This window comes from Primulina huaijiensis, chromosome 9, assembly GCF_012295235.1.
Source record: "Primulina huaijiensis isolate GDHJ02 chromosome 9, ASM1229523v2, whole genome shotgun sequence".
NCBI classification, from domain to species: domain Eukaryota; kingdom Viridiplantae; phylum Streptophyta; class Magnoliopsida; order Lamiales; family Gesneriaceae; genus Primulina; species Primulina huaijiensis.
Window position 1 is genome coordinate 6,479,516 of NC_133314.1, and position 72,089 is coordinate 6,551,604.

The 72,089-nt window shown below is 36.3% G+C and overlaps 4 protein-coding genes and 1 pseudogene across 5 annotated transcripts; 3 read left to right on the plus strand and 2 right to left on the minus strand.

Moving 5' to 3' along the window:
* Nucleotides 1-3,058: 3,058 nt before the first annotated feature.
* On the plus strand, nt 3,059-7,155 carry LOC140985213 (lipoamide acyltransferase component of branched-chain alpha-keto acid dehydrogenase complex, mitochondrial). Its single transcript, XM_073452992.1, has 8 exons — nt 3,059-3,456; nt 3,940-4,086; nt 4,733-4,858; nt 5,190-5,593; nt 5,736-5,983; nt 6,096-6,184; nt 6,488-6,715; nt 6,794-7,155. Exons 1-8 carry the CDS (start codon nt 3,253-3,255, stop codon nt 6,905-6,907), a joined length of 1,560 nt encoding a protein of 519 aa, XP_073309093.1. The 5' UTR covers nt 3,059-3,252; the 3' UTR covers nt 6,908-7,155.
* An 8,597-nt stretch (nt 7,156-15,752) lies between these two features.
* LOC140985275 (uncharacterized) lies at nt 15,753-18,824 on the plus strand. 2 transcript variants are annotated; one of them, XM_073453072.1, is made up of 4 exons: nt 15,753-16,567; nt 16,655-16,785; nt 16,865-16,940; nt 17,007-18,824. In XM_073453072.1, the coding sequence occupies exons 1-4, from the start codon at nt 15,757-15,759 to the stop codon at nt 18,260-18,262; spliced, it is 2,274 nt and encodes a 757-aa protein (XP_073309173.1). In that variant the 5' UTR covers nt 15,753-15,756; the 3' UTR covers nt 18,263-18,824. The 2 variants fall into 2 exon arrangements, with proteins under 2 accessions (XP_073309173.1, XP_073309172.1); XM_073453071.1 differs by having other exon boundaries at nt 16,865-18,824.
* A 4,611-nt stretch (nt 18,825-23,435) lies between these two features.
* Nucleotides 23,436-25,744, plus strand: LOC140983837 (uncharacterized). Its single transcript, XM_073450994.1, has 4 exons — nt 23,436-23,525; nt 24,988-25,009; nt 25,095-25,294; nt 25,442-25,744. Exons 1-4 carry the CDS (start codon nt 23,436-23,438, stop codon nt 25,742-25,744), a joined length of 615 nt encoding a protein of 204 aa, XP_073307095.1.
* A 5,644-nt stretch (nt 25,745-31,388) lies between these two features.
* On the minus strand, nt 31,389-32,663 carry LOC140984816 (heavy metal-associated isoprenylated plant protein 35-like). The gene is made up of 2 exons (XM_073452455.1): nt 32,481-32,663; nt 31,389-32,397 (listed from the first exon to the last, which is right to left on the minus strand). Exons 1-2 carry the CDS (start codon nt 32,529-32,531, stop codon nt 31,489-31,491), a joined length of 960 nt encoding a protein of 319 aa, XP_073308556.1. The 5' UTR covers nt 32,532-32,663; the 3' UTR covers nt 31,389-31,488.
* A 2,876-nt stretch (nt 32,664-35,539) lies between these two features.
* LOC140984720 (mannan endo-1,4-beta-mannosidase 2-like) lies at nt 35,540-39,978 on the minus strand (annotated as a pseudogene).
* Between the last annotated feature and the right edge of the window lie 32,111 nt (nt 39,979-72,089).

The window sequence follows — 72,089 nt, forward strand, 5'->3', positions numbered from 1 at the left end:
ATGGTTAAGAGACGCCGGGTCCTCCTCAGTATGCAGAGAAGTAGCCTCCTCCCGGGTGAGGACCGTCTCTTCCCGGGCTTTCGCCTCAGCTTTTACCCGAGCCCGGCGTTCTTCCTGTTCTTGGCCTTCCCGAGCTCTTTTCTCCGCCCGGGCCTGCTTTTGCTCGGCCTTCTTCTTAGCAGTCGCTTCGAGTAGGCTTGCCTTGATCATTTCTTCCTCAGCTGCGTAAAAAAAATAAAAGTTAGAAATAAAACAAAAGGGGAAAAAATTCTAAAGCTAGAAGGGGAATAATTTACCGGCTTGTGACCCAGCTGGGCTAAATTCATCTATCAGCTGATCCATGGGGTCTTCAGGCCAGGTTCCGACCCCATATTATACCAAATTATCCCCCCCCCCCCAATCAACACTGAGGACAGGAAGGATTGGCCCTCTATAGCATCCCAAGCTTGGGTGAAATGGGGAAGGAATTTGTAGTCTCGGGGGAGCTCAGGTTGCTCGGGAAGGGATGATAAAAAACCCAGATCGCAGGCTGGAGGGGTCGGGAGTTGCAGGAAGAAAAATTTGTTTTTCCACCCCTTCAAAGACGAAGGGATGTCTGTTAAGAATCGGTATTTCATGCGAGCCATAAAAGAAAAAACCCGTCGTTAAAACGTCAAGAGTATAAAAAATGGAAGATTGGAGAATTAATTAATAAGTTTTTCATACGGAATAAAATGAAGGTGGCTGCCATAATTCGGAAGGCATTAGGGTGAAGGTGATTGATCGGGAACCCAAAGAACCGGGCAATTCCCTCGAAAAAGTGATGAATTGGGAAACGAAGCCCACTCTTGAGCTGTTCTATGAAGAAAGTTTGGAAGCCTAGAGGGGGTGTGTCCGGGTGGTCGTTAGGCTTGGGAATCAATATTTTGTAAGTGGAAGGGATTGCTCCCATGGACCTAATTTCATCAGAAGCCCCAGGGCGAAGGTTGGAAGTCACAGTGGAAAACCATAAAGGCCCTGTAACCTTTTCTTTCCCTCTGCCCTGGGTAGTAGTAGGTCGGGAGGGAGAGATTTTGGGTGGTTGTTGGAAAGCAAGTCGGGAAGAAGGGATAGAGATAGCTATGGGGATCTGAACGGAGGTTTCAGAAGGGGTCGGGGAATTATTTTCCGACTGACCCCTAACGTTTTTACCAGCAGTGGAAGATGTAGAGTCGGACATGATGAGGGGGATAAAAAAGAATGAAGAAATAATTACGAAGTAGAGACGGTGGTGAATGGTTGCTAATAGAGATCGCCGGAATTGGGATTTGCACGTCAGAAAGCTTGAGAGAGAAATTTGGCAGGGCTTCGCCGACAGTTTGAATTCGCAAGTGATTTTCAGAAAACCAGTGATCTACTATATATAGGGGAGGGATTTAATCTGCGCCGTTGATCTAGAATGAATCGGACGGATAAGATTGGCATGGGAAATTGCGCAGGAAACTTGAAAAGACATGCACGGCATTCGAGGCGTCGCAATGATTTCCTTCGGAAATCGAAGAGTTTTTCTGACAAGATATAAATCCTAGAGCTCATGTCAGCCCTAATAATGTGACATCATCCTTATCACCTCGGGAAGACAAAACGACACGGTATTTTCCTGACCAGACACACAAGATTAATCAGGACATCGAGTATGACTCTAGCCCGACTATTTAAGGAGGGAGTGATGATACCCTGGAACGTCTCGGGCCATGGAGCCGGGACATGTAGCCGGGTCATGAATAGTGCACGGATCAGGGAGGGTGATTGTTCATGAGATAGTAAAGCTGGTATATTGGAATAAGTCGGAAAGGAAGCCCGGTCCCTGGAGGGCTCGGGACGATGCAGGGACACTCCAACGAATTCAGAAAGGTGCCAGGCCATTTAGAGCAACCGGGACATAACCTCCCCCGGACATTATATGCCCGGGCTCTCATGTAGCTTCCGGGATACTTTCTACTCGGACCACTTCGATATAAATGCTGCATTCAATGGCACCGACAACGTAGGGTGTGCGCAGCCGACCTATCTCTGACAAGTAACATAAGTAGTTGATAAAATCAGGTGGGCTGGATGTGACTAGTATGAGATTTGACGTGTCAGAACAATAGGGTATAATCAGCCGCCCCACTATAATTAATAGTCAGCACAAGGAACGAGGTCATCATTGCATCCTCTACTATAAATACCAGGTTTTATTTTTACATTTATGATCTATTTTGACACATTAAATACCCTCATTTATTGTTCATTTACTCTCCACTCCCTACACCAATTACACAGTCATCACTTGGTTACATTAGTTTTCTTGCTTGAGTTCTCTAATGACTTAAGCATCGGAGTGGTCACGCCGGACACCCCTCCGGCGCCCATTCACGTGGTTACCTTCTTGTTCGCAGATCCCTCAAGCCAATCAAGGGAGGAGAGAAGTTTTTAGTCCGGACGTCCAACTCATATTTCCCTCGATATATTGATAGCAAACCCGGTAGAGTACCCGACCCAACTCACCCCTTTCACCCGGGTTACATCATCTGGTTTGCTAATTGACGTTCTTATATAAAATAATATCAAGTATAACACAACCCAATTAGCATAGACTTCTCTCTTAAAAACACATTTTTACGTACTAGGAAATGGGGTAATTCTAAGAGAGATTAGGCTATTGTAGTTTTAGCTGAAAATAGTTATTAAAATATTGAAATAAAATTAGGCTTCGAATTGATATATAATATTATTTTAAAAACTTTAAGAAGTAATATAATATCAATAAATAATATAAAAAAGTTGAGAAAAATCATTTCTAATACTAATAATAATAATAAATCAAACCATCGTGGGATTTTAAGATACATTATCCATTTGTGTTCCTAAAAGGTTGAGTTATCCATAAGTTAAAAGGAACAGATGGGAATTATGTGTTTATATAAAACATTATCTATTTAAATATTTTTGTTATCAACTTCAAATCCAACTCTTCATCTTATCTTACAGATAATATTATTTAAAATTTGTACTCTAAATCTCTTTTAACCAAATATTCTACCAAATTCTGATAATATAAAACTGGGATTTTAGCAAATAATAATGTCATAAATATAGTTGGCTGCCTCATTGATTTAAGGCCAAACCGTCCTCCTACGCCTACCTCAACCGATTATTCAATAGGATACGGGAGCTCAATTTAGTTCCCAAGATTTTCGAGAAACTCTATAGACACTCGCTTGTTTTCCATTCTTGAAGCCTCATTATACAATGATTTGCCGGGAAATTTACCAGAAAAATCCGTGGAGATGTGATCAGTGGTGGAGGTGGATTTCCTCTGTTGCGGCTCCGCCGCTGAGGGTCACCGCCGTTGAGAGAGAAAAATTTTTGAATTCGGTATCTCGGGTTCAAGATCCCGTTTTTGCTAATCCCAAAACAAAGCATCGCGCAAAGAATCATGATAAAGGAGTATTTGTAAGTTTCGGTGTTTCCAACTTTCAGTACATTGCTGCTGGGCCTTTTCTGTTCTTGGAAATTGCTGGTTTTTCTGTATGTGGGCTTTGCGTTTGCAGTAGAAAAAATTAAAAGTACATTTGGGATGAAACATATTTTCCTTTAATTTGTGTATGGAGATCAAGCTCGCATTTTTAACCCATCCTTGTATGCAACCTGTTTTGCTTGAAATGGGTTGATCTTGTGGATGTGGGTTGCACGTCCTGTTTGTATGAAGTAGAGAGATTAAAATAATTGGCATGTTAGACTGCCAGAACATTCCAAAATTAAGACTTGCCAAGTTATATTTTTCCCTTTACATACATATGATATGATTAATTTCGATGCGTGTGTTTTATTTGTAGGTGCAGATGTCATTAAAAAATTTTATGAGGCTGATAAAATACTGATGTCATTCAATTTTTATGCTATTGCTTTATATGTTTTTTTGTCTACTGTTTTCAGCTCAGTATTCCATTTGGGATCAGATGGTGTTCCTTAACAACTCAAACGATGGCTGATTTTCCAGTTGGTGGGGTGGTTGATGTTCCTTTGGCACAGACAGGTGAAGGTATAGCAGAATGCGAACTTCTAAAATGGTTTGTGCAGGAGGTGAGTTTGTGATGACGTGTAGTATATCTTCTAGAGAATGAAGCTGTTTTGTGTTCCATAGATAGATTAATACTTCCTTTAGTTCTCTTGTTAGTACAAATTGTGCATTTTTTTTTCTTTTTCCTGACTTTTTGTCGTCCTAATCCAATCAATTCATGTACGTGTTTCTTTATTATTCAAATCATCTGAGAATAACTTGTTAAATTTTGTATTAGCTTGTTAACTATTTCACTATAGTAATGTTCCATCCATGTAAGAAAATTTTCAGTAGCATTAAACATTTGAGTTGTCAATAATCGGTCAAAGTTCACCATACTATGTTTCGCTATCAGTCTTGAGCATAGCTCGTGTGAACTATATGGGTACTTTCTGATCAGATTTATATGAACTGTTTAAGATCACAACAATTTGGAGTGGATTAAAAAATTTAAAATTTTTCTTGTAATTTTCTAAAAATTCAAGTTCCCCCTCCACCAAATCCTACGAGTCTCCCCCCTACATCTTCCTAGATCTGCATCTGACGGTGGCTGTAACGCTTTGTATTTGTCATTGCTTTTACCATTATTGATCATCAACGTAATGTTATATTTTATGCTTGTTCTAAACTTGGTGCAAATATATCAGATATTCATGATATGTTATGCAGGGGGAAGAAGTTGAAGAATTCCAACCTCTTTGTGAGGTTCAAAGCGATAAAGCAACCATAGAGATAACCAGTCGCTACAAAGGCAAAGTTTCCAAGGTTCTCCATGTTCCTGGGAACATTGTAAAGGTAGCATCAACCATTTACATAATGCAATTTTTTTTGGGTAAATTGTACATTTGTATGTTTCTTGTCTGGGTTTGCAGTTATTCCGTCATGACCTTATTGTTGTATGGATATTGAATTCTAAAAGTTGATGGCATGATCATTACAATATGTCCACCATTCTCTGAGAAAAATATATGCATTTGATTGACAATATTTTACCCTGCATATTAACTTTCCCTATACATAAGATCCCGGGTCCCCCTAGTAATGATGGTCTCATTTTTGTAGCACAACGTTCGCCCTTTTTAGCTCTGTAATTTGCAATGGCTTGAGATTTTGTGTCATCTCATAGGTTGGAGAAACTCTTTTGAAGATGGTTACTGATGAAAATGTTTCTGTCTTTCCAAGCAATGAGGCTGCACAGAATATTGTTCCGCAGGATTGCAAAATCAATGAGTTAGATGATGATTCTTTGCTGAAAAAGGAAAAGATTTACGGAGTGTTATCCACACCTGCTGTTCGTAGTTTTGCGAAACAATTAGGTTTAACCATTGAAGATATTCTTGGAACTGGCCATGACGGAAGAATCCTTAAAGAAGATATCTTGAATTATGCTGCAAGAAAAGGCATTCTCAAGGAAAGCTCTGAAATCCTCAATGAGGATTCCTCTGCCGAACAATATCTAGGAGATAAAAAATCCCCGGACATTTCATCTGCATATGGATGGGAGTATGAAGATAGATCCCTCCCCCTAAGGTATATTTTACTTTGTTTGAAAGAGATCTGAATTAATTAATAAAATCTCCTCTGCTAAACTCGTGACATTAGTCAAATAAGCCTTATACGAGCCTTTCTTCTCGGGCCTGCTCTGTAACCACTCTGTGCTTTGCATCTGCAGGGGTTTCCATCGTGCTATGGCTAAATCCATGACCTTAGCTGCGAAAATTCCACATTTTCAATATGTTGAAGAGGTAAATTGCGACGCCCTTCTTGATCTCCGAGAATCATTCAAAAATGAGACTTCCGATCTGGGTATCAAGTTTACTTTCCTTCCGTTGTTGGTAAAGTCACTTTCGATGGCATTGAGTCGATATCCTTTGCTGAATAGTTGCTTCAATGAAGAATCACAAGAAGTGACGCTCAAAGGTGTCTCCTGTAGTTTGATTTGCTCCGTTAAATATTTTTGACAGATTCTTCACTATTGGTTTGTGAAACGATACATGATTATCCAAGCTCATTTTTTTCTCCTGAATGACAGGATCTCACAATATTGGAATTGCAATGGCGACTTCACATGGTTTGGTTGTACCCAACATAAAGAAGGTTCAATCTCTCTCCATCGTTGAGGTCAGTTTTACCTGTGCAATATCAAAGCATTGCTTTCCTTCTTATGTTTTAGTATCCAATTGTCTCGTCCTAGTTATTTGTATTCTGATATTCGCCAGCCAATTAATTCAATTTCTGATCATTCGTTTTGTGTTGTAAAAGTTGGTTCTTTCCATTCAATTACAGATCTACCCCTCCCAAGTATCCTATCTCCCAGTAACTGTTAACAAACTTATAGGACAAATCTTCCAATATCACCATTTCTTATTGACGGTTTTTTTCCATTCAAACAGTTTTTTTTGACTCGCTTTCTTTGGTTATCAGATAACAAAAGAACTTTCACGACTGCAAGAACTTGCTCTATCCAACAAGCTTAGTTCCAATGATGTTTCTGGTGGGACTATTACTATAAGCAACATCGGCGCCATCGGAGGGAAGTTCGGTTCCCCTCTGGTCAATGTGCCTGAAGTGTCAATCATTGCCTTGGGACGAATACAAAAAATACCTCACTTCGATAAAGATGGAAATTTGTATCCCGTTTCGATAATGATGGTAAGTAAGTGTTCTTTATTTTTCCTTTAACATAGGAAATACTTTCTGCCTGGCTAAATCGGACCCTATCTTTCTCAGATTAACATAAGTTCTGATCATAGAGTTTTGGATGGCGCAACTGTTGCGAGGTTCTGCAACGAGTGGAAGCGCTTCGTCGAGAAACCTGAGCTCTTAATGCTGCATATGAGATGACTATCAGGTGTTCATTCTTTATCCAAGAACTAAACCTGATAAAGTAACTCTAGTAGGAACGTTGATCCTCCGAGACTTCCCTTCAGTTTTAGAAACACATCTTCGGAATCCATATAGATCATAAACCCATACGTCGTTATTTAATATGAAAATATATTTTGTTGTATTCAGTCTTACTCATAAAGAAATCTTTGGGGTAAACTGTGATGGGATGCTTCGTAATTTAAGATGAAAAAAGGTACAAATAACTTAGCGTTAAGGTAAAAGAAGTATAATATATATTGTTTCTCACGAAAATTGTGGGGCGTGTCAGGCACGTGATCGTGCCAAATTGAAATGATTCGACTCCTTTAACCAAACGTTGTAGGTCTCTATTCGGTCGTAAGTTCTAACTCTTTCGAAAATGACTCAAAAACGCAAACAGAAAATGAGGAATATGACAAAATTATAGGAGGGATCCATTAACATCAAAGATAATTATGTTGCTATGAACTTGATCAATATTTTTACAAGAAAGTTGAAGAAATAGGTAAAAAATTCAAATACTTGACTGCTATAAATTGAAATAAACAGACATAGAATTGAGAGAATTTTGCAGAGCTTTACTGTAGACTTTGTTGGATGTGTTTGTCGTAATCCTTCTTTCTGATTACTCATTCTGCTTTTGTCGCACTCTACGGGAAAGTTTCAACCACATTCCACGATCACTCACGTAGGGTCATGGTTCAACTCCTCGTATCGTGCTTTTTTTGGACCAACTGCCTGCAACTTTGTGGGCTTGACATCTTTTGGGCTGTGCCTTGGAATTCCATGGGCTTTAGTAACTCTTACCGATTGGTTGAGTATATTAAATAAGGATAGATTAATAGTCAAATATTTATCGTTAAAATTTTAAGATGATTTAATAATCATTTTGACCCGGTTTAAGATCCAATTTTATGGATAACTATTTGATCAATAGTATTGGATCTTAAACCGGGTCAAAATGATTATTAAAACATCTTAAAATTTTAACGACAAATATTTGACTATTAATCTATCCTTATTTAATCCACTCAACCAAACACACTCTAAGACTTAGCTTATTTCAGGTATAACATATATATAAAAAAAAGGTTTACCCATCGTGGACACTAAGTCTGGGAGTGTGCTATATATATATATATATATATATATATATGGCTGCTTTAAAATTGCAAAGCCAACCTTAATTTTATTTAATTTACTAATTATTTTTTGATAATTTATCCATCAAAAATTTTAAAAAATATGCTTAAATAAAGGGAATTAAACTTTTCTTGTTCAAAATTTTGATTTCGTTTCACTAAATTTTCAAAATTTTGTTTTGATATATTAAATTTTCATTTTCGACTATTTTGATCTAATTGATGGTGTTGCACCGAAAATGTTCATGTGGCGTCATAAATTAATGAAGCACGACATATAAAATTGTTGACTATCCATATATTATGTTAACAGTTAGATCAGAATAGCTGAAAATTAAAAATTAATGTAACATAACCAAACATATAACTCAATGGATTAAAACGTCTGAACAATGTTAGTTGGATATCTAGGGAAACAAAATAAAATAATAACGAGACAAACAATTTGAGAATTTGCAATATTATAATTATATTAAGCAATCAATCGTCTATTTATATAAGATAACAAAGATGAAACCCTAATCAAACTAAAATTATAGAAAAAGTCTGCTACTATACCAACTACAATCCTAAATAATAATGTTAAAAGGTACAAACAATTATCGTTACAGTTATATTTACAATCATTATATCGCGAGATTTTATTTTTATATTGCGAGATTTTGTATTCAATATATACTGAGATTTTGAAATTTTGAATTTTTATATTGAGTTTTTTGTGTTGTACAAATTGATGTACAAATATCGATGTACATGTAGCATTACTCAATCCTAAAAGATATAATAAAGATATTATTATAATATTAAAATAATAATGGATTATCTTAAATCACCTTCTTGAGTTTTTTTTTAAAAAATTTGTACTTCATGACTTATTATCCTATTAATCATGATATCGACTTTTAATTTCATAAAAAAATAAATAAATCAACATTCCTCTTTGGCTCCGAAGCTGCGTGCATGGTATATTGATGATGTGAGGAGGTTTGTTGTGGTTAGCCACTTATAAATTTATGTCTTTAGGAATTCTTTTTTCTCCTTGAAGATGAATTTCACACTTTGCCCTTCCATAATCAGGGCGTAGCTTCATTAAAGGCCAACCTAGTCTCGAGATTAATGTTTATATATAGTTATGTATTTTAAAAATTTTAGTCACTGAGCAAAATTTTTATACATAGATTTGTATGAGTTTTAAATAATATAGCATTTGATGTTATTCTATATCTATGTGGTTATCTTAATTTATATATTTACTCATTCTAATTCTACACTTTATATATATATTTGTGTTGTTCTGATTATAAATATGTATTTACATAAATATATTGAATAAACTAAAAATATATAAATACTAAATAATAATCAAATTAAGTGATAATTATTAGAGTACAAAATTGTATAACTAAATATTTTGCCAAACACTTTCTATGCAAGTTGAATATATGAAAACAAGTATTTTGCCAAACACTTTCTATGCAACATTTTTCGTATTTTATAGAACACACAAATTTTTTCAACAATGTCTATCAATAAATAAATAAATAGGATAAAGTAAATTTACACAAATTTGTTTATGGAAAGTCGAAAGTAAAATCCTTATACGTCTTACATTCTTCCGTTTTCGGAGGAATTTCACTAAAAAACTTCGACTTTAGGAAACATCCACTTCAATAGAACTTACCAAATGCTTAGTTGGGTGCCACAACTTTGATTGTTGCACTTCCAAAAACAGGTTGTCCACAAGTAGTATAATTCAATGAGTCCAAATGTCATATCGGAAGCTAAAGTAATTACAAGTCCACTATAATGTATTTTTGTTTTTGTTTTTTTAAATTATTTTATACTTAGATGATGATTTTTATATATTTAAATTAAATAGTCGAGATGAAAGGATTCACTCTTGGTATTTAAATATAGTTGAAGTATATGAATATAATTAGAATCCACATAATAAAATGGTTTCAATATATAAAATAATCATTATTTATATTATTGTTATATATTATTCTCTTATTCATATATTATATACACCAAAACTTATAAATATTGTCAAGTATTTATTGAACTATATATTTGTAAATATCAAATCAAGATAGATACTTTATATGGTTGGTAATATCAAACTAATATTTAAATAGTACCAAGAATTTAATATTATGATAATATTATACATAATAAATCAAAGTAGCCACTTTAAATTGTTGGTAAAACCAAACTAATATTTAAGTGGTACCAAGAATTTAGTGTAACATTTAACATCAATAAATCAAAAACTCTTACTTATAAGTAGGGTATAAATAAATAAACTAAATATAACATAAATAATAAATAATGATTAAATAATTAAAGATTATTACTTTATTATCATACCAAGAGTGTTATTTTTTCATATCGACTTTGGAAGATCAGCTACTCATGATAGAAATGAATAACTTGGAATAAATACTTAACATGATAATTTTATTAAAGTTAATAAATAAAGAGAGAAAAATTATGAACTTATAGGCCAATTTGGGGAGACAAAAAGAAAATAAAATATTAATTTTTCATATAATTGGTGCACTTTTTTCTTCATGAATGACCCAAGTCTTTATTGCATCTTGCACTCTATCTTTGACAATCTTGACAATAGATTTGATTATTCCACATAAAACAAATATTTTTCATAATTGAGTTTTCAGAATTGTGGTAAAAATATATATTTTTTTACCAGGTATTTTGACAGATACGGTCAAAATACTCAAGCTTGGTAAACTGTAATTCCATTGGTATCACTTTCACTTGTTGATCAATTTGACTTCAATTGTGAGAAGAATTTCATCCCAACGTTATCATCAATATTGTGGACATTGAAATCAACTTTATACAGGTTTAAGTATCATCTCATTCTCATCTTGCAATCCAAAGTTGTGCTTGTTTTTCCAAACCTGTAAAAATAACAAAAATAATACAATTATACAACATATATATTTTTTATACAATTTATTATAAAAATTTTAAAAACTTAAATATTTAATACATTTTAAACTATAAAATACTATACAAAACATTTAATAAATATATATTTTTATATTAATCATTGGGACAACACGTCTCACAACCAAATATACATTCTTTAATATTTTTGTGCAAAGACTTCCACTCAACTATTCTATGAAACACATCTTTCTTGTGTGAATGAGCTCTCTTCAAATGATATATTTTTTACTTGAATATGGAAGAGTATTTTACAAAATTTCTTGAATGTGGAGGATTTAAATTTGAAAGTACATCTCTCATTTTATTTCTCACATTCTACACTTGATGTTTGCTCTCATTTCAATTAATTTTCTTCAATTAAGCTTCCCATATTTTGAATCCCAGTCAAAAGATCTTGTATTATCTTCAAAGTGTAATATTTTTGTCATCAAATATTGATACGAACGTAAGATAGAAAAATATGATCGTTTTAAAAAGTTCTGTAAGGTTTCTGACATTAAAACGGTCATATTCGTGTTACTGACCACTTTTTTCGATATCTGCTGATTTTGGCTTCTGTTGGATTCATCTTGCTGATTTATGGTTCGTTGATTAGGGTATGTTGAATTCAGCTTTGGTTATTTGGGTCTGCTGAATTTAGTTTTGTTGATTTCAGCTTTCTTGATTATATATCTTGATTCAATGATTTATGGACGAAGTGATGAAGATGAAAGTTGTAGCGCTTCTCTTAGCTTTCCATATAATCAAGAATCACTCGATTTCTTGTTCATAAAAGATAGATATGCTCGAATATACAAGACTGTATACAAGCTGGAACTTTTTCTTTGTACTGTGCAGAACCGGCAACTTCATCTTGGTTTTCCACCATCTTAAGATCCAGTCTGGGCGTCGACTATGAAGATGATTTGTAAATCATCGTCTTAGCTTTTAATGCATACTAAATCGTTCTATATCAATTATCGAGTTAAGAGAAACCTTAAATATACCAGAAATGTTCATACCAAGATGGTTGTTTCACTTTCGTCCAGTTGGACCTTGCGAGCTGATAAGGGTCGTTTTTTCATATTTTATTATGTTAATTTTAATCCATTATCGCATAAGTTTAGGGTATCGAGTCTGAATTTTTATCTGTTTTAGTCATAATTTATGCATATTGTTTATCCCTCACATGTTTTGGTTGATTTGTATGTGAACTTGCTAAAAAAAAATAATTATTGACAAAAGTACAAACATGGCGAGCTAGAGCGGGTTTTTTTTACCCACCCCAGCACGCAAGAGAGAGATCGATCTGCGAGGACCTAGCGCTAGGGCGATTGGTTTTAGCCGCCCCAACGCGCCTCGCTCATGCTAGGGCGGGTTATTTCGCCCGCCCCAGCACGACGCAATATATAAACAATAGTTGAACGATTTATTTCCTTCTGTGATGGATTTTTGGACCCAAAAGAAAATGATAGCATCCCTAATACACTTTTTGAGAGGGTTCATTTTGATTATTCAAAAAGAAGCGCACAATAAAGGGGTCGGAAGAAGGAAAAGGAGGAAAACAAGAGAACCCAATCGAAAAACAATAACTTAATAAGAGTTTTTCTTCTTTCTCTTTTTTTTTTTGCTGAGATTAAGGGAATCCTATCCCTAAACATTTGTGTTAGGAAATTTTTTTTAAGATTGAATTTGGATCAAGTATATTTGATTATGTTATTGATTTTTCTCGCAACTTTAGAATATGATCAACTTAGAAGGTATTTTACGTGTTATAATTGAAACTGATAGGAGATTTTATAACATGATATGATAACATAATTGTAACGTCTGAAATATCAGTCCACGTAAACCGCATGCATGCAAAATTATTTTAATTGCTTAATTATTTTATTTAATTGATTTTAAATGCTAGCTTGATATTTATTATATGATTAAATGTATGATTGCATGATTAAATGATTATATGACATGATTACATGAAATTAAGGATTTTACCCGAATATTCGATAACAGGCAGGGAAAAAGAGACCGGGGACGACCAAGACAAGAATATGTATTTTTCTTTAAATAATGGCAAGGCTTTCTAATATGATTAAAAATGATTTAATATTCTTAAAAATATTGGAGTTCGAATTATTTTACGAGTCGAGCTCGATTTTTCCCGAGAAGCCGGTTTTGGACAAATAAGGAGTTTTAAAATATCAAAAATATTATTTTATGAAAACTTATATTATTTAATTAAATAAGTGTTATTGGGCCTAATTTAATTAATTTAAGTAGGCCCAATTACCCTTAAACTTGCAAGCCCAAAATCAAAGCCCATTAACATGTTAATTATTTATAAATAAGTGACCAAGGACTTTTAAACACCAAAAATCATACCCTAGCAGCCGTGAATCACCTTGCACACACCTTCAATAATTTCGAAAATATTGGGGAAGAAGAAGGCTTGTGTTCTTCGTCGTTCGATCGTCCAACGTCACACCCTCGCCGAAGATTGTATATTCGAGTGTTATAAACACAAAGGCAAGTTCCTAAACTCTTTTAAACATCATACAATCATATTATGCATGATTTAATTGTTTATGCATGAAAAATATAGGTGTTTGATATCTTTTACGATAAAACGTTTATTTTCAAAAAATACGATGATTTCACGCTTGTTTTAAAAACGTTTTTGAATCCAACGAATGCGTTGTCAATACATGATAAAATAGGAATGATTATTGGTTAAAACGTGATAAAATTTAATAGAAAATAGGCTGGAACCGTGGGACAAGAAGCAAGGTAGGGCCGAAGGTTTTTTTTTGTTGGTTGTTGTGATGCATGGGATTCGATAGTTTGCATGGAGTCATGGGGCTCAACCAGGTCTAGGGATTGGGTCCTAAGGGACGTGGGTCAGGGTCAAGAAGGGTCCTAGCATGGCTAGGGCTCCTTGGTTGCAGCTTTGGAGGAGTCCCGTGGAGCAAGGACTCCTCACGTGAGTTGGTAGGGAATCGCAGTAGCAAGAGGGGTTGCGGCTGGCCTGGGCACGAGCCAGGCTGGTTCATCAAGGTCCTAGGGTGATGGGCAGGGGTCAGGCCAAGGGCTGGAGCGGCTGCGTGCGCTCTGGCTCGAGCCAAACGAGAGAAACGCGAGGGAAGCCCCTTGGTGCGCATGTTGCTGTCCTTGTTTCAGGTGGCTCGTGTGAGGGTTCCAAGGCTTGGGCTGGTCTGGGCTGGGTCTAAGCATGGTCCAGGGTTGGTTAGGGTCAGGTGGGCTTGGTGGTTGCTCGGCTGAAAGAGCCCTTGTGTCCATGGTTCACCGGAGCGGTCGGGTCAAAGCCGGAACGGCCGTTCTGGAACGGGAACGGCCCCTAGCGCGTCAAAGTTCCAGTACAAAACGTTGAGTGTAGTGTCACGCCGTTTTGTGTCGTGAAATCGGCGATATCTCGGCCGGAACGGAATGGCTGGTGCGAATGGAACGGTTCGGCTGTTCAAAATGAATTTGGATGAGCTTATGGATGAAGAAGACTTGGACGCACAGAAGAAATTTGAAAACTAATGAGTTGGCTTGTGGGGACAAGACTAGTAAAAGTTAAAACAATNAAAAAAAAAAAGAAATTTTGTTAATTAATGTATTGTGGCCTTGTCGTATACTTAGTTAATTATGTATAATTCACTTAGTTAATCATTAGTTTTATTAAAAAGTATTTAAATTTACGTTGATAAATTATCTGTAAAATTATAGAATAAATATTTTTGGTTGATATTGTCAATTTAGAGAGTGAAAAAATGAAGTGGGTTGTGAATTTGTAAATTTAAGTATTTTGTAGAATGGCTCCAAAACCCGATATTGGTTGGGAGTTCGGTGATATGGTAGGTGATAATCGAAAGACAGTAAAATGCAAATTTTGTGAAAAAGTTGTAACCGGAGGAGTTACGAGATTAAAAGAGCATATTGCACACGTTACTGGAAATGTCGAAACATGTTATAAAGCTCCCAAGGAAATATCTTTGATGTTACGAAAACATCTCCAAGATTCGAAGGCAAAACGAAATTTATTGAAAAAGAAAAAAGAAAAAGTATTAGAATCAATACAACAAAGTATACATGGATTGGAAAGTGATAGTAGCAGTGAAGATGCTTCAGAAGATATTGAAACTCGAGAATTGCGAAAAGTCATGAAGGAAAGCCGTAAAACAAGCGTTTTTGAGGAGGAAATGCGTAACCAACACGGTCTAGGTAAACAATATATAAACAATATTATTAATTCGTGTGTACATACATTATTAATTTATTTCGCATGTCTAATCTTAAATTTTATAATTGTAGGATTTCCTGGTGCTAGTTCATCTTTTGGCCTAAATCCTGGTTTAAAAATGAGATATGCCTCGCAGCTTTAGTGTAAAAGATGGATCTCAATTACCATCAAAAGGGATTGACTCATTTATGTTTCCCTCAAAACGTAAGAGTATAAAAAATTGGTTTGCTGTTGAAAAAGTCAAAGAAGTGGGGAAAGCTGTTTCAAAATGGTTTATATACAATGCTATTCCATTCAATGCAGCAGATAGTGGACCATATTATCAATCCATGATTAATACCATTGCAGAGGCCGGAACTGGAATAAAAGGTCTCTCAAGACGCCAAATTGGTGGGGTTTATTTACAAGATGAGGTGGATGAGATAAATAATTATCTGAATACATTAAAATCTAAATGGCCCAAGTATGGGTGTACAGTTATGTGTGATGGTTGGAGCACGCGCAACAAGCATCCGATCATCAATTTTATGATTTATTGTGATCGTAATATGGTATTTCATAGTTCAGTTGATTGCTCCAACAAAACAAAGACAGCTGATTTCATTTTATCTCTATTGAATAAAGTGATTGACGAGATTGGAGAAGAAAATGTTGTGCAAGTTGTTACTGATAGTGAAGGTGCAAATAAGGCTGCAGGTGCAAAATTGATGATGGAAAGACCACATTTGTTTTGGTCTCCTTGTGCAGCACATTGTCTTGACCTCATTTTGGAAGATGTTGGTAAGATGGAAAAGGTAAAAAAGTGTATTGAAAAAGCCAAACAAATCACAAGTTTCATATACAACAGTGATAAACTTGTGAATTTGATGAAAACATTTACCAATGATCGTGAATTGTTAAGACCAGGAATAACCCGCTTTGCTACAGAATTTATTTCTATTGAAAGTCTTGTTCGGCATACTTCAGATTTGAAGAGATTGTGCACTTCTGCGGAGTGGGAAGAAATCAATAATACCAGCAGAAGAAGAAAAATAGCCGAAAAAACTGTTAATATTATCATGGATGCAAGATTTTGGAAGAGAGCTCGTGATGTTTGTGCTGCAATGGAACCACTTGTAAAAGTTTTGAAACTTGTTGATCAAGACAAAAAGCCAACAATGTCAATTATCTATGAAGCAATGGATCGGGCAAAATTGGCAATAAAAGAAAATACTAAAGATTGGCAATCATATTGGGATGTCATCGATAATCGTTGGTACAATCAATTACACCAACATTTGCATGCTGCAGGTAACAATATAACTTATTTAAAGCATATAATCAAAGTCATTTATATATTTGTCATTCTAATTTGTGATTATGTAAATGTTATTTCAGCATATTTTCTAAATCCATTACTTCAGTATTCTGGAACTTGTGTTTATACTGATGAGGTCAAACGAGGATTAAAGGTTGTAATAAAGAGACTTGAACCAGACTTAAGTGCGCAAGCTTCGGCGATGAGTGAGGTAGAATTTTTTTTCTTATTTTTCCTACTATATATTTGAAATATAAACCATAATGATTTTTTCTTATTCTTTCTTGTAGATTAAATTATTCACTGATCAGACAGGTGAATTTGGATCACCACTCGCAAAAATGGCTGTGAAAAAATCTCTCCCAGGTTTAGTATTTTTCAAAAGAATTTATAATTTACAAAATGTATATAAAATTATTTTTTTTGTATCAGCTGAATGGTGGAATGACTATGGTGACGATGCTCCACACCTTAGAAAAATTGCAATCAAAATTCTAAGCCAAACATGCTCATCTTCGGGATGCGAGAGAAATTGGAGTACATGGTCTCTTGTACACACAAAGCTTCGTAATCGTTTGGCTGTAGAGAAGCTGCACAAATTAGTTTATGTTCATTACAACATGCGGCTCAGGGTACGAAATTTGACATGTAGAAAAGAAGAAGATGACTATTACAGTCCGATAGACCTCAATCACATTTTTCATGATGATGATATCTTAAGCGAGTGGATAAGGGATAATGAACCGCCGGTGTTACAAGATGACGATTTGGCATGGCTAGATGAAGGAATTCAAGAATTACATTCCGATGAACACAACACAACTACTAACGGTCAGAGTCGTGCAAAAAAGAATAAAAATGTTCAGAAGTCAACAAAATCAAAAGAAATAAGAATTCTATCTAGAGATGATGGAGAAGATAGTGATGATTCAGATGATGGAAATGATCAACAAGGACTTGGAAAGCATCATAGATCACAAGATACAACGCATGATCAAAGTCGTCACGATGACCATCATATCCAAGGTATGACATGGGCAGAAGGTGATGAAAATTATTATGCAACACAAGATACTGATCATGGTTATCGCCCTGGGATTGAGGAACAACGTCGCTTCTTGGCAAGTTTGTCAGAATTCTCTAGTGCTAGTGATAAAGAACATTCAGCTGGATCTTCTCGACCATATATGGGTGTCGAAGAACATATAAGATGCCTCGGATTGGGGGGAAACCGGAAAATTCAAATGAGAGATAATTATGGATCGATGAGTTATAATTTGGACTCTCAACATGTTGGGTATGATCCGATTGGAAATCAATCATCTGGATATGGATATTATGGTAATTATAGTGCTAGACATGATTCTTTTGATACATCAACATCCGATACAAGTGGAATTAGACATCGTGGATTTGATTATGGATCGTCTCATTATATCGGTGATAGATACAATGAATCTGAGAGTTATTTTGATGGTGCTCGCAATAGATTTCCTAATCATTCATCATCTATAAGGAGCGGTTTTGGATGTCGTGGTCCTGAGTATGGATCTTCGAGTACGGCTGCTAGTTCTAGTGGATATCGTGGATTCGGGTATTACAGTCGACGTGACGAAACACTTTTACAGAGTCATTCATCTCATTCCAATGACCACTCATCCACCCAGTCAAATCAATATCCCTATTGACAACTTGGTGATAATTTATATCGATATCCACATGTTAGAAATCAATTTGATCAACTGGATACTCAGGGAGAAAATATTGATGATTTAGCTCCTCCCCGTCACTCCTCATGGTATTAGCTCTGGTAAGGTGTAATTTTTACGATATATTTTTTAATGTGCTAGTATTGTAAAATAATTTGTATTGAATTATTAATTTTTAATGATTTTATATATTTTAATATAATGTAATTTATATATTTCTACAAAATTGATATAGGTCGTTTTTACGTGTTTTATTGCATTAGTTTAGTGTATGTTTTCATCATTATTGTGTGTGTTTTATCCATATTATGTCATTTTAGTATTAGCATTTGCATTTGATCATAGCTCACTTCAATTCTAAAATTTGCAGGTAAAATACGCAACAAGCCTTAATTGACTATATTATTTTAGTTGAACTTTTTTGTGAAAGTTTGCTCGATCACAAATTTTACTAACATTTTGAATTATTTTTTTTGTAAGTCCGCGCCGCGACCGTTCCGTGACGAAATATTGGAACTGGAACGGTGGTAGCCGCGACGAGTCCCGCGACAGTTCCGACGAACCATGCTTGTGTCACTAGGAGTCTTTGAGCGGGAGTTTGTAGCAGCATGGGTCTTGGTTGCGTGCAGGGAGAGTTGCGAGGGTTAGGGGTTGGTCTGAGGGCTTGGGCTGGTTTGGGACGAGGCTGGGCGTGGTCCAAGGTCAGTAAGGGTCCGAGCTGGTCGCTGGTTAAGTGGCTGGAAGAGTCCTAGTGTCTCTAGGATTCTTGGGCGTGAGATGCAACCAGCGTGCAGGTTTGTGCTTATATCCAGGTGAGTTTGAACGAGCTAGGTCTTGTTCTAGGGGCTGGGCTTGGTCAGTAGGGTGCCTAGGTGGGTTGGCTAGGGTTTGGCTTGAGGTGGCTCGAGTAAATTGGAAGATGGCTCGGTGTGTTCGAGTGAGGGTCATTATTTCCTGGGTATAATAAATAATAATAATGTTATGTTTAAAATTTGGGATCAAAATAATGAGTTTTGGATTTATTCGGTATTTAATCGCCTCACGAAACGCTAATTAAAGAATTAATTGGAAAGCCTAGTTTTAACTTTATAAAATTATGAAAAATTATATTTAAGCTTTAATAATTATTTAAGGTAAGCCAATGTCATTAAAAGTGAGAAAAAGATAAATTCAAGAATTTTTACGTTCAGAGGCAAAACAATAATTTTACACTTAGGAAAATAGGTAAACGCTTGGCAGCGTCCCAAAAGATCATAACGCATGTTAAATGATATTTTATGATTTAAAATGATGATTTTGATGATAATATGTTATTTTACGATTTATGGTAAAGTTGTGTAATTTATACTGTTTAAAATTACTATTTTTAGAAAGTTATGTTATTTTATGATTTTTAAAGAAAAAGAAAAATATTTTGAGGGATGTGAATTGACTGTGACATATGATATATGCTTTGTGGGGAGTCTGTTTATGTGAGGACGGTGAACTTACAATTTTGTGGGGATGACGTGCAGGCCAAAGCCCCAGAGGTAACCCATATTCAGGTCAAGACCCCAAAGGGACCCCGTTTACGGGCCAAGGCCCCAGAGGGATCCCGTCTATGGGAAAAGGTCTCAGAGGGATCCCGAAGATCGTATTTCCTCGGTGGATCCTAGTGCACACCCCCATGGGCCATGTGGAGCCGAAAACTGATCAGTCGATCAAAGGATAAATGCTAGTCACTTTCTATGATCAAACTTCACCCAAAATGATACATGATTGAAAGATTTACGATTTTAAGCTTAAAGCTTATTTTAAATGATTTATTTATTGTTAAAGTTATTTTAAAATGATTTTACGATTTATGATTTAATTATGTTAAAATGATTTTAAATTGTTTATTTATGTTCGAAAGTTTTTTTAAATAAAAATATGATTTTAATGCATGTGATTGTATAAATATTATTTGCTATACATGTTTAGAACGTGCTGAGTCTTTAGAATCACTAAGTTTGTATGATGCAGGATTTGATGATTTATGAGAGGTGCTGACGATTGAGTGGATCGAGTGCAGCAGTACACACCCGAGGGCCTTTAAGTTTCCGCACTAGCTAAATAGATTTATGATTTAAGGATTTATGTTAAGGATTTTTATTAGATATATTTTTATGCTTTATTTTTATTGTTAGTTGATCTTTGTGAAGGTTAATTTAGGAAGTTTTGCTTAGTTGATGATTTAGGACTTCATGTTATGCACTTGAGATTTCATATGCTAAATTATTATGATTGTTGATTATGTTAAGTTATTTTATTTAGTTAGTATTTTCGAGTTTATGATTTATGATTAATAAAAAAAATCGAGGTCGTTTCAATAATTCATGGATCAACACATTGCATAGACATATGAGGTTGAATACATGTTGATAGTCATAGTACATTAGGTCGACAACTAGAGGATTCCACAATTCATTAATGCGATTGCAATTGTTAAATAACACAATGACACTTGGGTATTGTATTTTATTAATTAGATTAATATAGCTCGACATAGTATATTGATAGACTAGAAAATTCCGTCAGAAGCCTAACTTAATAATTTAAATTCAATCATTAGAAAAGATTCAAGATAGGTGAACCAAGATCCTAAGAATTGTTTGTTTATTCATTTTATTTAGTTAATTATTTTATTTGACCTTCAATTTAATTTATTAATTAATCCAATTTTCGGTTTATTTAACTAAAGAATTTTGTTTAAGTTAAATTTGTCTAGTCAATCTTTATGGGAACGATACTCGTACTTCGTAGACTATATTATAACTTGACTTGTGCATTTGAGATTCATTTGAGCATAAAAATTTTTTTATTTTTATTTGGAATTTACTTCGCAAAAAAGCTCGATCAAGTTTTTGGAGGAAGAGAGGAAGAGAACTTAACTGAAGAATAATAACTTAATAAGCATTTTTCTTCTTTACTCTTTTCTTTAGTTGGGATTAAGGTGATCCTATCCCCAAACATTTATGTTGTGAATATTTTTTGAGATTGAATTTGGTTTAATTGATTGTTTTGCAACTTGGGAGTATGATGATCTTTGAATGGATTTTATGTGTTATAATTGAAATCGATAGGATATTTATAACATGATATGATAAATTAATTCATGGATCTAAAACTTGTATAGACATATGAGCTGACACATGTTGATAACCATAGTTTAATAGGTCGAAAACTATAGGATTCAACAGTTCGTTAATGCGATTGAAATTGTCAAATAACATAAAGACACTTGGTTATTACATTTTCTTAATTAGATTAATATAGCTCGAAAAAGTATATTAATATACTAGGGAATTGCTTCAATATGTTGTCGTTTGTTTTTCATGGTCGAAGAATAGCATCAAACCGCCTCATATCCCTCATCAGGATCCTCTAACGCAGGCATCTCATCATCATCAACCTCGTCATCACCCTCAGTTTGAGACTCATACTCACCATAACCATTCAAAGTTATTACCCTTTTATTTGGACATTGGCTAGCAATATGACCAATCCCTTGACACCTAAAACATTCAATATCCATGGAACGATTAAGTGGAGCTTCAGATTTACCTTGTACTCCCTGTTTAGGCGTCTCTTGCTTGGTCTCAGTCTTGGATTTGTTCATCACCTTACTCTCTTCACGTCTCACCACATTTGGTCGCCAAGAAGATGATGAACTCCCAGTTTGATTGGTGCGGCCAACCCCTCGTCTCTTGAGTTGTTGTTCTACCTTTATGGCCATTTGCATCATCTCGTCTAGATCCAAATAGTGCCTAAGCTCCACTTGGTTTTGAATCTCCCAGTTCAAACCACAAAGAAAACGGGCCATCGTCTCCTCACTGTCGTCCTCTATATTTGCCCTAATCATGACTACTTCCAACTCTTTATAATAGTCCTCGACACTCTTTACTCCTTGTCTCAAAGTTTATAGCCTCTTAAAGATCTCTCTATAATAATGACTGGGCACAAACCTCTTCCTCATGACCCTCTTCATCTCATCCAAAGTTTCAATAGGTCTCTTATTATATCTCCTCCTAGTGGTCACTAGTTGATCCCACCAAATGAGAGCGTAGTCTAGAAATTCAACCACCGCCAACCTAACCTTTTTTGTTCGGAGTACGGTGACATTCAAACACAAACTCTACCCTCTTTTCCCACTCTAAATATCCCTCAGGGTCGAATTTCCCATGAAACGATGGAATCTTCATCTTAATACTACCCATGTTACCATCTTCCCTATTCTCATCATCGTATCTACCCCGTACAACTTCTCTTCTTCCTCTAAAAAAACCCTCTACCTTGTCCGTTTCTACCCCAATTCTCGTTTTGGCTCTCCTTGTCTTCTCCCAAATCATATTCCTCCTCGTCTTCTCCTCTAGCCAAATCTTTAGGCTTGTACTTACTCCCACTAGCACTAACTTCAAGCTTGTCCAACCGCTCATGTAATGGTTTGACCCGGTTTGATGTGTTTTCTGACACCACCGACCCGTTTGTTGCTGAGGGTTGGATCAGGTCCCTCGAGCTACACTTTTGATATCTGAACATGGCGGACACTGACAGGGTCCAATGTGCCACCTATATGTTGCGAGACGATGTGGCTCTATGGTGGGAAGAAGCAGAGCATGGGGTTAATCTAGCTACCCTCACTTGGAAGCAGTTCAAGGACATGTTCTATGGCAAGTATTTCACTGCAGACATCAAGGGACATCTGACTAGGGAGTTTATGAGTCTTCGACAGGGAGACACGTCTGTTGCTGAGTTCATCAGAAGTTTGATAGGGGTTGCCACTTCGTGCCCCTCATTGCAAGAGATGCCGCTGAGAAACTCAGACCCACTATTCGCAGGGACGTGATGTTGATAAGGCCGGAGATTATGAAGATGATACTGCTTGTGCCTACCAAGCTGAGCAATCTTTGAGGGATATCGACTTTGAGTTGCAGCGCAAGAGACAGCAGACTTAGCAGAGTTCTCAGCCCAATAAGAAGCACTTTTCAAAACCTCCTAGAGCTCTGGGGCAGCAGAGGCCCCAAGGTCAATTCAAGAAGCCGAGGTAGCAGAAGCCACCGCAGAATTCAGGTGCCTCAAAACCTGAGGAGAGGCAACCATGCAAGCAATGCAACTGTCTCCACTACGGCAAATGCATGTGGGGGAACGTTCAAGTGCTTCATCTGCAAGGAAGAGAGCCATAAAGCTGAAGATTGCTCGAGGAATAAAGGACCTAGTACAGGTAGAGCATATGTGATGCACGCTGACGAGGCTGAGACGGAGCCATACACGATGTTGGAAACTGAATTTCGGTGGTTTGAAAAATTGAGCTTAAACTATTGAATAACTGATCAAGATAACTGATTTAAAAATACACAAACTATTGGTTGCCAAACTGAAGATTATTGCGCAGAAAATCAACGACAACTGAACTAAGCGAACTGAAGAGTGTAGGCAACTGATTGATCAGTTAGACTACAATCAGTTGAGAGCAATCAGTTTATCCAATAAGATTTTTCACAACTGATAAAACAGCTGAACACGTCATCAGTTAAGGATGTAACTATCAACCGACAGATTGTACAAAAGCAAGACTGCAACTTTTAGTGGGAACGCCGCATTTCAGCAATGCAAAAGTGTACTACTATCAGAAGAATGTTGACATGAAAATCAACGGATATAAAATTTCAAATCGTATTCATTGTTACCGTTGGAAGCAAAGACTATAAATAGTCGAGGAGTTCAGCTGAGAAAAGAACTTTTGCGCATATTCATTCTGAGTTAATTTTGAATTCAAACTTTCAAAGATCAGTTACAAAAAGCTCACACTTATCTGTAATATTCATAACTTTCAGGCTATCTTTCGAGCATAAGTATTAGCACACCTATTTGTTGTATTTGATCTTTTGAGATAAGTTGTGCTAAGAAAGGAATATCAGTTTTTTACTGATAAATTTGTAAAGATACTAAAAGTTTCAGTTTGACATTGTTAAGTCCAAAACTGAAGTAGGTCTGTACAATTGTTTGTATTTGATCAAAGTATTTTAGTGAATATCATATCTTTTGGATATAAGGGGTGGCGTAGGAGTGATTGAAATCTCCGAACATCCATAAATATTGTGTATCTTTATTTCAGTTATATTCTATCTGTCATTCAGTTTATTTCCGCACTTTCACCAGTTAAGTGATTGACATTGACAAACAAGATTCTCGATATCAGTTTATCACTAAACTGACTCATCAATAGAAAAGGAGTAAAATTGTCTAGTGTTTATTCAATCCCCTTTCTAAACACTACATCACCTCCCAAGCGATCCTATCACACGACCTTGATTACTGATAACCTTTTTACTTAACATTTTTATATTGCTTGACTGCATGAAATGTTAACTTGGTTAGTAGAGCTACTTTGGGGATAAAGAACTTAGAAGAAACTAGGTTGTCTGATCTAATTAGATGAATGTAAAGGACTCCATTGTACTTTGAAAATATTTGGGCACGGAATGTAAACTTTAAAATGTATAGGATTGAATGGGATCAACATAAATTTATGAAATGGCTATTGCACCAAAAACTGAAAATATTATAGACCTATTTGCTAATTAGCGAAACTTTGAGGGCCAAATGATAAATTCGAGAAAAAGCAAGGACTGAATTGTGATTTTTAAAAAAAAATTCATGGTGGGAAAATTGGGTAATTTCAGGACTATTCAAGGATCATTCGAGGTAATTTTTGAGAATTATGGGTTATTAATGATAGAATTTCATGAATTTGTTAGGCTTGAATGGTTTGATGGTGTATTTGTCGCAGAACGGATATTTATCTCAGGTGTAGCTACCTATACACTGCTAGATTCAAGAGCTACAAACTCATTCATATCCGAGACATTTGTCAAGCGGCTAAAAATTATACATGAGGACTTGGATTTGGGCTTTAGAGTTTCTAGCCCTTCTGGTATGGTTACTACGAAAATAGTGAAGAATCTGGAGCTTCATTTACAGAAAAATGCGGTACAAGCAGATCTGATCGTAATCCCGATGCCTGAGTTTGACATAATTCTTGGCATGGACTGACTATGCTCGAATGGTGCTTCGATAGATTTCTGGCAGAGGTCAGTGTCTGTTTGATCACCCAGCAGGAAATCGTTTGTTTTTTAGGCAGCAAGGAACAAGAAGATTCCGCACATTATTTCATGTATCTGTGCAAGAAAACTTATGAAGAGAGGCTGGCAAGCTTTTCTAGTGAGCCTTATGTCAGTATCTGAGCTAGTCAATCAGAGGCTAGATGATTTCGAGGTTGTCAGAGACTTTCCTGGCCTTTTTCCTGAGGAAGTTTTTAGCATCCCAACCGATCGAGAGGTGGAGTTTTCCATCGATTCGATGTCGGGGACAGGGCCAATTTCCAAGGCACCCTATCATCTAGCACCTACGGAGATGAATGAACTTAAGGAACAGATTTAGGAGTTGTTGTACAAGGGTTTTATTAGCCCTAGTTTTTCCCCATGAGGCGCACCGGCCTTATTTTTAAAGAAGAAGGATGGTAGTATGCAACTTTGCATTGACTACAGGGAGCTAAATAGGGTCACCATCAAGAATAAGTACCCCTTGCCTAGAATCGAAGACTTGTTTGATCAGTTGCAGGGAGATTCGGTTTTCTCGAAGATAGATCTTCGTTCGGGATAACATCAATTGAAGGTGAGAGAGTCAGATGTTCACAATACGGCTTTTAGGACTTGGTACGGGCACTATGAGTTTATGGTGATACCATTCGGGTTGACTAATGCACCGACGACCTTCATGCATCTCATGATTCGTGTATTTCAGTCGTATTTGGATCAGTTCGTCATCGTCTTCATAGATGATATTTTGATCTATTCTAAGAGCAGGGAGGAGCACAATTAGAACTTAAGGAAGACTTTGCAGATATTGAAAGACATAAAACTTTTTGCCAAACTCAGCAAGTGCGAATTCTGGCTCGAGAGAGTGGCGTTTTTAGGCTACATTATTTCTAGAAACGGGGTTGAGGTAAACAACAAAGTCGAGGCAATTATAAAATGGCCAGTGCCTAAGAGTGTGACAGAGATCTACAGTTTCTTAGGTCTAGCGGTCTACTACAGAAAGTTTATTCAAGGAAAAGGTCAAGTTTATATGTGTGTGTGTGCATGAAATATGACCGAACTACTGATATATGCATGTATTGATTGATTTTTTATGGCAAACATCTCATTTTTCTTCTATGAATCTCACGTTTTTGGCATGTGATGAAGGGGCTGCAAGGACTCTATGGTTAGGTGATTTTACAGCAGGTTTGAAGGCGTTTAAGTGCTGGTATCGAAGCTGGTGCAAGCCACATAGAGAGCCGATTGGATCGTATGGTTTTTGCATGTGTTTGGGCTTGATCGGCTGAGGGAGTGGGACGACCATGTATGGGTCGAACCATGCCACGGTGCAGACCCTGGTGGGTCTGAGTCGTAATCCAAGACGGCTCAAGCACAACTGATCGAAGTCCAAGGGCAGTTCGTGAGGCTAAGATTGATGGGGTGCTCGGTTTTTGCACTCTTGGGTGAACCTTGCAAGTCCACATGCATGGGGCTATAGCTGAGGGCTAGGTTGGTCCACGAGGGTTCAGTCAAGTCCTAGGAGGGCTTGGTTTGGGTCTGGTCTCAGTGGTTCTTGGACTACAGTCGAAATTTGAGGCTTGTGCAATGCTAGGGTTTTCGGTGCATGAGTGCAAAATTTTCCAGCGAAGTTTAAGAGGTTTTTGAGGGTCTCAAGTGGCCTTGTTTAAGTTGTTTAAGGTTTGGTTAAATACTATTAAGCAACGGTTAAAGTTTGGGAAATTTTGGTTGATTTTAGGGTGGATTTGGGTTAAAACCGGGATCCCGGTTCGAGTTTTAAAATGAATTAGGAAACTTAGCTAATGGGCTTGGGTTTATGTCTAAGAAATGAATTAAATTGTGTTTTAAGGTGTTTCGGTAATTTTGGATGGATTCGGGTCGAAGTTCTAAGGTCGAGGGGTAAAATGGTCAAGTTAAGGTTTCAGGGGCAAAATGGTCACTTCGCACCTGAATTAGGTTATCGGTCCTAGTTGTGTCCTGATAACTGATAATATACGTTTAAAAATGTTTATTATGAATTAATATGGAATTTTATCTAAAATGTTAAAGAATACATTGCATGTGTAATGCCCGAAATTAAAAAAACAAATTGAAAAAAAAAGTTACTGTTCATGAGGTTACTGTTCAAGCGATGCAGCGCTAGAATAGTAGCGCCTAGGCGCTTGAGCTGCGAATTTTTGGCTCTGACGCGCTGTAAAGTGGCGATGATGCTCTACAGACGCGAAAAATCAATATGAATGAAACACCCCATATTCGACGACTGTCCCTACTGTACCAAGACGGGTCTTTCCGGCATGCTTATGTCTTCACTTACACGCACCCTAGGAAACTTCCCAAAGGGTCACCAATCTCAGAATTTCCCCAAGTCAAGTACGCTTAATTTTGGAGTTCTTATGTGATGAGCTACCGAAAAGAAGATGCACCTTCTTGATATGAGTAGTACATATCAAATATTTTAAGCCCTTCTCAACTGTACAGTCTCGTACCTGAACAGTTTCAGAACCCTTCTCCTTCCGGTGTAAGATCGGTTCATTCATGTTTCGTCTACCTAGAAGCCTGCCAGGGGCCGTTCATTGTTCGTTCAACTTCATGGCACCGGCGATCACCCCCATCCTCTTCAGCCCCGGGCCTCACATGCCCACTAGCTTCTGTTTGTTTCGTCACCGAACTACACTGTACTAGGAGAAGTTGGCTCTGATACCAACTGAAACGCCCCAGATTCGACGACTGTCACCACTGTATCAAGACGGGTCTTTCCAGCGTGCTTATATCTTCACTCACACGCACCCTAGGAAACTTTCCAGGAGGTCACCCATCCCAAAATTGCCCCAAGTCAAGCATGCTCAACTTTGGAGTTCTTATGTGATGAGCTACCGAAAAGAAGATGTACCTTCTTGATATGAGTATTACATATCAAATCTTTTAAGCCCTCCTCAACTGCAAAGTCCCATACCTAAACAGTTTTGGAATCGCTCTCTTTCCGGTGTAAGATCGGTTCATTCATGTTCCCTCCACCTAGAAGCCTGTCAGGAGCCGCTCATTGTCCGTACAACCTCATGGCACCGACGATCACTCCCCTCCCTCTTCGGCCCCGGGCCTCACAATGTAAGCCCACCTTCACATCCACCAATCATTCTCCTCCTCATTCATGCAAACCTTCATAGATCTTCTCTACATTTTCGAACTCCTTCCTCATTTTATGGGTGATTCACTCAAGAAAAATATGAAATGAATGTAGATTTGTGATCCTCTCATCACGAGTTTCAAGATGATGTAAGTATTTTCAATTTTTATTCAAATTAGGAAATGGGTTGAAATTTAGAATTTATACTTGGGTTGATATTTGAGATATTAAGATGTTGAAAATGTTGTATTTGAGTTGGTTTCAATTTAAATGGGATATGAAAATGGTTTCTTGTTTATGTGCAAAGAACAGTTTTTACACTTTCTGTATTTCGTGTATATGGGACAATTGTGTTTGGATTTTGGAGTTATGGTCTTCATCAAACTTGTAGATCATTGAGTTAGCTTCGATTTGGTTCTTGAATCACTCAATTCAAGGAAGAAATGAAAGCGATATGTGATTTTTACTAAACTTGGTCTGGAACTCTGAGTTAGTGCAGATTTATGTACATGCCTTGTGTTTATTCAAATTTTGGGATTTATTGGTCGGGATTCTGGATTTGATTCCCAATGAAAATTATAGAACATTGTCATTTCTTTGAAATGATACCAAATTGGCTTGATTACATTGGATATTGAGGAAGTTATGCTCAAAATACTAAAATGTGCCAGAATGTATTAACGCAGAATTCTTGAGAATTATGTTGTATGCTTCATATTATGAAAGACTGGGTAAATGACTTTATTTGACAAAACTCTGTGAAAAATAATTGTTGGGCTTCGAGTTTTCTTGCATATATATCCAATTTGCAAGTCTTGATTCGAAGAAATATTGATTTAATTATGAATTTTGTACAGAAACTGCTCTATTTTGATAAATTATCCGAGTTCTTGACTTATATTAGACTTCAAAGGTTCAAGACTTCTCAGTTATACATTTCGATATCTTTTTGGTAATATTTGAAAGGCATGTTACGATCGGTAATATATGAGGTAAAAGTATCATTTTTATTTTAAATTGAAAATTCTATGGCTCGATGAATTACTTGTGATTTGATGATGATTGTTTTCTTGAAATGAGTTTATTATGATATGGAGATGATGATATTGATTTGCATCATTACACTGCATATTGAGCCACTTGTCGATTCAGATTTGATATGACGGAGGTCGCCTTGATTTATTGACTTGTTGGACGTATGGGGCTATAGTTGAGTTGGCATAGTGTATGCGGAGGTCGCTGCTATGGCCTGAACACTCTCTATAGACGCACCATAGTCCTGAGATTGTAGAACACAGCACCCCACCCCGTGTAGAGGAGTCGGTGGATGTTGCTGGGGGATTATCTTTCCTTGGGTACTCTATGACCAGATGATTCCCTTGATCTTGAGATTTAGTGAAAGCCCACAACTTTTGATATTGCATTGCATTATATTGCATCTTTATGAATTTCATATGAACTATTTGTCATTTTAATTCTCATATGTTATTGATTGTATCATACTGGGTTTATAATAACAGGCATGTCGGCTACCTTTTGTTTTCATGTGCTTGACGATAGGTGAGGCGAGACTTGGGATGCCAGAGTCCAGCTCCGGGCGAGGAGATACAAGTTAGAATGGGATTCTCGGGTCTTAGGAGCTATTTGATGATGTTTGGATTATTTTGACTCACTAGTTATTTTGGCATGTTAAAACTTATATTTCAAACATTTGTGACCTTTAAATTATTTTGATGATGTTTATGTCGGTTTGTGAACCACAGATTATGTGTTTTACTCAATCGTTTAGTTTGTTACATTTATAATTATTAGTGTTAATGTCGGACCCGGGGCCCCAAGCATGCTTGGTTTGAACAAAATATTTTATGCTTGAATTTTTATAAATAGCGAATATGATAAAATATTTTGAAGGAAGTGATTTGATTGTGACTAATACGAATACGAAATGACATGACGACGTGTAAGGCCAAGGCTCGGTTGACGGGTGAGAATGTCGTTGATGTCCCCGTCGCCTCGTACCATGGTAATACGTAAGATTGATCAACTGACAAACAGCTGATACGAAAGTAACATTAATTATCTGAATTCAATGAAAAGGAAATGTATATGTATTTGTTGAGGGGAAATGAATATGTTTATGCTTATGAAAGATCATGAAAGTTATGTTAATTACAGTACTTTTCACTATTGCATGTTATGTATATGTATTTTGCTATTATGGTTAAGGTGTGTTGAGTCTTTAAACTCACTAGGTGTGTCTGATGCAGGTGAGCATGAGTTGGAGGAGACAGGAGGTGCAGATAACTGATCTGGTGGAGCTGGTGGAGCGCTAGAACCCAAGGACCTTGTGTTATTTCCGCAAATATGATCTTCGAGGGTTATGTTTAAACAGTATTTTTCAGACAGTTTATGATTTTCAACTTTTCGAAGGTTGACAGATTTTAGCATTGTGCTGGTTGCTTTTGTTTTTATATGGCAGACCTTTAGGTTGGTACTCATTATGCTAGACGCTTTTGTTTAGGATCGTTTCCGCCGTCATAATTCCAACAAATTCCCGTGACCAATTCTCAACGCAAGCTTATTAAGATTTCTAATGAATTTTTTTTTTAAAAAAAAAATCTAGTTTTCAATCGTGAACCTTGTTTGGGGATTGAAGAACTGTGTTAATCTAGTAGATCGTTTGAGGGGATTTACAAGAAAGACTATCTCCACTTAAAATTCAGAATAGTTTGGGTTCCGATTTTCTTTTTTTTCTTTCATTCAATTTTTTTAGTACAATAAAAATAAATATCATGCATGGGGTGTATGTATTGTGTACAATAGTGCTTGTTTGGGCTTGAAAGTGAGTCGAGACACNATTCCAACCCTCGAGTGCATATAAAAGTTTCTTGCTTTCCAAAAAGACATTACATTCTTCATTCATGGAGGAGAATCTATACCTATGATCTTTTCTACAATTCCGATCACATTATTTGACATGCATTAGGATTCTCGTCACTCAAAATTTCGAATGAATCCAACGGCGTAAACTGAACCTCTTGATGCGCATGAGACGCGTACGTGTACGGTGACGATTGTGTGTAATAAGCTGGAGCACCACTTGCGGTAGGATATGCCGTATTATAACACACCACATATGCTTGCTGAGGAGGAAAGTGAATCACATTCTGTGACGGACGGTTGAGGTTAACGGGATCAAGACTTTGAATGGGTCCCGTCTTTGGAATCTCTGATCCAGTGCCTCCTGGTGCACTGTTGCTCGGTGGACCTGCATTTCCGCTGCTCTTCTTTCTCTTCTTTTTCTTCTTCTTACCACCACCTGGGCCTCCTCTGCTGCCTCCGTGATCTACAGCGCTAGGAGGACCGCCGCCGGTAGCATTTCCAGGCGCCCTGTTATCCACAATAACAGTGTCAACTCCTGCAAACCTAACAGTTGCTGCACCACCGTTGCTTCCATTAAATCTTGGAGAGGTGACCTTCACTTGAATATTGCCATTATTACCGTCAGTGGTGGTCTCCTCTTCATCTTCACTATTTTCATTGCTTTTCGGATCGTTTCCAGGTTTCTTTTCATTGCCTTCTGCCGGTTTTTCGGGCCATATCTCCGCAGGCCTACCGATTTTTATCAGTTTCTTGACAAGGATTTGTGGATCAATGTTTCCAATAACAGTAACCTTTTGCTGCTGGGAGTCGATAGATNAAAAAAAAAAAAAAAAAAAAAAAAAAAAAAAAAAAAAAAGCTTAAAGATTACCATATAATTTACTCGAATCCAGAGTATGCACTCGATCAACATACCTTCAATGCTTTGCAGAACTTTCTTAACTTTTCTTTTGCAGCCTTGGCAGTGGATTGAAACTTTGAGAACCCAAGTCTGAAAATCAAAAAATAAAAGCCATAACAAGCAAGAATGTTCAGGAAGCGAAAGATATTGCGCAAATAATGTTAATGTTATACCTGGTATTGAAGGGGAAGTGGTTGTGAAGGAGGTTCTTCTGAGGCCGCCATGATTCGGCAGAGGAGTTTTGGAATTTGACGCAATGGTGGATGAGAATTTTGAAAGAGTAAATATTCTTTGTGCCAATGGGGTTCTCGACTCCATTACTACATTTTGAACATTTTCTCAAGTCTAAGATGTAGCGGAAGTTTAAATTTTTTATCCTTGCGTATTTAACGATGTACATCAAATCAGTTCAAGATTAACGGAGTTGGTCGTTTTTATAAATCCCTACGAATGTATCTTCCTTCTTCTTCAATCGTCAAAAAAAGTTCACGATTAGAGATTGGATTTTTTGTACAAATTGCATCAGATATCCAAACAAAATTTGTGTCGAGATTAAATCACCTGAATTTTAGAAATACAACGACAATGCGGCAGTGGAAGTGGCCGAAATTTTTCTTATGAAAAATTGATGTGAACAAAAGTTGCTTTTATAAGGAGAGAGTCATAAAATTTTGGTGCAAAAATTGTCTTATTTCATATAACTCTTAATGGAATATTTATAAATTTTGATTTCTGATCAAATTAGAAATCCTGCTTCGATCAGGACATTGTTATTCCATTGTTCAAAATCTCGTTCATATAATGAAAATTGAAAATTTTGAAAATCAAAATTTCTACTACCAATCCATTTTTGACAGCTACCAGTTTTATGAACTCATTCACTAAAATAGACAGTTCCACTCTCTTAACTTAATTTGCGATTAAGTTAATTTCCACAACTTCCATTACAAGGAACCCACTTATAAACTTTTTTTTATAAACAATATGTTTGATCTCCATCAAACTACAGTCGTCAAATTCAACACCTTGAATTTGACTATCTCAACGAGAACGAAAAATCTAATACATGTGTGACCCTCAATGATTCAGGGATATAGCTAGCAATGGGTTCATAACTACATTATGATTCAGAATAACGTTTAATATTTTCATGGCTTACCCTAGTTAGCCTCATTTTTTATCAACTCTTTGGTCAAGAATATCAGAACTCAAGTTTTATCTCACTCATCGGATAATGGTAAAGCATTTGGTGTTATCGCTCCATGATCCCTTAGTTATCACTGATAGTGCTTGCAAAAACCTTAAGTCACGGTTAGCTTACAATACAGTCCCTTAAACTCATATATCCTGATCGAATCTGCAATCATTGTTATATTGAGAGTTACAAATTAATTCGATAATGATGTGATGTATTTTCGAGTAATAGCAATGACATGATATGTGCAATTAGAAAAACACATTTCCCTAAAGCATATGTCTTGCTTTGGGCAGAGACTCTTTGTACTATTAACTTATCATATCGCATATGATATCTTCACCCGTAGGCAAATGGTGAATACCCGACTACAATGTATTTACTCCTACGTATTTCAAAACTACACCAATTTCACCATGTGATGACCCTCAATAGAATCGATAAACGAGTCTGAAACATCCCCTCTTTTTTAAATTTAAAGTATAATAAGTACTACTAAGCCATACGGTATGGATTGACTTTTTCTAATAAATACTACTAAGCCATACTACTAGCCTAGATAAGGTTCGAGTCAGAGAATGGGCTCGGTTGAAGATGCTACTGGCATCTTGCATTCTTGGTTTCATGATAGGAAAGGGCTAAATCGCGCTTACATCTGGTTCGCAAATTCTGTTGGAAGATGGCCATGGAAACCATTGATTAATCGCCCATTCATTCTACCGAAACACAAAGTTACTCTCTGGCTTATGGCACATTCAAAGCTCCTCACTAGAGATCGACTGTCCTTCGCTACAGATAAGTCATGTGTTCTTTGCAATTCCCATCTCGAGTCCATTAATCGCCTGTTCTTTATATGTTCTTTATCGACGACAATTTGGATAGAAGTGAGAGAATGGTTGGGTATGCGCAAAATTATGGGATCACCTACGGCAATTCTGAGAGCTTTCCGAACCTACTACAGAGGTAATTCGATGCTATCGAGGATGAGGATTACGACCCTTGCTTCTACGATTTACTGCATATGGAATGCAGGAAACAAGAAGATATTCGATGATGACACTCAGCAAACGGACGACTTAGTTCGTAGGGTTAAGATTAATGTTTTCCGTTGTATTCCTAGCTCTATTGAAGTATTTCAATGTGTAATGTACTAGTGGTTTTCTCTTGTTTCTTTTAGGGTCCCTACTGGGATGCCAATCTCGTTGTAACCAAGTTTTTTTTACCCTAGTTTTTAATGATATAGTTCATTAAAAAAAAAAAAAAAAGTCAAAATTGAGAATTTCGGGGTCCAAGGTTAAAATAGTTATTTTACATCTCGGGTAGTTCGAAATGTCTAGCAAGGTCCCGTATGGATTGACTTTTTCTTACTTTTACTGACTCGAACCTATCCCGAACCATCGTATAATCTTAAATTTGACTTCTAATATTTTTCTTGGATGTAAACTCGAACTTTTCGATTTAATTACTTAATAGCTAAATCGTAAGGCATTTAGATCCCGAATCAATCCAAAACTTAATATTTTATTCTCAAATTTTAAACACAAACTTTTCATCTCTAAACTACCCCATGGGTCATGAATCATCTCCTGTGAAACAGGTTCTTTCCCTAGCCATGATCGCACCCTTCCCTTTAACTCAAGCCACATGCCCTCACCAACCATCGAGCCCCTTGCGGACCAGACCCCAGGCATGCCATGTCCAGACCTTCCACACCCTTCTAGGATTACCCTGTTCAACCTGAACCAGCACCTAGTCTCTAGGCTAAGCCATACGCATCCTTGCTTCCACCCCAAGCCACGCTACTTCTCCCTTCAGCCACGCACGTCTCACCCAAGCCAAGCCCACACCAGACCACTAGCCCCTTTCGTAGGGCCCTAATGACCCTACTGGACCAGCCCTAACCGTTCACAGCCTCCTCGCCTAGCCTCCCAAAAGGACTGAGCCCTAAACTTCCATCCTAATGGCGACCAGAAAAACAATTTGCTTTTTGTGGTAGATTGTGTTCATGTTTTTATCGAGAGATTCACCTCGACGCACTGTGCAGCAAAAAATATCTGTATATATTTTTTCATGGTGATGATTATCATGCACCTCTATATGTTGATTTTTGTTTCTCTCACTCTAGAACAATCAACCAAAACCAACAGAACATTCAAACATATATCACTCACTCACATAGATTTTTCAAGATTCGTCTTAAGATAGTAAAAATATGTATTCTTTTTACAGTCTCCGGGCAGCACAAAGCCTTCTCAAGTACTCCATTTGTGAAGGTAAAGCCCCTTGAATCCTAGCGAGTCTACAAGACTGTTCAGTTAATAACTGATATGTCAATGGTCTCTTCCATGGAATGAACCCGAATTCATCGTTGAATTCTTCCATCCCTTCAACCAGAAACTGCCAGACTAAAGATCCTGCACCAGACTTGTTCAATTTGGCAGATTTGTAGATGACATCAAGAATGACTTTGAAGAATCTCTCTCGTTGGGAATGGTCAAAATCCTTGTTCTCTTTGGATAACCCGAATTCTGTGAAGAGTACTGGCTTTTTCAGCTCTTTGTCACCATCTTCAATGTGAGACAGCGTCCACTTGGCGGCAAATTTTAATTTAGATTCGAATCGCTGATCATGCGACCTACAAACAGGGAGGGAGGGGTGAATCCAGACTTCCGAGTCAAGTGGTAAAAATATCGAATAGCTGATAAAAAAAATTTGAAACATATTATGTTCAGAAAAATAACTCACCAATGATCAGGGTAAATATGTACAGATGCAAAATCAACAGTTGAAATCTTCGAGTTGCGAATAAAATCAGTTCCTACATCAGATGCCCACCATTCTGGATTGACAGTTAAGCGTTTAGCACTTTTCGGTCCATAAAATCCTTCAAGACCAACTGTCAGTAGATGTTTCCTGTCAATTGACTTAACAAAAGTTGACATTTCTTCTATCCAATCCTGCAGTTACACAAGATATCATTTAAATCCAAACAGCCCTTAACAACATTNGGGGGGGGGGGGGGGTGGTGCCAAGAACCAGTGATCCTATTGGACAAGAGGAATACAACATTTATTCAATCTCAGGTCATAGGTTGCTCAAAATTTTCAATTACATTTGGATTAGATTGGCGTACCACAATAAGATGTACAAGATACAAGAACTACGACGTGAGACTAACATCGAAATAATTTTTAACAGACAAGTCAAGAGAGGTGGCTCAAAATTTTTGGTGTGGGAAAGTGACATGGGAAAAGTATGTTCACACCAACCTCACAAGTTTAGTTTCCAAACTGACTGCAATCTAATAAAATATGGTAATATCTCAAAACCCTAATTAGCCATTCAAAATCTCTATAATGTACATCCCAACTCGCAATAGCCATTGCTCTTTGAGGTAGAAACATAGAAGGGGATCAAAATAATTTCACCGGCAAATAGACAATCTTGACTTGACATGCAGAAGATCCTAGACAAAACTGAGTTCAAGGAAGCCCAAGAGTGATCATCCTTAATACACTGCATATTCTTGAATAAAAATACATAAAAGTTTTCCTAGTAAGTTAACTACTAGCCTGAAGTGTGTCACCAGATTTATCGGTCATACAGCGGGGTTCATTGATTNATATATAGCTTCAATATAACACTACAATACTCTAAAAGAATTGCCGAATTTACGGAACATATCTAGGTTGAATATTATGATATCAAAATTAAGGTAACTTACAAATTTAAGAGAACACTTTTGATCCTAAGATTCAAGTGTAGGTTAATAAGCATCAGCATTACGCGTCTGGCTTTATTAATTCTGGAAAAACAATAGTTTTCACTATTCTTCCGAGTGATGGGAGGTTAAAGATAGTCAAACATGACATATTTTTCATACTCTGGATGCTTTAAAGATACAGAGGAAGGTATTACTTGATAAGAATAGGCTGATGATCAATAGTTAAAAAGGAGTATAAAGGATTGTAGAAATTTATTTCGGATAGCTAACTCTGACTCTAACATTTTGTGTCAAAGAAAATATGATAGTCAGATGAGAAATCCAGAGGTCAAACTGTTTCATGTTATTCCTTAATTTTAAAATGAATAAAGTCCTCTCAGGTTTTCCCATTAGTACTTTTTAGAATAAGCTCTTTATTTTACATTAGGTTTTCGATATCAAACAATTCAGTTTCATCACAAGATAACTTAAGGCATCACGTTAGCTAAACTCACAAAAGTTCCGATATTCGGTAACTATCTACAGACAGCAATTGTAGTTCATCGCTACTGAAGGTAAAGAGTAAAGATTCTAATTTCATTTATTTACGTGTAGCGAAAAATATCATAAGTGCAGAATGGAACTTGATGGACACCCCTTCAATGTGAGGTTTCAAACTAGAAGAAGGAAACGAAATGAGAAAAGTAGACAACATAATGTTTTCCAATATCAAATTATTTTTATTTTTGACCAAAATTTAAAGAGCTTTTAGTTTAAGTAAAGAGTTGATATGGATAGAATAAGAATTTGCAGACTCCATTACGTGAGCACAATTTGTAACATTCTAAATTTGGAAAGAAAATCCAAAATCATACGCATATCATGTTCACTAGTTTGCAGCTTCCAAATAAACAAACTAAACAATTGTTTTTTAGTTTTTTAAAGACCATTTGAAGCGGCACCTAATAATAAATTTCAATTTAAAGAATAGCAGAGAACAGATGATCAATAATTAAGTCACCTTAATATAATTCTTGAAATAGTGTCGGATAGTCGGATCATAAAAGAACGAGTCGTTAGAAGAACTTAATCCAACGTCCTCTTCCCACGCCCACTTAACATATTGAGACTTTCCACCATACGCTTGCAAGTTATTAACCAAGCATAGGATTAGACGTATCCCATACCTTCTAGCTTCAGCGATAACATGATCCAAGGCCTGAGATTGCACATGGAATCCATACATAAGATCATTCTAATCAAGATAACATTATCAAATTACCATTACGACAATTCATGGGCCATTGCCATAAAATTCACATTTGATAAACAGAGGCAAGGGAAACAAATGCATACAAGTACAAGATTGGTGCATGTAACGGTAGTTTAGCCCTTCGTTATTGTAATTCTAATTTCTGAGCAGGTTACACATCCAGAGATATGGAACAAGGTATAGAAATATCATTTTAGAAAAGATGGCACGTGATGAACTTGAGGATTCATCAACTAATTCTAGATTTTGTTTCAATTTTCTAAAACTTCGCCTATATGTAATATAGTGGAGAAACAGTGATAACAAAAGCAGTAAATTCTCACACAAACAGCTAAATTGAAGTCCACATTAAATAGACCATTAATTTCAATCACAGAAAATGTAGTTATTATCACTGAAATCACATCAAACAAACCTCAGACTCAAGACAAACATAAACTAGGTACGAAATCTTGGAAAACAAACATTAGACTATCATAAATTCAGGAAGTAAAGACCAGACTCTGTGCAACTGAAGAGCTTTATTATACTCTAACAAAACAAATAAACACAAAAAACTTTCATCTTACTCTGAAAACATTTTCATTGAACTGGCCAGGGGAGATTTGTAGAGCATTGTAATCACCATCATTGAAAGCCCAAGTTCTACAGACAGTGAGTCCCATTTTAGCACCAGCTTGCAGTATTGCTCTGATCCTATGTTTTCTTGATATATCAACAGCATGATCCATCATCCAGTAAGAGTTCCATCCATTAAAATAGAAAGGCCTACCATCCACGATGAACTGGCTGCCATTTCTTTCCACAAAGCTGAGCTTTGTGTCACTACGAATATCGATCCACAAATCCCCAAAAGACAAGTAAATAAAAGTCACGCATGAAGCAAAACCAACGATTGGGTAGAAAACCCCATTCCCCCCAATCATTCCACTTTTAACCATCAAAATGACTCAACCCGTATCACTCGGAAAGCAAGACAAAGCGAGGGTGTAATGCACAGTCTTAGGCAAGAAATCAAGAAGCTTCTGAAGATAACGGTATCTTCAACCATCCAGATTAAACCTTTGAGCCGGTAACGCAGAAATTACAAGAAAACATAAAAATTCCAAATAGGTCTGTTCTTGACACGATTTCAGATCTATTCAGTTTCCTCCCAGAAAATATTCGGGTTCAAGTTAACGACAAAAACATTGAAAGCCAACCCAGATCCCTTTCTGCAAAAGGGTATACCAGATATTAGTTAGAAAGACAGCCAGAGTCCAAGAAAAATAAAAAAGACTCCGAATTTCTGCTACCCACTAAACAAAAACCTGCTACAAAAAGCTTTCTTGCTTATGTTAGATCGAAAAGACGGAAAACTGAATGAATACCCGGTGCCAATTGTATGTTTTCTGTGCTAAAACAATGGAAATTTAATATATTTTTATATCATATATATACACAAAGTAATGTGAACCAAAGGGCAGTTGACGGTGGTAATGAAAGACACTAAAGACCACAATGTGAAAGAGAAATCACACCAAAATAATTAACATATACCAAACAAAACCAAGAATCAAGAGTACAGGCCAACAAAAAATTTGGGAAAATTCCTGATGAATGTGAAAGATGAAACGAGGATAGATACCAAATTACTATATGCAAAGATTAAATCTGAATGTAATCGAATTCAGTGTTTCTTGTGTTTGATCATTATGAATAATAATTAAATTATGGAACATTTCCGGGATAGGCATTATATCCTTGTCACAATAGCATTCATTTTCTTTTAATTTTTTTGTTAAAAATTTTTTTTCTTTTTTTCCGCCCATCTTGATACTATACTTGTTGATTTCTACAAAGAAAAACGTTTTGTCAGTTGGTGACTTTTTGAAACTTTAGGAACACAGTTTGGGTCAGTCACGAAAATATTGGATACAATTTGATGGTATTGTTATATCAATATTATCTTGTTAAGTTTGAGACACTTAAAATAACTAATTTTGGTGTCATTTTCTATTTTAGTAATTATATATATTAATAAAATGTTAAAATTTTAATATAAGTTATATGTAGTTCAGCAGATAGAGTCATTGTTTCTTGGGTTTAGGTTATAAGTTCAATTTTTATTGATGTCATATTTTTATTCATTTATTTTTTATTTTATATATCAAAATTACATTGTAGTTNATAAAAGGCCTACCGGTGAGATGTGTATTTATTTTATCTAAATTGATTGACAGATGAAACTTGAAATTGGGAAGAAAAGACAAAATAATAAATACAAACAAATGCCTGAAATGCATGAGCACGTGGCGTGCATTGTGTAGTAATTTCCGCCCTATCTGACGGTCAGAATATTTCCTACTTCTCCACACAAGTGTCGGCAACAGGTCCCGTACGATAGATATAGATAGATAGATAGATAGAATCTTATATATTATTTTTTTTATACACAATTCTTTGACTATTAATTATTTTTTGTGTAAACAAATGCAAATATTATATTAATAATAAAAAATTTTAATAAATTTATATATATATATATATATATATATATATGGTACGATATTTTGTGAAAAACGGAAGGTTTTAACATAGTTTCCCAATCTAATGAGGGAAGTTTTAATGTTTTAAAATATCTATTTATGTTTCTATCGTTCTTTTAACAAAAATAAATATTCAGAGGTTAGGAATAATAGTTCATATTTTTTTAATCATAATTTTCAGAACTTAATTACACAGTATATGTTTGAACATTTTCAATTAAGAAGTCCTTAATATTTTTTAGTCTATTTTATCTCAATAGCATGAATCATGAATCATGGACAGTGAAGCAAGGCAAAAAAAAATTTCTCATATTTCATATTAAATATCTTCAATAATTTATTAACAATAGAATTTTGAATCATTTTTTAATTATCATTATGAATATTCAATTTTCCTTCTTGAATTCAGTTAGGTTAGGGTCTGTAATTATCTGTTCGATCAGCAGTCTTGTTAAATCACCAAAACTTAAAATGTTCCAACAATTTTCTCCTTTTTGGTGTTTGACAAAATTATGTCAACATTGAATTCATTATTTTCAACAGTATATACAATTGAGTTATCTGACTATTTATATAACTAGTAGAATTTTCTTAATTTACTTTGCATATTCAATGAAGTTATAGGTAGATAATTGCAAAAGTAGATGCATGTGAAGTAATAAGGTATCATTTTACTTCGCATTATAACCGAAGTCTTATCTAAGAAATTGGCAAAGTCTTTGGCCGGTTCAATGAGGAAAAACCGATCCGGAATTACACCGATGCCGAAATAAAATAACGTCTTTTACTTCATCGACTTCGTAAAGTGCAGACGTAATAACTTATATATAAGTCGCATAGTCTACATTGATTTACGAAGTAAATGTTTTGTATTTTGCTGAAGTAATTAATGCGAACGACTTCGTTGTTATGGAACTATGATGAAGTAAATATATTCTATAACTTCGTCATAATTTGTATTTGTTGAAGTATTCGGTAGTTTGTTACTTCACAATTTACATTTATTGACGAAGTAGTCGATTTAAAAGACTTATTTTTTTGTATTATCACTACTACAAAAAGGGCAAACGACAACGGATTTTATCTGTTTCGTAGCCATTTAAAAACTGTTGCAACTGAGGTGTTGTTGAAAGTCCGTTCAACGACAACGGTTTTTATCCGTTGTGGTAGATCAAATTTGCGACGGTTTTAATAAAAATAGCGACGGGTCTGAATAAAACCGTCGCTAATTCAAAATTAGCGACGGTTACATAAACCGTCGCTAGTTCAAATCAGCGACGGTTTGCTAAACCGTCGCTGATTTAAAATTAGCGACGGGTAGCAATCACGACCGTCGCTAATTTTAGCGACGGTCATCTGTCAAGATTTCCGTCGCTAATTTGTTTCGAAAAATAAAAAAAATACTTTTAATAATTTTATAATAAATCTAAAAGAAACTAATAATCCAAGCTAAAATCGTGTAAAAGAAAAAAATTTTAAGTGTTGTGAAGTAGTAAAATCGTGTAAAAGAGAAAAATTTTAAATGTTATAAAGTGGTTAGAAAAATTTTACGTGTTGTGTGAAAGTGATAAAATTGTGGAAGAGAAAAAAATTTTAAGTGTTGTGTGAAGTAATGAAATGGTGTAAGAGAGAAAAATTTTAAGTGTTATGAATTGGTGAGAAAAATTTTAAGTGTTGTGTGAAGTGATAAAATGGTGTAAAAGAGAAAAATTTTAAGTGTTGTGAAGTGTTGTGGAGGAAAATGGAACGAAAATGGAGATATTTATAGACAGTTTGCGACGGGTTTTGGTTAAACCGTCGCTATTGACGACGGTAAATGATAAACTGTCGCATATTTTTATTTGGCAACGGTTTGGATTTAAACAGTTGCTAAACTTAGCGACGGTTTCAAAACAATGTCGCTAATTTTAGCGACGGGTTTGTAAAAACCGTCGCTACATTTAAAGATGCGACGGGTTTTTTTAAAACAGTCGCTAAAATTAGCGACGGTTATTTCAAAACCTTCGCTAATTTAAACGTAGCGACGGTTTTGACAAACACGTCGCTAAATTTAGCGACGGTTTTTGAAATAAAAGTCGCTAAATATTGCAACGTTTTTCAAAACCGTTGTTGTTTGTCAAAAAACCACGTTAATCGACAACAGTTCATAGAACCGTTGTCGTTGACCAAAAAAAACGCTCAAAGACAACGGTTCTATAAAACCGTTGTCATTGATCCCAAAAACCGTTGTCTTTGACCCCCCAAAGACAACTGTTTTTAAAAACCGTTGTCTTTGCCCCCCACAAGACAACGGGTTTCGATAAAACCGTTGTTAAAAAACATACGACAACGGTTTTTCACGTCGTATGTGCGTTGTTGTATGCAGAATTTCTTGTAGTGTATAGTAAAATAATTAATAAAGAACGACTTCACAATTATTGAATTGTGAATTGTGAATTGTGATGAAATAAATTCTTTTTTTAATTTCGACACAATTTTAAAATGACGAATTATTTTGTGTTTTATTACTTCATCATTTAGTTTAGCGTTGAAGTAAATAATCATATTTTATTGCAACACAATTTTAATTGAACAAAGTAATTCTTGATCACACCACACTAGTTTAATAAAGTAGTGAAGTAAAAACATATTTTTCATTTTATCAAAATAAATTATTAATATACAATAATACCACTATATATATTGTTGGGTACAATAATTGTCCTTGCTTGGTAGAGCGATCGAACCGTGGTTCCTGAGCTAATGTGCGATTTAAAAGATTTGAGTTGCACCATTACTATCAGCTATAGCTTTTGGTAAAGCGGTAAGCGCTCGGTCCTAATTGGTATCAGAGCCAAGGTCACGGGTTTGATTCCCATTGATTGCAAGGAGTGCAACTATTGGGTGCAATAATTGTCTCTGCTTGGTAGATCGATCAAACCGTGGTGCTTGAGATGTTGTGTGGTTTAAAAGATTTGAGTTGCACCATTACCACCAGCTATAGCTTTTGATAAAACGACAAACGCTCAGTCCTACATATATACACACACACATATATAACTTACAATACATTGATTTGATTCATAAATTATTCATCTAAAAATGATGAAAATCCACGAATCCACGAGTATATCTACCAATCCACAAGTATATATCCACAAATCCACAAGTATAACCCAAAAATGTATCAACAAGTATAACCCAAAAATATATCTACGAGTATATCAAGAAATCCACAGGTATAACCCAAAAATATATCCACCAATTGTGCTTTACAGACAAGGGTTTTCCTAGTTACACACATGATGTCAATATGATTACTCAAAGACACATCTCATCGTTATCGAATTCATATTCAACTCATGATACACAAATGGCTGCATATTACATAAAGATATATATGTGTTGAAGGGATCTTGCTGTACTATAACCAAACATATTGATTTTTGTAGGCACTATCAGTGATATATAGGGGATCATGAGCAATACTACTAGATGTTCTTACCATTATCTGATAAGTGCAATCCGAACTGAGTTCTATCGTTTTTATGCTCGAAGGATTGTTGCACAGAATTGGGTTAACAAGGGTAAGCATGTATAAAATATAGATATTATCTCGAATCACGTGAGTTGTAAACTCACGACTAACTGTATCCCTGAACCATTGAGGGTCACACGAGTATCGATTTCGTGTTCCCGTTGAGATTCTTGTACCTTCCATGATATCTATAAAGATAAGGTTACTTGTCAAATTTATACGTTAGACATTTTCTTTCTCCTCTAGAACTCAATATTTCGGTCACAACCTTTTGTTGGACAAGTTTCGGCCGTACCAAACCACTGAAAGGGGATCGGTTACGGTGCCCGAAAGCGCAACGGAATTTTAAAAAAACAAAATTTCAATCAAGCCGAGCACCCCAACTTATTGTTGTGTGTAGCAAATACCATAAAAAAAAACACAAAAATATCATACATAGTGTGTTAAGAATTTTTACCTATCAATCACAAAGATTGATGATGGCTCCAACTAAGTTGTTAAACAACTTAGCTCTTAAATGGTAGACAAATTTACAAGCTTTCCTTGAGCACTTCTTGCTCAAATTCCTTCAAATTAGGTCCACCACTAACAAGGAAGATCTCCTCTAATTTTGCAATAGAAAAATTAGAGGATTTTTCTTTTGAAAAGAGTATGTTTTCATCAACAACAGAAGAAGCAAAAATGAAAAGAAGAATGCTTCAAAAATTTCGGCCACTATTGCTTGGAGGAGAGAAGGAGAAAGCTTTTTCTTGGTTGTGCAAAAAGTTAAAGTATATCCCAAAGGCATGCATGCCTTTAACTCAAAAAGTTGTCTCCAACCTTTCACCTGCCAAGCATGCAATTTTATTTGGGCTTGTAACAATTAGAAAGTCCATGGACTTTAATTTAAATGTCTCAAACAAATTCGAGACCAATTAAACCTTATTTGAATTTACTCAAGCCTACTAGTTGAATAATTATTTCATATTGGGCTCTACAAGACCCAATATTATTTAATTAATTCAACACTTGAATTAATTTAATTGTTTGGACTCTACTAGGTCCACTAGTGTTTAATTAATTCAATACTTGAATTAATTTAATTTAGTCCATTATAATGTTTATGATAATCACAATTTTCAAATACATTATTTATTTGACCATCTTTTAATTTAGAAACACTTCCACAAATTAAAAGTTACATTCTTCATAATCTTCTTATAGAAGTCATACTTCTATTTTTCTTTACGCTTATAAAAACTCTTTTATAAGCCGTTCAACACATTGAACTATTTTACTTCTCAACGGGATCTAAAAAGTTAGCACTTGTGTGATCTTCAATGGTTCAATGATACAACTAGCCGTGGGTTCACATCTCAATATGATTCGGGACTAAACACGTCCTTATATGAGCATACCCCAGTTGCTCCATTCTTACTTATCAACTACTTGATAATAAGAACGTCAGAACTCAAGTCTTATAGTACCCAACCAATCATGTTAAATGCCTAGCAGCATCGCTTACATGATTTCCTAGGTATCAAATGATAGTGCCTGCAATAACCAATCTATTATGATTAGCGTATAGTACGGTCCCTTCATCTCATATATCACGACCGATTTGACAACTATTGGTATATCGAGAGTTGTCAAAAAATCGATACTATGTGTCATGTCGTAGTTGCATCGATTGTGTAGTATATGAAACCCCTTTCATAATTACCATCAACACTTTGATAAGAGATTTCAAACTACATACACATGAGATCACATAGGATATCCATGGCCAGAAGGTAAGCAGAGAATCCCCGACTACAATATATCGACTCCTATATGTTTCGACAAAACATCCAACCTTGCCACCTGATGACCCCATGAGAGTAGGTAAACAAGTCAAAGTGCAATGCTAGCATATAGAGTCTCAATGTTGTCCCGGGTCATAAGGACTAATGGTGTATAACCATAAACTAGGATGCTTCCACTCGATAAGTGATAACTTCTTGGAAAGTCCTTTATAGAGGGTTGTTTAGTGCACTCTACAAAGAGCACCTATCTGCATGCTCGGACATTACAATATCACATACCAATGAAATATGGTACTCAAATCACAGATACTAGTCTCAAACTCGAGCGGCATTTATCCTTCTTAACGGCGGCTGAATCGACTAGGAACTGTTTAGAATATACAGTATTCCAAATATGAGTTTCATGATACTCATCATATGAGCATATCATATTTTTTCTACTATTTGTATATTCAAGGACTTTATCTATGCAACTAGCATGGGTATATAGATAAAGATATGTCAAAACAATAATTTCAAATGTAATTAAAATAAAGATCGTTTTTACATAGAGTTTCAACATGAACCCTTGGCTAACACTTGGCTCGACGGACACCTACTCTAACAATTACTTCTTCCATCGGACACAGTCACTGCCCCACCATGTCGCTGCCATGCTGCCCTCCGAATCTTAATGCTTTTCGGCGATTGATTCTCAATGTAAATTTTGTCTAGATTTCTGCTACAAGCTAGTCAAGGAATCACATACCTAATTCTTGGAGATTAAAGAAAAAGACGACTTCCAGTTGATCGTTTATAACGATTTATATGAAGAGTTGTTTCTGTTTAAAATCTCTAAAGATAAATTTTCACAACACACTATGAATGGATTAGAATCATATGACATCCAAACAAGTTTTGAACGTCAAAATAAAATTTTTAAACTTTCGTTGTGTGCTGGGTATGAGAAAACATGTTTTATAAACATAGATACATTCAAAGAAAACATATTACTCTAAAATTTTGGTATGTATAGCGATCAACTTATGAAACATTTAAATAAGATTTAACATTTGTTATTATTATTAGCAATAAAAAACAATTATAAATAAAAATATATATAAGTTAAGAGAATAAAATATTAATATAATATATGAGGTCATCTACTTTTTATCGTTACCTATTTCATTCAAAATTTTAGCCCCCAAACAACGAAATCCTGATCAATAATATGAGTAATATACTGGAAAAGGTGTCTGATGGGTACTTCAAAAGGATGCGTAGAGCACGTGTTGTTGGTCTATATATGGATGTCATCGCTAACCACGTCTAATAGCAAGAGTGTAATTATTGTAAGTAAAATTATTTAAGTATGATAATTATTTTTGTCGGGAGAACGATTGAATCTTGGTATCTGAATTGCTATATGTTTTAAAAGATTTGACTTACATTAACTATAATTTTTTATTTTGGTCCTACATTGTGGTCCTACGTTGTGTAATACTCGTGTATTTAGTGGTTTTCTTTATGTTTATTAATTCTTTACTTGTATAATTCCATTTTTTATAATACAAAAACCTAAAGTCATTCGCTTTTTGAAAAATCAACAAGCATTCAAAAAATTATAATAAATGTGTCTTCATTTTTTACGTGATTATTAGTATGTATTATGGTATTTTATATTATGTAGCATATATATATATATATATGTATGTATGTATGTATGACGTTGGATTTAATATGTTGTACACTCACTTTAAACATATACGTTAATATTGTTGAGTTGAAGTTCACTTGTTAAATTTTTTTTTATTACAACACACGCAGAAGAGGGAGATCGAACCCGAAAAAATAAACCAACTAATATGACGGATGAGATCGTTACGCTACAAGCCCGATCTCAGTTCACTTGTAATTTTGATACACTCGAACCATACTGACGTAAATAGTGAGGATCTATATAGTTGGGAGCAGGGGCGGAGCCACCCTTGGGCTAGGGTGGGCTCTAGCCCCACCCAAATTTAAAAAAAAAAAAAAAATTGGTTTTTCTGTATTTTTTTTTGCCTTATTTTTATATTTTGTTAGCTTTAATTTGAAGAATTTTTGTTAATTATGAGTAATTTTTTAAAATGATATTCAGCAAATATCTATAATCAAATTTGACTTTCGCTCGCATTTTGCTCAAAAGGTTGAAGAACCTAACGTAAGTTGATTTTTAAAATTAGCTTCAAGTTCCAAATATATTTTTAGACTATATTTACAATAACACACAAATATGATAATACAATTATGCAATTACTACATATTTTATTATATCTTTATTTAATTTCTATTAATACTAAAAGTTTTATAGAATTTTAATTTTTTTTAGTATGAATTAGTGTATGTTTATAAGTAATTATTTTGAGAAATTGCTCAAATTTTTCATGTGAATCATAGTATGTGATATTATATGATTTATCAATGATTTGAATTTTGTTCATAATAACTTAAATGATGTATCAAGCTTTTTGTTTTCTATTAATGTCCAAATTATTCTTTGATGTTTGTCAATTTTTTTTACCGTTGGTTTTCAAAAATGATGTAAACTGACTTTGACTTTTGACCGTAATGATTCTTAAGAGTAAAAAATTTGAAAAATCCTTTTTGGAATTAAGATAAAACCATACATTAATTCAGTTTATGGGAGAACAAAATATCGATTTCAACTCAAATAACTTATCGAGCTGAATTAATTTAAAAAAATCAATTTGTTTAATTGGAATTTTGGTTTTAGTTTTTAAAATCTGGTACAATCGGTTCTTGTCAAAAAAATGTTTCAATCACAGTTGAGCACCACTATCGATTTATTGTATTTTACAATAGATTTTAAGTAGAAGAGCTTAATAATATATTTAAAGATGAGACAATTGAAATTCTTAAACTTAGTTGTGTTTTGAAACCTAAAAAAAACTTTAAGCTTCTTAATGTTAATCATATCTATGACTTGTTGAGAAATTTTATTATATTGATTTCGATTCACAAGATTTGCATCACTTGAGAATGCAAGTGGATCATTATAAACTTGATGTTGCTGGCCATGAAAGCGTTTAGAATTTATCAACTATTTCTGAATTATGTCGAAGATTAATTGTCAGGAACCTATGATTTGACTGACAAGTGATTTATATATTTTTTTATCTATGTTGTTTACTTATTTATCGAATATGATATATTTATTTAATTGACAGCTTGATTTGTCTTGCTTTAACTCGTCCTGTTTCTACAGCAACAATGGAACGAGCATTTTCATCAATGAAACTTGTTAAAACAACTCTTCGTAACAAGAAAGAATCATAGTTTTTCAGAGATTCTATATACGGTAATTCACATAGAACGAGATTTGGTGGAAAAAATCGATAACAATTTAATAATTAATGAGTTTTATTCTAAGAAGAATCGAAGAGCACAACTTCAGTAGTGTTTTAGCTCCATGTTTTTGAAGATATTAAATACTCTTGTTCTATGTTTTCATGAAGTCAATATTTACATAACTCGAAGAATAGGAGATCGAAGGCGAGCAATTCATTTCTTAACTGAGCAACTTTTTTTACACAACTCGTTTCCCCCCAAAAAACCTTTCCTTGAGAATAAAATCTTTGAGAATAAGAGAAAATTTTCTTGTTGCAATTCATTCCAATTTTGTTTAAAAAATGATATCATACAACTGATGGATGGAAACTCCGAATTACCATTTCATGAATTGAGGTTCGAGTCTAACTTCGAATTCCCATTTGATCTTTTTGTACGCAAGAAGTACGAGGGACTTGGGACTCGAAGGTCTCTCATATTTACTGATTCAAAGGGTAATTTGGTGTACAAAGTATTATAAAGTATCACTCTTTCGTACTCAAAACTTGGCTTCAATTTAATTTTTTTTTAAAAAAAAAATTAGCATGAACACCAAACTATTCTTGATTTTAAGCGTAGATAGTTTTTCTTGTAAATCTGTACGAACAATGTATTGGATTAACCATACTACTACAATATCCGAATTAGTTCCACGATGAAAAATTGGATTCTTTTTTTTAGGTTACACTAGAAATCTAAACAAGCTTTCCGTTAAGAATTGATCATTGGAAATTGGTGGAAACCACAACGGCAAGAGGCAGAGGTCATCGATGGAAGGTGGTCGTGCTTGGCCGTGGGTTGTCATGAAACGTCCACTACTCGTTTTCTTTAAAAAGTACTAGATTTTTTTTCCTACTACTTTTAGCCGAAATACTAAGTATTTAAAATATGAATATTTTGTAATGTCTGGTGTGGTAGTTAATCCATGATGTGTGTTGATGTGCAGGACTACGTGCGTGAGTATGTTGCTGGTTTTTGGCTTCGGTTATTATGGTTCAATGTGGGGCTGGTCTTGGGCTTTTAGCAAGTGTTTAGTAGGTGTCTTAGGGTCATGTTAGAAGCCTGGTACGGGCTGGATATGGTTTTGGAAGGGGTCAGGTTGCGCAAAAGAAGTGGAGCACGCAGGCTGCCAGCATGTGCAAGCATGAGGGATCTTGTTGCTTCGTTCGTTCGGTTCAGTGCATGGGCTGGGTTAGGGCTCTTGGCTAGGGTCTGGACCATGTCTTAGGGTGTTAGGGCGAGACTGGTCTTGGTCGTTTATGGGCTGGTTGGGCAGGAAGATTGCTGGGAAAAAAATACCTAAATTACTTTTAACTTTATCTTTACTCCACTTCCCTTCAAAACTTAGTTTTTACTCCCCATTCTTTTAAAATTCCCAATAATTCCCTTATCTTTGTTTTATGGAACGTGACATTGCTAGACTTGTCGAGCATGTTTTTGAAGACATGTAGCCCCAAGACATACAGCTACGTAAGGTTTTCAGCCTATATACCATTTTCAAATGATCGATTTTTTTTTATGGCTCATCATGCTTCCATATAATAAATTGAACTATTTACCTCCTTGACCGGAATGCCGTCGGGTTATATCCATCGGGTTTTACAGACTTCTCCTCACAACCTAACCACTCAGTCGCAACAGATGGTTCCTGACGCAGATTCCTTCAACAGCACTTAGCACAACCCTATTTCGTTTCCTACCTCACAATGTATAGTAAAGTAGTTCAATTTGAAACTAATACATGAGAGGGACAAAAGCCTTAGTTCTTTTATTCAAACATACAAACTATTATTACATAGTAACCTCTTGTAGAGGAGGAGAAACTTGTTTAGCTACTTATAGTAGCTGAAGTTAAAACACACATAAATTAGAAAGATAAAATATTACAATGTTTTGAAGGAAATGAAGATGTTGAATGATGCTTCATCTTCCTTCTGCCTTCTTATTTATAGAAGCCTCTTGCGGATTTATTTTTCGGACTTCAAACTCTTTACATTACTTTTCGTTAATGCCTTCCAGTTGTGATTGACACTATCTCTTGAGTGGGTCGAGTGAGTGGTTGAGTGATCCGTCCACTTTTCTTGAGTTGTCTTTTTCCTAGATTATTAATCTAGAAACAGTTTGTTCATCCAGTTTTATCTCCTGGCATAAATAGTAGATATAAGTCTGGATCATATCATCTAAGATTTCATTACCCGCTTCTTTCATAAGTTTGTATAGATCTTTGAAGATCAAAAGCTGCTTTCCTGTTGCCTTAATCCTTCTTTTGGAAACCTTGAGATAGGTATAATACATTTTCTTGGGTTCCAAACTTCGTTTTAATTCTTGTGTGATTTTATTGTTCCCATTTACTCTATATTTATATGTGTAATTTTGGGTCTAAGTCTTTTAGTTAGTGGGCAAATTGCATGCCTATTAGCTTTTGTCGAGAAATCTTTTTCTTTTGTTATCCCCAAAGAAAACTGATGGTAGTCACATGTCCACTTATTTTTGTCAGAGAATTTTAAATTTTTTGTGTCCCCAATGAAAACGTGGTTGTGGTCCTTCACCACTTGTTCATGTTTCTGCAATATGCTTCCCGTCTGATCTAGGTTTGAAGTCCTTGCCAAATTCTGGCTCTTTTTTATTCGAGCATTCTGGGCAGATCTGTTCTAACCATCTTTCCACATGAGCCATGTTTCTGAATTTTCGATGAGTTTCTTTACTCCTGGGCAGCTTGCTATTCCACAAAAGATTTTTTTTCTTTTCAAAAAGATCTTCTGCAAAACTTGTTGTTTTTCCTGTCATAGTATTTAATAGGAAAGATCTGTTTACTGAATTATGATAAAATATAAACGAAAACTTGAATTTGTCCATCTCGGTTAGACATACTCATAGACTCCATGCTCTTCTAGTGGAAATGTCATCTTCAGTTACAGAAGCAACAAAGGGGTGTTTCTTCGGTCGGAGGATCTTTGATGAATTTTTGAATATTAACATGTAGCCTCCTTAACTTTATGAAATGAAAGGCTTCGTGAGAGCCTTTTCCTACTGGTTCTGGTGTTGTACTGAAGAAGTAATGAAACGACCTCGACATTTTTTTTCTAATCATTAATAGTAAACTCGAAAATACTAAATAAAATAACTTAACATAATCATGAATCATAATAACTTAACAATTTAAATCTCAAGTGCATCAAATAAAATCCTAAATCATCAACTAACCAAAAATCCTAAATCGACCTTTAAAAAGATCAATTAACAATAAAATAAAGCATAAAAATATATGTAATAAAATCATTAGCATAAATCTTTTATCAAACAAGCTAGTGCAGAAAATGAAATGATCTCTCGGGAGTGTACTACAGCACTCTATCTACTCAAACGTCAGCGCCTTCCATAACATCATCAAATCCTGCATCATACAAACATTGTGAGTCTAATGAGTCAGCACGTTCTAAACATGAGTAGCAAATGATACATATACAATCACAAGCATTTAAAAATCATACTTTTATTTTAAAATAGCTTTTAAACATAAATAAACCATTTAAAATCATTTAAAAAGCTTTTAAGCATAAATCATATATCATTTTAATCGTAAAGCTTTTAATCCTTTATCATTTTGGATGAAGTTTGATCCTTGAAAGTGACTAGCTTTTATCATTTGGTCGACTGATTAGTGTTCAGCTCCACATGGTCCATGGGGATGGCACTAGGCTCCACCGTGAAAATACGATCGTCGGGGCTCCCTCGGGGGCCTCTCCTATAGACGGGCTCTCTCTGGCCTTTTCCCATAAATGGGCCCCCTCTGGGGCCTTCTCCTGCAAATGAGCTCCCTATGGGGCGAGGCCTTTTTCCCTCACGACATCCCCACAAAATCATATATCATTTGTCACAGTCAATTCACATCTCTCAAAACATTTTTCGTTTTCTTTTAAAAGCATACAATATCATAACTTTCCAAAAATAGCATTTTCAACAGTAAAAATTGCACAACTTTATCATAAATCATAAAATATCATATTTTCATCAAAATCGTCATTTTAAATCATAAAATATCATTTAACATGCTATGATCCTTCGGGACGCTGCCAAGCTCTTACGTAATTTCGCAGGTGTAAAATGATTGTTTTTCCTTTAGACGTAAAAATTCTCGATTTCATCTTTTTCTTACTTTTAATGACACGGGTTTATTCAAATAATTATTTATGCTTAGATATAATTTTTCCATAATTTTATTCGGCTTAATTCGAGGCTTTTTAATTAATTATTCGAGAGGTGATTAAATTCCAGATAAATTCAAAACTCATTATTTTGATCCCAACTTTTAAACATAACCTTTTTATTTCCTAAACTACCCTTGTTAGCGATGAACCACACCCGTGGACCCATGGTTCCAATTTTATTCTCATAAATTTGAAATATGACCCTTCAAGGAACCACCCGAGCCATTTCCCAATTTAATCGAGCCATGGTCAAGCCACCTCGAGCCAAACCCAAGGCACCCTCTTGACCAGCCCACCCGAAAAAACCAGACCCTAACTCACTCGAAACCCTTCTAGCCTTCAATCCGTTTGCATGTATGTGTGTATCCTAGTTGCACTAGGACTCCTAGTGACACTAGGACTCTTCCAGCCAAGCCACCACCGAGCCCACCTAACCCTAACCGACCCTGGACCACGCCCAGACCCAACCAAGCCCAGCCCAGACCCCTTAACCCCTGCAACGAACCACTTGAATCCAGAATAGCAACACGCGAGCCCTTGAGCTTCTCACGATGCGATCGAGCCAGCGGCGAGCCCAGCCGTGCCACCCCATGGCCCAGCCCTTGCCCAATTTCCTGAGACCCTGTAGGACTCACCTGACCTGCCCAAGCCCTAGCAGCGACCACCCATGGCCGCTGCTGCACCAGCACAGGCTTGGGGGAGAGTCCCTCTTCACATGGACTCTTCCCTAGTCCATGAATCGAGCCCTAGCCCTCCTAAGACTCTTCCTAGGACCTAACCATGACCAGTAAGAGCCCATCTTGAGACCTGGTTGAGCCCCATGACCCCATGCACTTTAGTCGAGTCCCTTGAATTTTGTACAATCCAAACAACCCATGGTTCCTTTCTTCTTGTTTCCCTCGGTTTCCAGCCTTATTTTCCCTTTAAATTTGTCATTTTTTAACCATATTTTATCATGTATTGGCAGCGTACTTGTTGGGAATCATAACGTTTCATATCATACCGTAAAATTAATCGAACCCCTATATTTTTCATGCATATCAATTAAACACACATATTATGATGTGTATGATGTTTTTTAAAAGTTTAGAGAACGTGCCTTTGCATTTATAATACTCGAATAGACGATCGTTGGCGAGGGTGCGACGTTGGATGATCGGACGACGAAGACTCCTATCTTTTTCTTCCTTCCTTATTTTTAAAAAAATCTGAGGTGTGTGTGTGGTGTGTTTACGGATGGATCAAGAATGAATTGTGGTGTTTTGGTAGCCTAGATAACATATTTATAGATTTAATTGCAAGTTAAATGGACTTTGGTTTCGAGCTTACAAGCTTAGGAGCAATTGGGACTACTTAATATAATTAAATTGGGTCCAATAACTCTTAATTAATTAAATAATAAAATTTTATAAAATTAGTTTCTCAGAAATAATATTTTTGATCTTTTAAAACTCCTTGTTTGCCCAAAACCGACTTCCCGGAAAAAATCGAGCTCGACTCGTAAAATAATTTGAACTCCAACATTTTTTAGAAAAATTAAATCATTTTTAATCATATTAGGAATCCTTGCAATTATTTAATGAAAAATAAATATCCATGTCTTGGTCGTCCCCGGTCTCTTTTCCTCTGCCTAATATCGAATATTCGGGTAAAAATCCTTCAATTTCATGAAATCATGTCATATAATCATTTAATCATCCAATCATACCTTTAATCATAAAATGCAAGCATTTAAATAAAACAATTAAGCAATTAAAATAATTTTGCATGCATGTGGTTTACGTAGGTTTGGTTTTTCGGACGTTACAAGTATAGCTCCAGAATGTCTCCACTGGAAAAATAATCATTATTTGCCCATATCTCATGAACTGATTCCTGAATCCATTTAGGTAGACCTGAAATTCGGGGAAGCTAGATGATGTAGTATAAAACGAGGCAAGAGCCCCGAATTCATACCAGGCTTTTACTTCATTTGGATATGAATTTGGTTTCATCCATATCCTCGAATATTTTCCTGAAACATCAATCCTGATCGTGGCAGGGTTAATGCCTACTCTTTTTTCAATTTCTCCCACATTTGTTGATAGACCTGAAATGGAGAAATTGTAGCTTCATTAATATCAACCTTAGATTTTCCCCTGTCTATATTAGTTCTAAGGTTGATGTTTGCCTCTTCGATCCCATAGGTGAAGGGTTTACTTGAAGACTCGAGGTTTAAATATGGAATTTCAATTGTTGTTTGAGCCGACTCATTTGGATATGATCCCGACTTAACACTTGTGATAGGTATATTTGAATCCCCTGCTCCATGTATAGAGTCATGTACTCGAAAACTCTCCATTTTGTAAACCAGTGGCTTCTCAATGTCTTGGAGGATAGGCCTTTGCATTACAGACCATAACTGAGTATAGTCCTGTAAACATCCTGTAATTCGATCAGTAACAATTCTTTTATCGGCTTGTTGTAGCCTTCCCGCAACTTCTGCGTTTAAGGCCAGCTTGTTGAACTCGTTTTGAAGCATTTCAAGGTGTTCTCTCAAATGTCTCTGCATTTTTATGATGGCATCGATATCACCGCTGTCCATCTCTTGTTAAAAAATATGCAAGAATATTTTCATGAGATTTAATGTGAGGTCCGGGGCCGAAGAGGGCGGGGGGTGATCGCAGGTGCCATGAGGTTGCACGGACAAAGAGCGGCTCCTGGCAGGCTTCTAGGCAGAGGGAACATGAATGAACCGATCTTACACTGGAAGGAGAGGGATTTCGAAACTGTTAAGGTATGGGACTGTGCAGTTGAGGAGGGGGCTTAAAAGATTTGATATGTACTACTCATACCATGAAGGTGCATCTTCTTTTCGGTAACTCTTCACATAAGAACTTCAAAGTTAAGCGTGCTTGACTTGGGGTAATTCTGGGATGGGTGACCCCCTGGGAAGTTTCTTAGGGTGTGTGTGAGTGAGGACATAAGCACGCTGGAAAGACTCATCTTGGTATAGTGAGGATAGTCGTCGAATCCGGGGCGTTACAGTTGGTATCAGAGTTGACCTCTCCTAGTACGGTGTGGTTCGGGGACGAACCAAGCGGAAGCTGGTGGGCATGTGAGGCCCGGGGCTGAAAAGGACGGGGGGTGATCGCCAGTGCCATGAGGTTGCACGGAGAATGAGCGGCTCCTGGCATGCTTCTAGGCAGAGGGAACATGAATGAACCGATCTTACACCGGAAGGAGAAGGATTTCGAAACTATTCAGGTATGGGACTGTACAGTTGAGGAGGGCTTAAAAGATTTGATATCTACTACTCATACCATGAAAGTGCATCTTCTTTTCGGTAGCTTATCGCATAAGAACTCCAAAGTTAAGCGTGCTTGACTTGGGGCAATTCTGGGATGGGTGACCCCCTAGGAAGTTTCCTAGGTTGCGTGTGAGTGAGGAAAGACTCGTCTTGGTACAGTGAAGACAGTCATCGAATATGGGGGATTACATTTAATAATCACAATATCAAAAATATAATTTTGACATAACGCTTGCCATCTTAATAATCTGGCCTTCTCAGATTTAGATTCTATTTTATTCCTTAAGAAATCTTTTACCTGTGTATTATCAACTTATAAATTAAATTTTTTCGCAAATAAAAATAATGGTCATTTTTCAAAAACCTTTTTTTACTACATAAAATTCTTTTTTGTTGATATGCCTCTTATGGCTTCTGCATCTGAGAAGAGTCCACTGCAATATCTGCATGGTTGTTCTCCTTCTGGTGTGAGCTTAGTTAATACTGCCTCCCACCCATGATCACTGACATTTGTATTATATACCAGAACATCTTCATCCTGAGGAATAACCATTTTCGGAAGATTTTTACAAATCTCTCTGAGTTGGCTAAGTCCCTCTGTGTGTTCTTTTGTCCATATAAATTTCGTATTTTTTTTCAATAATGGACTAAACACTTTCCTGAGTTTTGCTAGGTTTTTAATAAACATCCTAGCAAAATTAACAACTCCTAGAAAACTTTGAAGTTGTTTCTTTTCTTTTAGCTCGTTTGGAAAATTTTGCACCTACTATATGATTCTGCAAAATTATTCCCGATTCTTCGATTTCTATTCCGAAGAATTCGATCTTTCTTGTAACAATAACTGTTTTCTTTTCAGATAGAACCAGACCTCTTTTTTGCAAACATTATAAAAGATTTCTAAATGCTTGATATGTTCCTCCATATTTTTAGATGCGATTAAAACATTATCAATAAAAACAAACATAAATTTGAAATACTCTTTAAAAAGATTATCAATTTTCCTTTAAAATATCTGGGGTGAATTAGCCAATCTCATTGGTAATACTTCTCAAATATTGTGTCCTTGTGGTGTGAAGAAAGCTGTGAATTTCTTGCTTTCTTCCTGTATCTGAATCTGATAAAATCAAGACTTATAATCAAATTTAGAGAATATCTTTGTATTGCGCATGTAACTAATTAGATGTTCTCTACTAGGTATAAAATACCCATCAAACTCCAAAATCTTATTAATTTCTTAGTAATTAATAACTAATCTGGGTTTGTTCCTTTTTATCTCATCATGATTTTTTACAAGAAATCATGGACTACTGTATGGTGAAATTCCTGCTTTGATCAAACCAAGGTCCAAATATTCTTTGATTATAATTTGCATATCCCTTTGATCAACTATGTTCACTGGGATAGGCTTGCATTGGATAAATTCATACTCTTTACCTTTCTTAATTTTAAGGCAAGCTTTGAGTTGATTTTTGTCCCACCATGCCAAGAGATCTTCATTGTAATTTTCTTTGATCCTTCTTTTGACATCTTCTATTGTTACCTTGGATTCAAACTCTACCTCATTCTTATATAGAGCTATCTTGAGGCATTCTATTTCTTCTAGTTTGAGTTGTTTATCTACTCTTAGTTGGAGCATTGTTTCCTCAAACCGTCTAGAATCTTTTATTTTTTGGTTTTGGAGTTTTCCTTCATCACCACGCTTGCTGGGAAATTGAATGGCAATTTTCTGTAAAATTCCTCTCTTAATCGTTGAACTATGATTTTGTGATCATAAGGTGTTGTGAACACTAATATTCTAGTCTCATTTTCTTGCGTATAGGACTTAAAACATTTGTAGGAAATTATTTCCCAAGAAAAAATCTCAGCTCCTGTATCATGAAAATAAATCGGTGGTGTTTTTACCTCTTACCAAGGCGTTTGTCCAGCACCTCCGATTACGATTTCATTCATCTTAATCCCCTTACATAAGATTAAGATTCTTCTAGAGAAATCTCTTCCAGCAATCTTTGGTAATTCTTCTTCCAAATTATTTGTAAAAACTCCTCTTTTTGCTGTACAGATTCCAGCACCTGAATCAATATAAGCAACAAAATATTCTGCCATATATTGTTCGAATAACATTCATATTGGAATGTATATTGAGAATGGGCTTGTGGTCATTGAATTTTTCACATTTTATCCTCTGCCATAAACTCCATTCCATATCCTAGTCGTTTCCAAGGTTTATGTTCCTCAAAAAACTCTAGCCCAAGAACTAGTCAATCTGATTCTTTTCCTGGAATTCCTTTGATATGAACTTACAATTCTCCGATATTGATCATTCATTGGTAAGTTCCTATCATAGGTCGTTCTAAATAGTACATGGTATTACAAGAAAATTGATTCCTTTGTTTCGTAATACCAAATACTATTTCTACTTCCTTCCACCCTTCTGGATATCTAAGCTTTCCTATTGTTGAAAATATTTTTAGTGCCTGTTGGGTTTCTTGAACATGTTTTTTTCCCCACATGTAGATAATAATTCTATCTCCTTGAAAAGATAGTCTTCTTGATTCCAATCTAAGACTTTGATTCCTTTGTAGAATCGGTTTGTCTTATATTTGGATATTTGTTTCTTGTATTAAAGGAAATTCAACTCTTTCTGGATAAATTGCATGAGTAAATTTTCCAAATGTCTCATGTATTTCAATAAATTCGTTTCTAATAAACAATTTTGAATGATGTGTATTAGATAGAACACATGAAATTTGATAGGTAATAGAATACGGTCTATTACCTTCTTTCATCAACTTTTTTTCTTTGAAGTTCTGATGTAACATCAAAACTCGACTAAAATCTCGATCTGCCAGATTGTAGGCAATTCTGGGATAGATTACTCCTACAATTTTCCTGAACAGAGATTTCCTGATATTGTTCCCAGTACTGAATCTTGAAGGTTACTCATTCTTTTATCTTATATGGCGATATCAATAGGTGAATCTATTCCTTCTTTAACATTAGCCTTTATCATGATTTGGATTGCTCCAATATGGATCCATGACATGGTTTGTGCTACTTCTATCTTGAGTTTTTGTAAACCCTCCTTAATTTCTTCAGAAGGAATTAACTGCATCTCCATTTTATTTCCTGTAAGTTCCATTGGGATTTCCATTTCTCTTCTGGAAACTTTATAGATTAAATGATGCTTTCTGTTTCTTAGGCCAAGACTTCCTAAGAATTTTTCTACCTGTCCTGCAGAGAATCCCTGATAGCTCTGAACACTAGGATTTTTTCTCATGATCATTTGGACCATGTTATGTGATATTGCTGTCTGACTAAAGAAACCAGACAAATCTTCATGTGTTTCATGTTGAAACACCTCGTCTTCACTCAGATTCTGATTCCGATCCATCACTTCTTTCCTGACTTAAGACTTTTTCTTCTTCATATATACTTTCATCTGAGACAATATCTTCAAATTGGTATACTTGAATGAGATTCTTATAATAAACTTATTCTTCAATATCCAGGGTTGGATCGAAGCATTTTATCCCTCTTTTTTCATTTTCTGGAGAGTTGGTCGATGTATGAGCTCTTGTTCCACATGTCCAGCAATTGCAATCCTTAAAACTTTCATTAGCTCTAGTGTGAGCTCTTCTGAAAGTTTTCTTTGTAGGTGTTCTTCATTTGCTTCGAGACGTACTCGATGCTTGAGATGAAATCGTACTTCTTGATGGTCCACTTCTTTGCCCAGATTTATAAGATCTGGTCTTTTGTCTGGACCAAACTGTTCTTGGTTTCCAAGAACTTCTTCCACTTCTGGCATAAGGATGAGTTTTAAAACTTCTCCTCTTCTACGTTTGTGGTTTACTTCCAATATTTTTTGGAAAATCATTTTCCTTTCAACACAAAGGAATATGTTTGTTAATACCTCTTAATCGTTTGTAATTCTTTTATAATGCTGTCAGATGACATAATTCTGCCAATTTTCCTTTGAGAAAAGAGACTCTTCGTGTGAATGTATCTGGATTGCCATGGACATATTACCTTATGAACATTTATCTCTAGGGACTTGGCATTTTGGCGAAGAAAAATTGCATTGCTATATTTTCTTCGACCCCTAAATTCCATCTATATTTAGTGAATAACATAATGTATTCATCCACTAAACATATATCATGTAATTCAACACTGTTGGTTCGTGTGCTGGGCACCAAAAGTGCTTTAAACACAATATTTTCCAATGAGCTGCAGTAGCTTGTGTTCTAAGAATGTTTACACCGATGAATTAAAACGAGTTTGGTTAGAAACCAAGCGGAAAACACTCGAAGTAATCATTCGTTAAGAAATTCTGATATGTTTTAAATACTGTGCAACAGAATAACTGAAAAAAAGTAGATTAGTTTTTGCATTCACCAATTCAGTTATGATGACAATTGAACTGATGGATACTCTTGCTAATCCAATTAGTTTGAAAACAACAGTTGATCAGTTAAATACAAAAGATATGTTTATGGATGTTCGGAGACTTCAACTGCTCCTACGTCACCCCCTCTATCTCCTCGGGTAGGATACACTAGAAGACTTACATTTATACAACTGATTGTATAAATCCTACACAGCTTAGGACTCGGGGTTTTTTTTTTAAAATAATTTAATTTTAAAAAAAAATTTCAAAAATAATGTAAAAAAAAAACATTTTCAAAACTACTGCAATCCGCGCTTACGAAGCACGGACGCTGCTCACGTGGAGCAGCATCCGCGCTTCGTAAGCACGGACGCTGGTGCACGTAAGCGACGGAATATTTTAACGACGGAATATATATAAAAGTCGTCGCTCATTAGCGACGGTTTAAGAAACCGTCGCTACAATGAATCAGCGACGGTTAATTTTAGCGACGGTTTCAAACCGTCGCTGTAATGGAATCAGCGACAGTTAAACAACCGTCGCTAATTAGCGACGGTTTTTCAACCATCGCTAAATGCCAAAATACCTACTTTTCACACGCCATGCATAATTGTATCAACAACGTGCACATGTATGCCGCGGATAATCTTAAAATTTCAACGGCTTGCAACTTTGCAGCGTGCAATATACGATGCGGAAAGACAATTTGCACGCTGCGAAAAGTCATTTTTGTTGTAGTGAAGATAGAGGAAAAAACAGACAATAATTTCATCAAAAAATAAGTTTTTTCAGGAACCTCTACTATTCAACCTAGTTTTTTCAGTGATTCAGGGATGGCTGACTTTGGTTTGTTTGGTCAGCATGATTTTAAGACTCCGTCTTGGTCGAACATACACAGTTTTACAAATTTGCTTAATGTTGGTCCGCAGCATCTTGTACATGACATTCGACCACAGAATGATGTTGAGGTAAATGAACAACATTCAATTGAGATATCCCAGTCTAGATGAATTTCTTGTTTGTTTTTTTCTCTATTTTCACTACAACAAAAATGGCTTTTCGCAGCATATATTGCACGCTGCAAAGTTGCAAGCCGTTGAAAGTTCAAGATTATCCGCGGCGTACATGTGCACGTTGTTGATACAATTATGTGTAGTAGGTATTTGAATTGGCGATGGTTTAACCGTCGCTAAAATTAGCGACGGTATATAAACCGTCGCTGATTCAATTTTAGCGACGGGTTAAGAAACTGATTCAATTAGCGACGGTTTTTATTATATTCCGTCGCTAAAATATTCCGTCGCTTACATGGACGAGCATCCGTGCTTACGAAGCGCTGACACTGCTCCACGTGAGCAGCGTCCGCGCTCCGTAAGCGCGGATTGCAGTAGTTTTGAAAATGTTTTTTTTTTACATTATTTTTGAAAAAAAATTTTAAAATTAAATTATTTTAAAAAAAAACCCCTTAGGACTCACGCGACTGCCTAACTGAACTCCTACACTAGACTGAAGGCAGCACCTTCCAGCCAAAACTTGTTTTACGTCTGTGTGTCAAAGACTACATACAAAAGATTATTGTCTTTGTACAAGACTATATTTGAGTGGTGGTGTGTGTGCGTGTGTGTGAGAACTGAACAATGAATACACCATAAAGGTGTTCTCACACACTGAGGGAAAATAGCTTCTGTACTAAGCTGATATATCTTGAATTGTTCCCTCGCAACTGGGTGTAGTGCTTCTTGAAAGCTGATGAATAATAAACGTGTCCTTCTTGTTTTTCCACACTCTTTGTGTTGTTCTTTTGCTGATGATCTTGGCATGTATTTATAGCAGCAAGATGACCGTATACCAAGACTCAGCGCATGTGACCGTTGCAGCTTGAATGCGTTCTCTGGAGTTTGTGTCTCGCCTTTTTCCGACATCTCTTCTGGAACAATTTGTCTTTAAGCTTTGCTGCTCGGTCCATTATTGTCCTTTGACTTGACAAAAGCTTATGTACCTTTGCGCACAGCTGGATTCCAATAATGTAGACTGTCGTGTTCCGCAACTGATTGCTCCTAACTAAATTTCTGAACTGGTTAGATGAACTAGTCTGCAGTTGAAGAGGTGAAATCAGTTGGCTCGTCAGCTGAGCTGATTTCACTGATTCAGTTGAACTGATCAGCTGAGATCTTCATCAGTTGAACACTTTATCAACTGGCCGGGTTTCTGAAGGTTTCTTGCTGAACTACCTTTCAGCTGGTTAGTCATTTGAACTGATTTAAAACACATCATTTGGATTTTGTTCAGTTCATAAGATTAGTTGGTGCGTTCAGTTGGTGTATCCGATAGTCTTCAGTTTGGGCTATCAACTGATTATTTCAGTTCCAGTTTTCTGCGCACTTAAGGTAGATTATTAGAAATATAAAAACAAGTTTTGTTAACATCAAAATCAAGTAAAGATTGCAAACATAAAATATTCCAACAAAGACTATACAGAGTTTGAGTGTATTTCTTTTTTTTTTTTTCGCTGTATCTTGATTGTTAAAATAGTCTACCCTATAAATTGTGATTTAAATAGAGTAGCCATTTTTCCAGCTATCTCACTAAGAGATTCTCTAGCTAGGACTGACTCCTTAGTTTCCATTGATGTCATATCCCATGCAATTTAACTGATCCCATAAGACTCATTTCTAAAAGTTTAATGAATCCTTCTCTGTTGAGATCAAGTATTCCTGATACGATTCTATAGCTGATGTCCAGTCATCTACGAGATCTTCTCTGTTTTTTAAAATTTATTAAATCAAGGTTAATCATAACCCCACAAGGATGTATAGGTTCTAGAACAGTTTTCATGTTGGGTGTTTGGTGTAAGGGGATTTGATTTCTCCTTGTCCTTGTTCCCGCTAGGTGTGATTCTCCACCAGTATGGAAATCAGTTTGGGATTCCTCATATTTATATTCTAAGATCCTACACTTTATCTTGGTGGTTCCTGAGAAGATGACCAGTTTATGGAGGGTTGTTCACCCCCTGTTTTGTTAATCTTCAGATCTACGACCTTGAGGTTTGCAAATGATTTTGCAAGATCTTGGAGATCCTCGAGACCAATCCTTTCTAAATTTGTCATAGATTAATTTCTTTTCTGAGACAGATTTAATTAGATTGATCAATTTTCTTCTTCATTTAAAGGTTTAGGCATTACTTTGGCCTTCCCTCGTTGATGTTGTTAGAGTAGGTGCCCGTCGAGCCAAGTGTTGGCCGAGGGTTCATGTTTAAACTCTATGTATAAACAGTCTTTATTTTAATAATATTTGAAATTATTCTTTTGGCACTTCTTTATCTGTTTACCCATGTATGTTGTATAGATATAGTCCTTGAATATACAAATAGTAGAAAGAATATGATATGCTCATATGATGAGTATCATGAAACTCATATTTGGAATACTGTATATTCTAAACTGTTCCTAGTTGATTCAGCCGCCACTAAGAAGGATATAGGCCGCTCGAGTTTGAGACTAGTATCTGCGATGGGAGTACCATGTTTCATTGGTAGGGGACATTGTAATGTCCGAACATGCAGATAGGTGCTCCAGGTAGAGTGCACTGAACAACCCTCCGTAAAATACTTTCCAAGTGGTTCTTACTTATCGAGTGTCAACGTCCTAGTTTACGATTGTACACCATTAATCCTTACGACCCGGGACAACATGGAGACTCTATGTGCTAGCATTGAACTTTGACTTGTTTACCGACTCTCAAGGGGTCATCAGGTGGCAAGGTTGGGTGTTTTGGCGAAACATATAGGAGTCGATGCATTGTAGTCGGGGATTCACCGCTTACCTTTGAGTATGGATATCCTATGTGATCTCATGTGTATGTAGTTTGAAATATCTGATCAGAGTACGGTGGTAATTATGAAAGGGGTTTCATAGATTACACCATCGATGCAACTACGACATGACACATAGTATCGATTCATTTACAACTCTCGATATACCAATGGTTGTCGAATCGATCGGGATATATGAGATGAAGGGATCCTACTGTACGCTAACCATAATAGAATGGTTCTTGCAGGCACTATCATTTGATACCTAGGGAATCATGTAAGCGATGCTGCTAGGCGTTTAACATGATTGGTTGGGTACTATCAGACTTGAGTTCTGACGTTCTTATTATCAAGGAGTTGATAATTAAGAATGGAGCAATTGGGGTATGCTCGTATAAGGACATGTTTAGTCCGAATCACATGGAGATGTGAACCCACGGCTAGTTGTATCAATGAACCATTGAGGGCCACACAAGTACTAGCTTTCTAGATCCCGTTGAGAAGTAAAATAGTTCAATGTGTTGAACGGCTTATAAAGGAGTTTATAAGCGTAAGGAAAAATAGAAGTATGACTTCTATGAGAGAAATGTAATTTTTAATTTTTGAATATGTTCCTAAATTAAAAGTTGGCCAAATAAATAATGTATTTAAAAATTGTGATTTTCATAAACATTATTATGGACTAACTTAAATTAATTCAATTGTTGAATTAATTAAACATAAGTGGGCCTAGTAGAGTCCAAATAATTAAATTAATTCAAGTGTTGGATTAATTAAATTACATTGGGCCTTGTAGAGCCCAATTAGAAATAATTATTAAACTAGTAGGCTTGAGTAAAATCAAGTAAATGTTAAATGGTCTCAAATGTGTTTGAGACATTTAAATAAAGTCCATGGGCTTTATAATTGATACAAGCCCTAATAGGTTTTGCATGCTTGGGAGGTGAAGAGTTGGGGAATATTTTTTCATTAAAAAATTGCATGACATGCAAAAAGTGGTCACTATTTGGCGAAAAATGTGTTTTTGGGCCCTTAAGTTTATAATTACAAAAGTTGTAAATATTTTCTCCTGAAATAAATACTTGAAGTTGGACTTTAATTATTTATAGTAAATTGTGATTTACAAGAAATTCGGTTATAAATAAATTAATTAGAAAGTAGACAAAGGTCTTTGTATACTTTGTTAATTTAGTTTATAATCGTGGTGGTTAGTGATTGGATCATGATATATATTATTGGATCAATTAATTATTGTTATAATTAATTGATGGTGTATGATAAGTGATATTATGCATGAAGGATGATCAAAAGCCCAAGCCCAATTTGCTAGGTGTATGCTAGGATATTTTGTATTGAATGATTGTAATAATTATCAAATTTAAAGTGGGCTTGGTTTATGGCCCGTTCCCACCCCCATGAGACGTATCCCTATTTGCCATGGATATTTTTTTGTAAATATTAGTATAGTGGAAGATCAAGATTGGAAGATGGTGGCCTTGATGATTATGAAGATCGAAGACATGTAAATATTGGAAGCTAATGTCATAGTTGCATTTGCATCCCATGCATTTTCCTAGGATTGGACCTAGGCCCGTGTTTAGCTCTCATGGGCCATTAGTATTGGGGCGATTGATCATCCTTGTTTTTTTACTGTTTATAATATATGCATGATTTGTTATAAATTATGAGTATGTGCGTTATTATTATGATAATAATAAAGTTGCATGAATCCGGCTAACATACGATCAAACATGGCGAGTTTTTAAAATAAAATTAATGATGAGACCTTTCAAAATTAAAAACCCTCATTTTGAATAAGATTCAAAATTAATATCAAGCCCGAAAAGGGGAATTATAAAGTTGTTTATAATTTCCATGTCTTCCATCGACAATGGGTGCATGATGAACGCTACCCGTGCTCGGGGCTCGGCTCATATTATTGGGGGGGCCCTGGGTGCTGGAAAGATGCGACATCCATTGACATGGTGATGTGAACTACGTGGAACTCCCATGATTTCGGCTCATATTATTGAGGGAACTAATGGGACCGTCCATTAAGGTTCAACATCGATGGGTAAGGCATGACACGTTAAGATGAACGACGTCATATTATTGGGTGCTAATCAAACGTGAGACAAAAGTTTACGTTAAGGGTTGCATGGAGATGCAATTGGAAACTACCTTTTAGGAATTGTGATTGGCTGATATTATTCGGGATCATAATTCGCTAATTGGACCTTACGTACCTACTGAGGAAATGAGTTTCCCGTTTTCACTAGAGGGTAGTGAAAGATGTCAAAACAGTGGGAGCGAAAATTTATAAAGTAAAAGTCCAAACTTTATATCTTACTAAATATTTTAAAATAGTCATTAACATTTATCTGTTTTACTTTTCAGTACAAAACTTTGACAATGTCTTCGATACGCAACCCGCTATCCGCTATTCTCGAAAAACATGTGTTAACCGGACCTAACTATCTCACTTGGCTAAGAAATCTGAAAATCGTCCTAAACTCGGAAAGGATTGCATATACACTGACTGAGTCGCCCCCTGCTGAGGCCCCGACTGACTGCACTCCCGAGGAATTGCAGACCTACAAGGAATGGTGTGACCATGACTTGAAGGCGAAGTGTTATATGCAGGCTTCTATGAACGATGAGCTGCAGAGGCGTTTCGAGGATGCAAAGAATGCTGCTGACATTCATTTGCACCTCAAGGAGCTCTTTGGTGAGCAAACTCGGCCTCTTAGGCATGCTACCGTCAAGGAGCTAATCACTTTGCGCATGCGAGATGGGGCTTCGGTCCATGAGCATGGCCTAAAGCTGATTGGGCTCGTGGATAAGCTTGTGGGCATGGATCTTGCATTGCCATCGGAGCTGACCACCGACGTGTTGCTTTTGTCGCTGCCTAGCTCGTTTGATCCTTTTGTGGTGAACTTCAACATGAACAAGATGGAGCCGACCCTTGAGGAGTTGGTGAACATGCTTGTGACTTTTGAGTCCACTATCAAGAAAGAGAAGCCGGTTCTTTTTGTGGGCTCTTCATCTGGTACGAAGACCGGTCCACCTGGGAAGGGAAAGAAGCGTTCTTTCCAACGTCCCAAGAAGAACGTGCCCTTGAAGAGGCAGTCTCCGAGTCCCGCTGTGGCAGCCACACCAGTGAAGGCTGACAAGACTGTTGACATCTGTCATCACTGCAAGAAGCCTGGACATTGGAGGCGTAACTGCAGGGAATATCTTGCCCAGAAGGGTTCTGGAAAAGGTATGTTCTATATTGAAGTAAATATCTCAATTAACTCTACTTCTTGGGTATTGGATACCGGCTGTGGCTCACATCTCTGTAATGATTTGCAGGTGATGGGAAGAAGTAGGAGGCTCAGAGAGGGTGAGACCTTCTTGAGGATGGGCAATGGAGCAAGGGTTGCTGCCAAGGCTATAGGAGATGTTTACTTGCTTTTGAACAATGATTTTAAGTTTATTTTGAGAGACGTTTTGTTTGTACCGGAGTTGGTGAAAAACATTATTTCCATTTCTATGCTAGATAAAGATGGATATTCTTGTTTATTTAGCAAAGGTGTTTGCAACATTTACAAGAATGAATGTTTAATTGGTACTGGAGAACTTGAAAACGATCTCTACACCTTAAAATTGAAAGATATTCCACTAAACAATGTCCAAGCAATAACAACAACAAACAAGCGCAAACAAGATACTCTTAATATGGCACAATTATGGCATGCTCGATTAGGACATATTTCCCTAAGAAGGATGAACAAGCTAGTGGGAGTTGGCATGTTTGATATGTCTGATATTAATGCTCTCACGACTTGTGAATCCTGTCTAAAAGGAAAGATGACCAAAATTCCCTTTAAGGGCCATGTGGAGCGAGCCATAGGGTTATTGGATTTGATCCATACCGACGTGTGCGGTCCACTTAGCATCACCACTAAGCATGGACATGCCTACTTCATCACCTTTACCGATGACTTTTCGAGGTATGGGTATGTGTATTTGATGAAATACAAGTCTGAAGCCTTTGAAAGGTTCAAAGAATTCAGAAGTGAAGTAGAGAAGCAGTTGGGACGAAGCATCAAGACACTTCGATCGGATCGAGGTGGTGAGTACTTGAGTGCCGAGTTCCAAGAGTATCTTAGGGAGAATGGGATTCTCTCGCAGTGGACTCCGCCCGCTACACCGCAGTTGAATGGTGTTTCGGAGCGTCGTAACCGAACTTTGATGGACATGGTTCGGTCTATGATGGGGTTCACGGAGTTGCCGCCATCCTTTTGGGGATATGCGCTTGAGACAGCGGCACTGTTGTTGAACAATGTCCATACAAAGGCAGTTGATAAGACACCATATGAGATATGGATGGGTAAGCCTCCAAAATATTCTTATCTTAGAATATGGGGGTGCCCTGCTTACGTGAAGCAGGCAGTGGGAGATAAATTGGATAGTCGATCCATTTTATGCTACTTTGTGGGATATCCAAGGAATTCAGTTGGATATTATTTCTATCATCCCCAAGAAACAAAGGTGTTTGTTTCTAGGAATGCAACCTTTTTGGAAAAGGAATTTCTATTAGATAGAAAAGGCGAGATGATAGAACTCGAAGAAGTTCGAGAGACACCCACAGTTGTAGAACCCACACCCGAGGAGCCAAGTGAGGAGATACAAGCTCCTAGAAGATCCGAGAGAGTCTCGAGACCACCTATGAGGTATGGTCTGCTTCTTGAAGAGGGCCATGATGAGCCTAACCTTGGATGTGATCCAAGGACCTTCAAGGAAGCGTTATCTGATGCCGATTCATCCAAGTGGCTTGAAGCAATGGAATCTGAGATGAATTCCATGCATTCGAACCAAGTGTGGAATCTTGTAGATCCACCTGAGGGAACTGTTCCCATAGGGTGTAAATGGATTTACAAGAGGAAACTTGGGGCGGATGGGAAGGTATTGACCTTCAAGGCGCGACTGGTAGCAAAAGGGTATACTCAAAGACAAGGTGTTGACTATGAGGAAACCTTTTCTCCAGTTGCAATGTTCAAGTCGATAAGGATATTGCTAGCCATAGCTGCATGGTATGACTATGAGATATGGCAGATGGATGTTAAGACAGCCTTTCTTAATGGGGATATTAAGGAAGAGATTTACATGTCTCAACCTGAAGGGTTTACATCTATCGGAAGTGAGCATATGGTATGCAAACTTCAGAGATCTATTTATGGTCTAAAGCAGGCATCTAGGAGTTGGAACCTCAGATTCGATAGTACAATCAAAGAGTTTGGTTTTACTAAGAATCCTGAGGAACCCTGTGTTTATAAGAAGGTCAGTGGGACTGCTGTGACATTCCTGTTGCTTTATGTTGATGACATTCTACTCATTGGGAATGATGTAGGAATGTTGCAATCAACTAAAATATGGTTAGCAAGTAAGTTCTCGATGCAAGACTTGGGTGAAGCATATTTTGTATTGGGAATACAGATCTATAGAGATAGATCAAAAAGATTGCTTGGTCTCACCCAGTCCACATACATTGATACCATCGTGAAGCGGTTCTCGATAGATGAGTCCAAGAGATGACATCTACCAATGTGTCATGGCGTGTCCCTATCCAAGTCTATGTCTCCCAAGACTGATGCAGAGATAGCGGCGATGACAAGCATTCCTTATGCATCTGCGATTGGTAGCATCATGTATGGGATGATATCTACACGTCCTGACGTGGCTTTCGTACTAAGTGTAGTGAGTAGATATCAAACGAACCCTGGTCTTCCACATTGGAAAGCTGTGAAAGACATCCTCAAGTATTTGAGAAGGACCAATAAGTTGTTCTTGGTCTATGGGGGTGGAGAACTTAAATTGGAAGGCTATACCGACTCTAGCTTCCAAAGCGATATCGATGACTCGAAGTCAATCTCTGGATTCATATTCATGCTCAATGGTTCTGCTGTCTCTTGGAAGAGTTCCAAGCAAGACAGTACAGCGGATTCCACCACTGAGGCAGAATATATTGCTGCATCAGCTGCAGCAAAGGAGGCTGTTTGGATAATGAATTTCGTCCAAGAGTTGGGCGTAATTCCTAATGGAGTTGCTCCTGTCCCGGTGTTTTGTGATAACACGGGAGCCATTGCTCAAGCAAAGGAGCCGAGGTCTCATCAGAAGTCCAAACATGTATTGAGAAAGTACCACATCCGCTGGGGTGGTACTGAAATCTCGCCCTAGCGCGCCGGGTTCTGTCAACATGCCTTTATATTGCCGCGCTGGTGCGGTCACACAATGGCGCCCTAGCGCGCCGGGTTCTGTCAACATGCCTTGATATTGCCGCGCTGGTGCGGTCACACAATGGCGCCCTAGCGCGCCATGTTCTGTCCGGAATGCTAGGTGTCGAATTAACAAAAGTGGTCAACATAAAAGTTGTAGATCTATATCTTGGCTTTCATTTGTCACTAACCTCACTCAATTTGGATATAAGACATGAAAGTTATACTCATTCTCCCGAAATGTGTCAGTGCAAGAACGTCACTACGCACGATACACTTCGGAATGATTTTTCCCCTATTTTCAAATTGATTTGGACAAAACTCAAAACATAAAATTTTAGTATTATGTATTGACTTTTTAATGAAATTTGTTTCATTTCATTTGAACTAATACTCAGATATTATGCTAAAAACCGGAACATGTGTTATTTTTCTATTGCGGTTTAGCATATTATTCA

Excerpts from the sequence above, each read along its gene's own strand:
- LOC140983837 (XM_073450994.1), top strand. The coding sequence starts at position 23,436 with ATGCATGTGGGGGAACGTTCAAGTGCTTCATCTGCAAGGAAGAGAGCC. Across the intron at positions 23,526-24,987 it reads GAATAAAGGACCTAGTACAG|GACTATTCAAGGATCATTCG; the intron begins GTAGAGCATATG and ends GGGTAATTTCAG. Across the intron at positions 25,295-25,441 it reads TTCATTTACAGAAAAATGCG|GCAGCAAGGAACAAGAAGAT; the intron begins GTACAAGCAGAT and ends TTTGTTTTTTAG.
- LOC140985275 (XM_073453071.1), top strand. The coding sequence starts at position 15,757 with ATGTGTGATGGTTGGAGCACGCGCAACAAGCATCCGATCATCAATTTT. Across the intron at positions 16,568-16,654 it reads CCAACATTTGCATGCTGCAG|CATATTTTCTAAATCCATTA; the intron begins GTAACAATATAA and ends ATGTTATTTCAG. Across the intron at positions 16,786-16,864 it reads AAGCTTCGGCGATGAGTGAG|ATTAAATTATTCACTGATCA; the intron begins GTAGAATTTTTT and ends TCTTTCTTGTAG.
- LOC140985213 (XM_073452992.1), top strand. The coding sequence starts at position 3,253 with ATGATTTGCCGGGAAATTTACCAGAAAAATCCGTGGAGATGTGATCAG. Across the intron at positions 3,457-3,939 it reads ATCATGATAAAGGAGTATTT|CTCAGTATTCCATTTGGGAT; the intron begins GTAAGTTTCGGT and ends TACTGTTTTCAG. Across the intron at positions 5,984-6,095 it reads ACAAGAAGTGACGCTCAAAG|GATCTCACAATATTGGAATT; the intron begins GTGTCTCCTGTA and ends CCTGAATGACAG.